At 40.1% G+C, this 71082-nt stretch overlaps 3 protein-coding genes and 1 long non-coding RNA gene across 5 annotated transcripts in view; 2 read left to right on the top strand and 2 right to left on the bottom strand.

The window, feature by feature from the left end:
* The window catches only part of CPA2 (carboxypeptidase A2), a 23880-nt gene extending 11029 nt beyond the window's left edge, over nucleotides 1-12851 (bottom strand). Inside the window, exons 1-8 of the mRNA XM_066262307.1 lie at nucleotides 12695-12851; nucleotides 9948-10029; nucleotides 9154-9288; nucleotides 7227-7322; nucleotides 5459-5560; nucleotides 3389-3487; nucleotides 1950-2060; nucleotides 698-788 (exon numbers count right to left, since the gene is read on the bottom strand). Of these exons, the coding sequence (XP_066118404.1) occupies nucleotides 698-788; nucleotides 1950-2060; nucleotides 3389-3487; nucleotides 5459-5560; nucleotides 7227-7322; nucleotides 9154-9288; nucleotides 9948-10029; nucleotides 12695-12759 (781 nt within the window). The 5' untranslated portion in view covers nucleotides 12760-12851. The remainder of the gene's footprint in view (nucleotides 1-697; nucleotides 789-1949; nucleotides 2061-3388; nucleotides 3488-5458; nucleotides 5561-7226; nucleotides 7323-9153; nucleotides 9289-9947; nucleotides 10030-12694) is intronic.
* A 1830-nt stretch (nucleotides 12852-14681) lies between these two features.
* Nucleotides 14682-15514, top strand: LOC136323422 (uncharacterized). Its single transcript, XR_010728967.1, has 2 exons — nucleotides 14682-14765; nucleotides 15215-15514. It is a non-coding gene; the product is annotated as an uncharacterized lncRNA (long non-coding RNA).
* Nucleotides 15515-29950: 14436 nt separating this feature from the next.
* SSMEM1 (serine rich single-pass membrane protein 1) lies at nucleotides 29951-36424 on the bottom strand. Its single transcript, XM_066255261.1, has 3 exons — nucleotides 36242-36424; nucleotides 32001-32055; nucleotides 29951-30441 (listed from the first exon to the last, which is right to left on the bottom strand). The coding sequence occupies exons 1-3, from the start codon at nucleotides 36422-36424 to the stop codon at nucleotides 29951-29953; spliced, it is 729 nt and encodes a 242-aa protein (XP_066111358.1).
* A 2619-nt stretch (nucleotides 36425-39043) lies between these two features.
* Nucleotides 39044-64062, top strand: TMEM209 (transmembrane protein 209). 2 transcript variants are annotated; one of them, XM_066262299.1, is made up of 15 exons: nucleotides 39044-39134; nucleotides 40013-40149; nucleotides 40274-40332; nucleotides 41016-41144; nucleotides 41616-41854; nucleotides 44431-44632; nucleotides 51584-51759; nucleotides 52664-52735; nucleotides 54853-54949; nucleotides 56071-56196; nucleotides 57626-57723; nucleotides 58539-58653; nucleotides 58749-58846; nucleotides 61464-61537; nucleotides 63315-64059. In XM_066262299.1, exons 2-15 carry the CDS (start codon nucleotides 40013-40015, stop codon nucleotides 63367-63369), a joined length of 1677 nt encoding a protein of 558 aa, XP_066118396.1. In that variant the 5' UTR covers nucleotides 39044-39134; the 3' UTR covers nucleotides 63370-64059. The 2 variants fall into 2 exon arrangements, with proteins under 2 accessions (XP_066118396.1, XP_066118397.1); XM_066262300.1 differs by lacking the exon at nucleotides 39044-39134 and adding an exon at nucleotides 39180-39300 and having other exon boundaries at nucleotides 63315-64062.
* The last annotated feature ends 7020 nt before the right edge of the window (nucleotides 64063-71082 follow it).

Below are 71082 nucleotides of genomic sequence, written 5' to 3'. Positions count from 1 at the left end.
ATTTTTTTGCCTTACAAATATTTAGTGATTGCTTCTATGTTCCAGACACCGGGCTAAGGTGTTAAGAAAACTACAGCAAGGCAGTTTCTCACCTCACTGTTATCCTAACTAATAAGGAAAAACGAAACTAATTTCCATTCTGTGATTAGAGAAATGTGAGGAGTTTTAACTGATGCCTGAAACCATAAAGGAACGCCCCAACCAGGCTGCCACTGAACTCGGACAAATTAGAGCTGCCAAGTCAATAAAGTCAGGGCAGTAGGCTAATATTTTCTCTTTCGAATCTATTTTGAAAATCAATTGCTTGATCCTATTTGTACTTTAGTTTTCTTTCTCGAAGCATCCATAGATGATGTAATGCTTCTCCTCCGAATAGATCCTCACCCCCTCTAGTGGTCGGTTCTATGCTTCTGGACGCCTCCTGTCATTGCACAATGTCTCGGCTCCGAGAGCTCAGAAGCCGAGCGCAGCCACAGTTTGTGGGGAAACCGATATGTGAGACAAAATATATTAGATGCTGCTCAGAGCTCTGTGACAGCGCTGCGCGCCTGTGAAGGAAATTTAGTTAAGTGTTTTTCAAATAGGTTTTTAAATGGCTTGAATCCTGAATGGGTTTAGCAGGCTGACAGCCCTGCAGAACCATGCAAAACAGCTAGACAAGGTGTGACCATCCCTGCAAGTGGGTCCTTGTGCTCACCTCCAAAACCTGCGTCCCAGTTCCGGTTAGGATCCACACCAACACAGCGGCTCCCAGGCACTTGGGACCGGGTCTTCCGCCACATACGATTCTTTAAAATCCAATCAAAAGAGGGGGGGGGGGGGAGACGGTTATCCAGACTGATCAGGTCTCCTTGGAATTCTGTTAATTTCACTCCATCCCTCCCCCAAGACCCCTTTGGAACTGCATTTGGAACTGCACGAATTTCCCTGTCCACAGTGCTGTGCAATAATCCTCATACAGAGATTGAATCGGACCTATTAGGCTGTCTCACATAGAAGTAGATATCCCCCCAACCCCTCAAATTAACACCTGCCAAACCGTGTTCCATAGAACACAGTTCTATTAAATTTTTTAACATTGCAATAAATATTAAACGTTAACAACAACAACAAAACGGGGTGAGAGCAAGAGTTCCCTGACAGAATACTTGGGGAAAATAGAGAGCTAAACTGGCTGATTTACTTTAAAACTTCTAGAGGTTTTTTTTTTTTTTCTTTTTCTTTTTAATGCTCGATATTTGCTATGAAATTCCAAGCAAGGGACACAGTAGGAGATATTTCCCAAACTTACGTGTGGAACCTTTATTCATAGGGTGCCTCATAAGATGAGTACTAGTATTTGTACAATTTCCTTTTGATCAGATGCTGAGAAACTGACACTCTCCTAGTCAGACGCTCCAAAAATAAACTTGAAGCTCTCACTCATTTTGAACATACGTGGGGTCACAGTTGCCACAATGGTGTTTTGTAATGAGATTTTTAAAGGAAAAAAAGAACTACATAACTCCTTTTAGTAATACCCCAGAGGATTTCTTCTACAAATTTTAAGTAAAATGTTAGATGTATTGTACTGCCCACCTAAATCCTACCACAAATCTAATTGTCAGCAGGTAATATCCGCCTCCTCTCTTCTATCAATCCTTCCACAAAAACACAGAGATAATTGGAACAAATCTCCTAGGTGACTCACAGTGAACACTGAACTCTAATAGCCCAGACTAACAGCTGAAATAAGGCTCTGACAGAGACAATATATAAAGTTGTTGTGGGCTGGAATAAAAAGTGATTATAAATTCCACTGCGTGCCTCAGTTCACGGATATTACTGAGCAATTAGGCATTCTGTTTAGGGCAGATCGAAGAGAGAAAGATAACTTTTATTTGGTTTTCAAAGTTCCTACACATCCCCCTTAGATTCTTGTTTAAAGAAGAGAAAAAGTCCAGGCTTACTTTGGTTTGAGAGAACACATATCCATCGGGGTTTGTGACCGGCAGCAAGAAGATATCCATTGTGTCCAAAATAGAAGTGATGGATGGATCATTTCCATAATCAGAGGCAATCTGAGCAGAGACAACAACTTATATGTCAAGCTCATACTTCTCTTTCACCAGGGAATACAGGATATGATATTAAGGCAATGTGTTTTTTTCCCAAACATGAACTAGATATCACCGCTGGTCAATGAAAGTCTTCCAGGACTTCATCCAATTTCCTGCAGTGCTAATGTATTTCATATGCCAGTGTCTATACTTTTATTTCTGGTCAGAATTATTTACTTATACTAAATGAAAATCAGATATTACTGATCCATTTTCTCTCAAAAGTAGATTCCTTCCTATTAATTCTGGTGAGGCAGTTTGCAATGGCAGGCAGCCGTGTATGTGTCTTATAGGGATCTATGAACCAAAGACATTTTTGCAGTTTTTCTTAATCACCACACAGTGTAGTTTTCCAAAGAACTCATGACCAACATCATATAACTTAAATATGCAGAGACTTTTCTAAAGAGACAGAGAACCGGTTAAATTCCACTTGGGGAATTAAATTTCTGCTTGCAATCAATTGCAGTAGAGTTGAAGTTTCTGCTGGATTAAAATTTACTCATTTCCTGTGCTCAGCCATCCTAAAGCATTATTATTCAACTGTTAAATATCCATTTCATAATACCCTAAAGGTAACCACATTTTAATTGAAGGGAAAAATGTATCAGTCAGTATGCAAGTGGTTGCACATGCTTGAATGATCTGATGCGGATTGATTTCCTTTGCTCATGAATTAACATTCTGATTTATAGCGTGTCATTTTTGAATTACTTAAGAAATACCAGACGAGGTCACACCCAGCCTGGTGTCCTGACTTTAATTCCACTGAACATGTGGAAGAAAGATACGGCTACACTCTGACTTCAAAATCTGATTTGGAAACTTTTCAGAACAACCAAAAAAACCTTTAACCAATTCCACTTTGGAACTGTATAGGTCAGAGTAAACTCTTCTAGCACCTGTTTATATTTTCCATCTGAGCCTCTTTCACATTTTATAGATTTCGAGCACATCGAGCCTCAGCCCGGGGATTCAAGGCAGCAAAGCAATTTTTCTCTTGTCTGTTCTTATGCTGAAATCTGACTCCCGGGGGGTCCTTCTTTGCTACCCTCTCAATCTCTTCAAGCTCACGGTATCTTTTAACAGGCACTCAGTGCTTTGCCCGCGGGAGAGTGCCACGGTGCAATACCAAAAAAAGGTTGAATTGGTCTGTTTCCTGCCCGTGAGGCAAGAAGAAGCGATTGGGCTGAGAGCATCAGCCGTCGGGACCACAGGGACTGCTGTGTGCTTAGGTGGAGTCTGATCCCAGAAGGACAAAATAATTGAGGGATTTTAGGCAAAATGACCTTATTTGCTGTCCACAATGCAGTAGCTTGTGTAACCCACTCTCGAGCATGGATCCCGGCGTCCAGCCAGATGGCGGGCTTGTTTCCTCCGGTACTGAACTGCAAAAGAAGTGTGGAAATGCGACTTGCTCCGCCGATGCGGGGGGCCTCCCAATCCCCTCTCTTTTTACCCAGGGCTTTGCCTGCCGCTCTTTCTATACTTGATGTGATTGAGAGAGAAGGAGAAAGGGTAGACAGTGATGCATCAATTAACTCTTCTCGCTTAACGTGATTTTTTTTGGTCCCCTTTCTTTAAAGTAAGGGTTAAGTGCGGGCTAACAAAAGCATAGCCTTTTTCATTTTTCGTGTTTGTAAAAAATCAATGCAGATAATGTAATGACATAAAAATATGTTCATTGTATATTGTAAATATTTTTTAAAAAACAGGTTACAGAATAGTATGATGCCATTTTTATTTTTTAAAACAGCTAGTTTATGTGTATGCATGTAAATGTACACACAAACATGATAAAAAGGAAGAGGGAGAGAAAAAAGAAATAGAATTATATGCAGCAACATGGTAATAGCCATCATTCCACAATTGTGAAATTAGGAATATGGGATGTATTTTTTTTTTCTTTTTTGTTTTTTGTTTTTGGTCTGTTTCCCTATTTTCCAATTTTATGCAATGATTGTGTTATTTTTGTAATAAAAATGGTCGTGATAACCTTTTGAGTCCTTCATAAAAACAGGATGGTACGCTCTAGGGGTGCTTTCCAGAGTTTAAATTTTATGATGTAAGTGACTCAGTTTTATTTGGAGCAGTGGCTTTGCCAACTGGATCAGTAAATGGGGAGGAAAAGATTATTTTTGCACCATCAACTTCTATCTCTGCGCAGCACTCTAAACATAACAGATAAGGTAAATGAGAAATGCAAATCTCGCTAAAAATTACGTTTCACGGATTTTGAAAGTTTTCGTTCAAAGTGTTACGTGCTTTTTCCTCCAAAGAGTTCAAATGCAAAAAGCAGGGAAGTTTCAAAAACAGAAAACATTCTCAACTACAAACCACCCGGAGAAGAGAAAGCCAGAAAACCCAAGGGGGCGGGATTGGGAGGTGGGGGGTTGCTGCGGTTTCCTGACCCAGCTTCGGGAGAAACAGGAAAGAGGAAATTTTAAAAAAGAAGGGAGTATTAGCCAATGTATTCTAGCCCAGGGTCAATAAAGCTGGCAAACCACTCCTCTCCGGCCTGCTTTGAGAAAAACATTCTGGTGCAATCCATCTGTCCCGAGTCCGTTGGTGCTCAGCCATAACGTTTCCAAATTTAGCAGGGAGTTGTGACATTCCTTTTTTTTTTTCCTTAACAAACTCTTTCTAGGAAATCTGGGGAAATAATTTTCACTCTTTTCAAAGCAAGGTGAAAAAAACTTGAAATTTCCACACTAAATCTGTGAGAGGTTACAGGTGGGAATACCTAAAAAATAAATGCCTACTTTCTGGGCATTTGCCTTGGCAATTTAGTTACCTGTCAGTCACCCTTTCACAGGCTGCGGGAACTGCTTTATTTAAAAACAAAACAAACAAACAAAAAACCAGGAACTCTTTCTTTTATTAAATGCGGCTCTAGCTTAGGCGCTTTCTTTTTTTTCTTTTGATTTAAAAGAGAAAAAAAAAAGAGGAAAGAAAAGGGGGGGGGGGAAACAAGGCACAGAACTACTGGCTTGATTAATGACAGAATATCTCACTTATTTGCCCTACCCCTGTGCCGCACCACCGCCCCCTCCCTCTGTTCCTATCCGCGCGTTAGTCTCCGGGTCCCTGCGTGTGAATCGATCACGACGAGAGCATTAATTCAGTCCTGCAGACCTGCGTCGGTTTGCGCAGGAAAGGGGAAAAAAAGAAAAAGAAGGGGGGTGGGGGGGGAGTGAGGAGGTGGATACTCAAAACCAGCAAGGACCGGTTGGAAGGGGATGAGGGGTGGGGGGGAGGAACAGCTCTGCTGCAGGCAGAGCCGGCAGTGACAGCCCCCGCCTGAGAGCAGCGGGCTTCTAGAAGCTTGGGGAGGAAAAGCCACCGCTGCACCTGTGTACCTTGAGCACGTTCATGGGCCGTTTTTCGAAAGAATAGCCAATGTGCACTTTGCTCACTAGTCCAGGGTGCTCAGCCACGAGGTTATCCATTTCTTGGGAAATCTGAAATGTTTTAAAATGAACACATAGACATTTGCAAAGAAATAATCAGATCCGTCCGTTAGCGAATTTGCACTCTCCTGCATTTCCACACCCGCAGGACAGAGTGGCGAGGGCAGGGCGGGGGATGCCGCCGGATTGGGACCCTCGCGTCCGAGCTGAGAGACGAGTCCCTCAGCTTCAGCAGGGGCTGGGACCGGGGAAGCCATTTTGCGGCTGCCGAGACGGTTCTTGGCAGTTTGGTGCTTAAAACAAAATGGCCATTTTTCTGGTTTGCCTGTGGCCCAGCTTGGGAGTGGAACTTACGCAGTTAAAAAGACTCTTGCCTTCCCTAGCAGAGGAACACGGATGGTAGCGGCACCAAAAAATAAAATAAAAAATATAGGTGGGTTTAGAGGCAAGGGGGGAGGGGGCATCACAAAACGCAGCAGGGCCAGTTCAGGCCGGGGCAGCAGGGTGCCTGCTGCAGATGCGCTTGTCAACAGATTCATCCCCTCCTATTTGCGAAGTTGATTGAAATTCTGTGCAACTGGGGCACCCAAGCTGTGTCCATTGCTGGGATGGAGACACGTCTGGGCGTGTCTGGAGAACGAACAGCATGGACACAGCTCTTCCAGCTGTTGCTGGCATTTGCTCTCGGTAGGACAGACACCAGTTTGTGAGGCCTGCAAAGAAGGGGACACGGCAGGCTCCCTTTTCTCCTGGGGATTAGGGATTGATCTATGGTCCCTAATCTGAAACTGGCAGGGCCATACACATTTTTCAAATTAAGGGTTTTTGGTTTTGGGGTTTTTTTTGTTGTTGTTGGGATTTTTGTTGTTGTTTTGAGGGTGTGGGGAGAGATTTTAGGAAAGTAGGAAGCCTGTACTGTGTATTCTACATGTGGTATTGCTCCCTATTCAAATACATTGATATTTCTGGCAGTGACGCAAATGAGTAGCAAGTCAGTTCAGGTCCAATTTTGCCCCCAAATGAATTTAGATCGGGTTTTGCCACCAAATAAATTAAGGGGGGGGGCTTTGTTTTCAGAGTTCTTTGCATTTTATAATTCCTGATTTGGGAATCAGTAATCTACCAGATACCTCCCCTCTGGCTCTTCCCTAATTCCTCACCTCTCCCCATAAGCCCCCAGTCCCCATTTCCTTATTTCCTTTCCTCCATTCCTCACCCCCAAATCAGTTAGTGCAAATAGGCCCCTGTGGGGCCAAGCAAAGTGCTGCCACTGCCCAAGTGCCCTGGTGTCAGTGTGTGACTCAGGTGGAGGAAGTTTTACTCCAGCAAAACTCAGGAAAGACAGCAGAGATTCTGCTAGGGGGAGATATAGGAACTTTGGGCAGTTGGGAGACCCTGCCCTTGGCTGAAGTCAGAGGTGTCAAGGTGTCTGCTGATTCTATCATCAATGGCAGCCAAGAACCACACTCTCAAATGGCTTTGTAGGCAGCACAGGCCGGAAATCAGCAAGGGGTCCTTGAGCAGAGAGCATGAGCGTGGTAAGCTATTTGTATCCTCCCTTAAGACACGGCATTTAATACTGGCTGGGAAATCCTAGGGAAACTTGGAGAAGTTAGGAAATATGAGAATCGTTTCCATTAAATCACCAAAAGAAAGTATAAGCTTTGTCATCTCAAAGAATGGCCCATTTCTCAGATGTTCATTTTGAAACACCTACCTCTTCCAAGGTATGATAAGCCCCAAAGTTGAAGTTACCGTTCCGTTCTCTTCTCTGATTAAATAACATTTCCTCGTTTTCTTCATCCAACAACACCTAAAACAAACCAATCATACCTATGCTTAGTTTAGAGCAGTGGTAGTCAACCTAGTCCCTACCGCCCACTAGTGGGCATTCCAGCTTTCATGGTGGGATGTAGTGGAGCAACCAAAATATAAATAAAAAGATAGATTTACATTTAACTATAGTAAGTTGTTTTATAAAGTTTATTCTGCCAAACTTAGCAAAAATCCGACATAAAGTACTTGGTAAGTAATTATTATTATATGCTTTAACTTGCTGTTACTCTGTTTTATAAATTTTATAAAGTAAAGTTACTTCTCTACTTTATAAATCACCATTACTGTGGAACCGGTGGGCGGTTAGAAAATTTTACTACTAACAGAGATACAAAAGTGGGTGGAAAGTATAAAAAGGTTGACTACCCCTGGTTTAGAGCAATGCATTTGCATCTATAATTGTGAAGGAAATGGTGACACGCAAGTCCTCAAGCCAAAGCATTCATTTTCCTGTCCTATAGGCTTTGGGGTCATGCCTTTCCCTTATTCTGGTAGCACCCCGAAAGGTGATGGGGCACTATTGGGGTTTCAGGACAGCCAGATGCTGAAAATATAGGATGACAGTCCCATGGTTGCCTATGGCTTATCCTACCTCTCGGGGACCCAGGGTATATAGATACAAATGTGAATAAAACCGATGCCTTCTCTGTGTCTGGGGTTGCATTTTATTTTTTAAGTTTCACATGGTGACCTTTGACCAACTTCACAATCCTCAGCAAGCACAGCAAACTTTCTAGTTCATTATTACTTGTGTTCCTTAAAAGGTAGCCATGAATATTTTTGTTAGTAACATGCAGAATGGCATGACAACCGAGATGAATATCAAACTGGTAATTGTAATAGTATTGATTATAAATAATCATCTATTTCTGTGATTTTCAACCTGTTTTTTTTTAAATCTCATGACACATATAAACTAATTACTAAAATTCAATGGCACACCAAAAAATATATTATTTGCTAATCTGAAAAAAAATAGATATTGTGATTCATTCACACTGGACAGCTATTGTTGTGTTGACTGTTGTCATTTTTTTTATTTGACAATCTAAAGGAAAAGAAATCAGTCCCCTGACTACTAAACAGTCAGGTATTACATGTTTTAAAAATTCTTGTGGCACACCAGTTGAAAATCACTGGTCTAGCACAAGACCACCAGGAGTTATGGCCCCTGGAGATACTGCATTCTTTGTCCCTGTGTCTTATCAACCATTTGTACCTAAGTGATACTATTAAAAAAGTGCACACGCACATGCACAGAGTAAAGTAACAGAGGTCTCGTAGCAGGGAATAATTTGCACAACACTGCCAGATCATCTGCCTGTCTGCTCTGGCCCAATCTTCCCAGAAGTAAATTATTCCATAATAAATTCTGTTATAATCTATAGGGTTGACTGCTTCATCTTTCGTTCAGAAGGTACTTGTCATTATGGTGGCCAATACATCTATGTCCCACCATTGGACACAGTGCCTAAGAAAACCTCCAATTAAAATCTAGATGAATAACATCTTACTTTTACCTACTTTGACTAACGACTATCAGTTTGCCTTTTATATTTAATGCCAGAGACTCTCTTTTCCCCTTTCCCTTAAATTTTTTATTACCGTATCCCATTGGTGCCAAATGCAAAAGAGAGAGGTAGACTAGCTCCCTACCCACTCTGCAGGAGTGGGTCAGACCACAGGGGGGCCCTACTGGCACCCACAGGCTCCTTCCCTGGCAGAGAATACCCAAAGATAAAAGAGGACGGTCCTTCGGTCCAAGTGGACCAGCAAGCCTCTGGAAGGATGGTCTGTGGAGTAATTACCTGAACATCTTCAATCATGATTGAATAAGCAATGTCCTGGGACTCCAAGAAAACTTTGACTGCCTGGACGCTGCCAAAGGGAACTCGGACATGGGCTGTCTCCCCTGGGATGGTGGGCAATTTCCAGAAATCAAGCTGAAAGGGATAAAAGGCCAAGGCAATGTGTGCATCACTCCAGGGAAACGAACAGCTCATCACTGATAGATTTCAAGAAATCAATTCATATCTATTTTATCTTGAGCCCACAAGACTAGAATCATTGTGGAATCACTATACCATGTGAAGGGTTTTTAAATAGCCAAGCATCAGCTTATGTGTTGCAACCCCCACTCTCGCTGTTAGATATTAAAAAGGGTAGAAGGAACAGATGATTTAAAACCATGGCATTTTTTTTTAACAGTTGACATTCAAGTGATCGAATTCATTTTATGACAAAATGTTAATACTATAAATTATTTTAGGAGGGAAATAATGCGTTAAAGGTGTTCAAAATTTTTTCAGAGTAACTTCAAGCTCTCTTTCCATTCTTACAATAAACTTGTGAGATACAAGAACAGTTTATTCATTCTCATTATACTGAATGGGAAAATGAGACACAGGAAATCTCAGGTGACTTGCCCAATGTCACACAGTTGGGACAAGAGCCCAGGTTTTCTGCATCCCAACTTCCTGAGTGAGCATCCCACACACCATCAGAGAAGATGAGATACAGTCCAAAATAAGAGATTTCAATCATCATGTCTAACTGTGGAGTACTCAGACTGGGAAACAGAAACCTCCTCTAGGACAGATACCTGGAGATGTTCTTCAGCCTCCAGTTCCACCAGATTTTCTATTTGTTCTTCATTCTTTGGTACGATCTCAAGAACTTGATCTCTAAAGAGTATTAACCACAGACATGGTTTTAAAAGCAAAACCTGGACACTGTTTCCTGTTGCTTTCTGCTCCTGTTAGCGCCACATGCCAGGAGGTTAATGCAGCAGTCAATAATCTCTTTGGCAATCAAGAAACTAATAAATAGTATACTGACCCAATCCCCAGAACAAGCAGTTGATGGAATGGCTTTACTTCCCCCAAGGGTATGTTATCTAAGTAATAATTAAGAGGTGTACCTGCATCTAGCAGGAAGCTTGACATTAAAGTTACCTTTCCTTTAGCTAATGATTATACTCAAATAACACCTGCTGCTCATAAAGAATTGGCTTTTAAAACTTGTCTGTTCCTGTTTTTCAGAAATAAGTAAAAAAAAGTGTAATAATTAGTTTGGTGCTTGTAAGAGGAATTGAATTCACATCTGAGTAGACCTAGAGTGGGTTGTTTTGGGGGGTTTTTCTTTTTGGTGTTGTTAAATGTATCGGAGTTCCATCTCCAAATGCCGTTTATGTAGCCCAAACCTGGGGTATGGCTAGGGACAGATGGGACCCGGAAAAATCATGGTGCGCCTATTTCTCTCCACACACACATATACACATAATAGGGAATAAAGGATATCAAGGACAACTAGGTAGGAAAAAGAAGTTGTAAAACAAGCAAACAGATAACCTTAGTAAAAAGTTGGGTAGTAGATAGAGCTGTATTTTTATAACCCTTCCTTTGTGACAAATATTTCTCCTCTATCCCTCTCTCCAAGTAGGCTGACTTCCTGTGTCACTCTTCTGTCCATTTGGACAGCAGGGAAGGGATCGGTACAAAAAGCCATACACAGGGAAAAGAATTCAGATCTTCCAAAACCAAGCACCATGCAATTTCCAATGAACCCGAGCAGAATATATGTGATAGAATGAGATCCTGCCTTCACGTATCCACCTGCCACAGATGGTCTGAAAATACTTCCATTTGAATCTCAGTTGTTTTGATTAATGTATAGACTCCCAGGAATCCTCCTTTGGCAGAAAGGCAATGGAAAAAGTAATACATTAGGCTAATATTTCCTGGTGTGTGTGCTGAGGACTAGTAGCCATTTGAGTTGCTCAGCATGTAAAAAAAAAAAAAAACAAAAAAAACTGAGGAGGAGCTTGGTGATCAAAAATATTGATTGGGTACAGCCTGACCAGTGGATAGAGCATCGGACTGGGATGTGGAGGACCTGGGTTCGAGACCCCAAGGTCACCAGCTTGAGCGCAAGCTCATCTGGTTTGAGCAAAGCTCACCAGCTTGAGCCCAAGGTCACTGGCTCGAGCAAGGGGTTACTCAGTCTGCTGAAGGCCCACGGTCAAGGCACATATGAGAAAAAGATCAATGACCAACTAAGGTGTTGCAACAAAAAAGTAATGATTGATGCTTCTTATCTCTCTCCGTTCCTGTCTGTCTGTCCCTATCTATCCCTCTCTCTGACTCTCTCTTTCTCTGTCTCTGTAAAAAAAAAAAAAAAAATTGATTGGGTAGATGCAGCACCCTAGGTCCCCTTTCATAGACTTACAGTGCACACTAATTTACTAAAAGAACCTAGAAATCCTATAGTTTATTTAACCCTCTGACTCCCCAGTTTATTTGACCACCCACTTTGGGGGGCTAAATTTATTTGACCACTTTGTTAGTTCCCTGGCACACTCTTCAAGAAACATTGCCTAGTTCTGGCCAGGTTGCACAGTGGATAGAGCATCAACCTGGTGCACAAGAGGTGACAGGTTCGATCCCCAGTCAGGGCACATATGAAAAGCAATCAATAAATACACAACTAAATGGAACAACTAAGTGAAACAGCAAGTTGATGCTTCTCTCTCTCTTTCTCTCTCATCCTTTCTCTCTCTCTCTCAAATCAATGGAAAATTTTAAAGAAGAAAAAAAAAAAGAAATGCTGCCTAAAACTCTTTATAAGATCTTGGAACCAAAGTATTTTGGAGCAAAGGTGAATCTTACAGAGCCATGAGAGCTGGACTTGGCCTGAAGTCTGCCGCCCTGGTGTCCCCCTTGATGCGGCTCTACCGCCTGGGCACTAGATCTGAAAATGTGGAGGACTAGGGCTGACTTGGAGGATGAAGCCCAGGAAGGCAGGGAGAATAACCCAACACTTACAGGAATGGCCCTGAGTAAGTGTCTAAACAGCTTTGTTTTCACTCATGTCTGTCACCCCCTACATCCTGAGCAGCAGAGGGGGAAATGAGTAAGAACAGAGAGAATTAGGGTATAGGGGCTCAGTTTTCTTTTTTCTTTAAATGTCATTCATCTCTCTCTCTCTTTATCTCTCTCTCTCTCTCTGATCACAGATTTCTACTACTTCCACTCTCTCCTCTCCAAATCTAAGAGAACTCTCTTGAAAATGCTGAACACTTATACCTAAGGTTCTGCCACAATCCAGTGAAAGACTCTTTGAATCAAGTAAAGAAAACTTAAATAGGTATCAGAAAGCATAACCCTCCCTGGCCAGATAGCTCAGTTGGTTAGGGCATTGTCCCGAAACACAGAGGTTGCTGGTTCAATCCCCAGTCAGGGTACGTACAAAAACAGAATGACGTTCCTTTCTCTTTCTCTCTCTCTTTTCTTCTCTCTAAAATCAATAAAATAAACATTTTTTAAAGTATTTTAAGAAAACGTAACTTACCCCACAAATGTTTCTCGACAATAGATATGCCCCAAAAGGGCACTGAGAAACAGAATCACCCTCATGATCAAGGGTCTTCCTAGAGTCGAGGATCAGAGTCACTCCTGAGTTATTTATAGGAACCGTGACTGAGGCTAAACTGTCAGCAGTCTAGAACCCAGGTGAATTCCCACATGGAAAAATTCCCACCTGCAGGTCAAATTCTCAAGGCTATAGACACCCACCGGTGTGATATCACCAATTCGTACATTTTTCCATTTCTACAATAAGATAACAAACTTCAATGGAAAAGAGCATACCAAGGACAAATCATGTATTTATGATTTAGAACATAAAGCACCACTAACTCTACCTAGTGATAGAAACCAGCTTAATAGACCAAGTGGTTAAAGTCCTTTCTGGGTCTCTGAAAAAAGAAGAAAAAAAAGGACACAGTATTTTATAGTAATTACTTGGGCATCCTGTCTATCACATTTCATTAGTTTGCTCATTTATTTGTTTTTATAATGTTTACCCTTAAACACTGCAATCACGGAGCCCACATCTGCAGAATCTCCCTGTAGATGTGGCCCTGTCCAGTTCTCATTCTATATTAAAGCAAAACAGAAGGCCTTTTAATATTCAATTTTGAACTGTCTCTAAAGTGATCCATCTGTATTTGTACCAAATTGATATCTTTGTTTCTGTGCTTTTTCTCAAAATGAAATGTCTTTCTGAATATGACAATGAAATTGCTTGTAATAGAAAGTTTAGCTAAAATGAAAGTGTTTTATTTAATCACCAATTTCTCCACCCCAAGAAAACCATTCAGTGCACATCTTTTCAAACTCTGTGTGCTAGAGCTTTTTCCTTAAACAAAAATTATATCATAGATTCTGATTTTTAAACGAAAACTTTTTTTTAAACAAAGTTGATCTTTTTCTTATAAGTGAAAGTTTATTTAGAAAGTCACAGAGGGCCCTGGCTGAGCAGCTCAGTGGGTTAGAGCACCGTCCCAATACGCCAAGATTGCAGGGTTGAGCTCCAGTCAAGGCACAGACAGGAATCAACCAATTAATGCGTGAATAACAACCAACAAGTAGGTGTTTCTCTCTCTCTCCCCCTTCCTCTCTGTCTAAAATCAATCAATCAAAAGAAAAATATATATTTAGAAAGTCACAGAGGTAGAAGTGAGCTGTAGAAGAAATGGGCTCAGGAAACAAGTTACAGAGGCAAAAGAAGGGCCGCTGGAGCTCAGGAGAGAGAGAGAGGCAAAGGTAACGCGGTGGGAGGGGGGGTGCAGGAAAGGAGCGGGCATGCTCCCAGGAGGGAGAACACTCCGAAGGTGATATTTTTCTTGTCTGTAAACATAGATTTACATTAATCTGAATTTGTCCTTCGGTGCAAAAAAAAAGAAAATACACCAAGTTACTCTTAGGAATCATACTTTATTGTGTTTTAGTCATTCAACACACATTATTATATTCAGCCTAGCAAGAATCAGCCACCAACAGACACAAGGAAATTTTCATTTGTCTTCTGTGAGTCAATTCTTCATTTGCGCACACTTTAAATCCCTGGTTTAGAATTCTCAAGTACCGACTTGAAGGGGGAAAGCATATATCTGGTGTTTCTAGTTTAAGAAACTCCGGGATTAACTTGGTTTTTTAGTCTCTTGGGTGACCGAAGAAAACAGAAACTAAGAGGCTGAGGTCATAATTCATCCTCATGCCCCCAGCACCTCTCAAGAGCAGTCATATAAACTGAAGTGAGTGTGCTTGGAGAATCAGTACAAGCTTCTTGGAAAAGATGGGGTTTGGACTGAGTCTTAGGATGGGTAGGATTGGCCCAAGAGAACCTGGACTTCTGGTGGTAGGGAAACATGAGAAAGAGAGCTGGGAAAACAGATGGCACACGGTTGGGTTAAGGAGGAGGCAGCGTGCTCCACTTGGGCAGACTTGACCTTGGATAGGGGTGGGAAAGGTAAAATATGAGAAGGTGGGGCTAGGCGGCAAGGGCCTTACTGTCCAAGCAGGGGAGTTGGTACCTGATGAGAAGGGGAAGTGGGCAGCCTCAGAAGGTTTCTGAGCAGGTAAGTGATGATGAAGGCAGTACTGAGACTGATGATGAGTCAGTCTTGCTGGATAGGTTGCCCGGCAGAGATACTCTAAGAAGACAGCCAAGTAAGGAGCTTTCTAGAGAAACCCAGAAATCACTTAAAATGATGCATCTGGACTAGGTGGTAGAGAGGGAGTGCACAAGATGGGCTGTTACGAGATGACTCTTCCATGGAAGAATCACAAGTCCATGCTGAGTGACTGGTGCCTGGCTGGGTAGAGGAGAGGTCGGGGAAAAGGTGTTTACTGGTGGGCAGATAGCCACCTCCATGGCAGGCTCTCGGCATTTCCTCATCAGATTGTCACCTTATGGGAAGTTCCAAAAATTCAAAGAGGAATTTTTTTTTACTGGGCAGTACCACCCAATGAATTGAATTCACTAGAAGTGTTAGGTCCTTGATAGGTTTCTTTTCTTCCTTCAAAGGACAGTGGGGATGATCCTAAAGCTGCAGTGATAAGCTTGGACCCTTCGCTTCTGAGCCTAGGGTTAGTCCAAAGAAGAGAGAGGACTCCAGGATCATGCCTGAGGTGAAGCAAAAGAACACTGCTTGGAATGGATGAAAATAATAATCTTAAAAAAAACAGAAGATGTCAGAGGAGAAGAAAGCACAGCCTTAGTGGGAGGCTGCAGGGGCGACTCCAGAAAATACTTTCGTCTCTGTCAATGTTGTTCCTGACAATATAAACAGATCCTCATCAAATAGAGCTTCAGCTTTCTACACCCTCACCATTTTCTGTGTGTGTATTTTCCTCCTCATTCTAGAAGCTGGATAAAAATCTGTTTAGATAGCTGACACATGACATAAGATAAGCTGCATATATTTGAACTATGCTATTTGAGACTTGGCCAGGTAGCTCAGTTGATTAGAGCATCGTCCCAATATGCCAAGGTTGCGGATTTGATACCCAGTCAGGGCACACACCAGAATCAACCAATGAATGCATCAATAAGTGGGAGAACAAATCAATGTTCTCTCTCTCAATCTCTCAAAATTCAATAAAATTTTAAAAATAAAATAAAATAGACAACTTGATAAACTTTGAAGCATGTATACACATGAAACTATCACCACAATCATGAACATATGCATCACCCCCATTGAAACCTATTTTTGAGAATCATTGAGAAAATAACAAGCCAGAAAGAGATCACCAAAGCCCCCTTGCTTTGCAGATGAGGAACCGAGACCCCAGACATGGAAGTGTCTTGCACAAAGCCCCAGGGCTGGTCTGGGATCAGAGCAGGCCTAGGAGCTCTGTCCTCAGACCCAGGTCACTGCTCTGATGCTCTGGACTGTCCAGTTATCCAAGGTAATTCTACTCAGCTCTAGGAAAAGCCCATTGCAGATGAAACGCTTCCTTATCAACCTATCCCTGGGGAAGCTATAATTCAGAAAGAGAAAGATGATAGCTCTCTTTAGAAAAGTGCTTGAATGGCATGTTGCTTCCTATTACAGATGATGTTAGACACACTTCTCATTTTGCCCTTTAACCTCAGAAAGTGAGTAGCTTCATAGCAGGGAGAGTAAGACACAAAACGGAACCATGGAGAACAGATTGCAAACTAAATCCTCCAGTAGAGTTACCCAATTCCAAAGCAATTTAAAACCAAAACTCTGAATGTGCTTGCATGTAGGAACAGTATTACTTACAGTAGAAAGAGTTCTACAGCTCTCTTAATAATTAATGATATTTTTCAGAACATTATGGATTAGACTTCTGTGCTTTGGCTGGAAAATGCAAAAAGTCATTTCTTCTGTAAAAAAAAAAAAATGTGTTCCAAATTTCAATCAGCCGAACTTTAAACCAAATATTCAATCAGAGGAAGATCATTATGTCAGAGTGGCTTGATTCTCTGCTGCACATGAACAAGCCAACTCTAAAATTTTATGGGACAGCTTTGTTTTGAAAGATAGACAGAAACTCTCTTGGCAACTTCTCTGTCTTGGCAACATCTCTATAAATCCAAAGTTATTCCAAAAATTACTCCAAAATTAAAAGTTTATTAAAAAAATAAAACTTTCTAGGAGGCCACACACAAAAACAATGGAAACAGAAACAATATACAGTGGGAAATAGCTGCAGCATATATTTTATTTTATTTGTTTTTGCAGCCAAAAAAGTAAAGATTTAATAAAGAAATGGTGCCACGCATGGAGTCACAGGTACCCAATGTTTAAAAAGTTTGCTCATAGCAGCATATATTTTATTTTATTTTATTTTCTATAGATTAATTTTAGAGAGAGAGGAAGGAAGAGAGAAAGATAAACATCAATTTGTAGTTCTACTCATTTATGCATTCATTGGTTGATTCTTGTATGTGCCCTGACCAGGGATCGAACCTGTAACCGTGGCATATGGGGAGGACATTCTAACCAACTGAACTACATGGCCAGAGCCACAGCAGCATATATTTTAAAGGGTTAATATCCTTACTATGTAGACAGTACTTTAAAAATTCTTCAAGAAAATATCTGGTAAAAAATAGACAATAACAAAAATAGGCTGATCAAACAAACGCACACACCCCTACACACAAATACATGGCCAAATATTTTTAAGTGTTCAACATCGGTGTAACTAAAGAAATGTTATTTTAAAAAATGAGATGCCAGGCCTTGGCTGGTAGCTCAGTTGATCAGAGCATCATTTCAATATGCCAAGGTTGTAGGTTGGATGCCCAGTCAGGGCACATACAAGAATCAAACAATGAATGCATAAATAAGTAAAAAAAAAAAAAAAATCAAATTAATGTTTGTCTCTCTCTTTCTTGCTCCCTTCATTTCTCTCTAAAATTAAAAAAAAAAAAAGTCCTTAAAAATCAGATGCCAGGCCCTAGCCAGTTGGCTTAGTGGTAGAGTGTCAGCCAGGCTTGTGGAAGTCTCAGGTTCAATTTTCGGCCAGGGCACACAGGAGAAGTGCCCATCTACTTCTCTACCTTTCTTCCTCTCCTTTCTCTCTATCTCTCTCTTCCCTCCTGCAGCCAAGGCTCCATTGGAGCAAAGTTGGCCCGGGCGCTGGGGATGGCGCCATGGCCTCTGCCTCAGGTGCAAGAATGGCTCTGGGTGCAACGGAGCAACAGCCCAGATGGGCAGAGCATCGCCCCCTGGTAGGCATGCCCGGTGGATCCCAGTCGGGTGCTTACGGGAGTCTGTCTGTCTGCCTCCTCACTTCTCACTTCAGGAAAGAAAAAAAAAATCAGATGCCATTTTTTTTACATCAATCAGGTTAGCAAAGTTGGTGTGTCTTTTTATTGAAATAGATATTTATTTGCTGGTTTTTTTAAATGTATTTTTCAATTACAGTTGACATAAAATATTTTACTAGATTCAGGTATACAACATAATAATTAGACATTTTTATACCTTATGAAGCAATCACCCCAGTAAGTCGAGTACCCACCAATCTGACACCACATATAGTTTTTACAATATTATTAACTATATTTCCTGTGACTATTTTTATCCCTAGCAATTTGTACTTTTTAATCCCATTCACCTTTTCCACCCTTATCTAGGAATAAATTTAACCAAGGAGGTAAAAGACCTACTCTTGGAAACTATAAGACATTGAAGAAGGAAAATAAAGACAGTACAAGTAAATGGAAGGATTCCCCATGCTCGTGGCTAGGAAGAATCAACATCGTTAAAATGTCCATACTACCCAAAGCAATCGACAGATTCAACACTTGTTTTTAATATCTAATATTATTCAGAATTGGAGAGTGTTTGGGGGAAATGGGCACTAGTGGGAGAGTATTTACTATTACAGCCTCCCAAGAAAGGAATTTGGCATTTCAAACCCAAAAACTTAACAGATATGGACCTCTGCACCTACCATTCTACATTTAGGAATTTATTCTAAGGAGATCCTCATAAATACACATAAAGATTTACCTAGAATCTATCTTGTTTAAAATGGTGAAAAGTTACCCTCGCCAGTTAGCTCCATTGCTTACAGCATCATCCTGAAACACCAAGGTTGTGGGGAAGGGAGAGAAGCCTCAGCCCATTGTTCCACTTTAGTTGTGCGTTCATTAATCATACATACCCTGACGAGGGATCAGACCCACAACCTCAGCGTGCTGGAATGATGCTCAACACACTGAGCCACTTGGCCAGCACCAGTTTATCTTTTTCTTTTACAAAATTTTAGACAGACTCTAAGTGCAGTCCAAATTATTTTTTAGCTTAAAAATATTATTTGCATACCTTTCCATGTCAGTACTGTACATATATTTAGGCTACCCATCAATGATCATCAAAAAGAAACTAGTTCAATGGATTATGATATATATCTATACAATAAAATACTCTGCATCCACTAAAAGGAAATGAAGTGTATCTTTACGAACAAACATGGAACCATGTCAAAAATACATTTATAAGCAAGAAAACAAGGCAAGTGGTTGAATAGTGTGTATTACAATTCAAGTTTTGTAAGAAAAATAATATTTGTACAATTATCTGTGGCTATCCAAACCTATTTATTTTTAAATTCAGATAGCAAGAAGTAAAGTTGGGGTAATGAACTCAGATAGTGAAGGATATTAAATTTCAAAATGAATTCAGCCCTGAAGTTTCAGATAAGGAATATAGCAAGATTTGGGATGACGAGAAATATATCTCAAAATATTTATCTGAATCCATTCAGTTGCTAGGTTTGGAAAGCAAGAGTTCAGCTTATTACATGTGTTTATGCACAAAAATGGTCTGGAAATAATACACAATGAACTGTTAGCAGCAATCATCTTTGAGGTGCAATTTTCTTTCTATTTTAACACAGCTGTCATTTGAATTTCTTACAATGCACATGGGTACTTCTAATCAAAACAACGCAATAAAAGTGTCATTTTAAAACAGATTCTAGGAACACGGCAACCTAAGCAGATACAGTACTTCAGTGAATAATATCCTTAAGTACGTATCTATATTTTTTTGTACATCTAAAAGGATATTTCTTTTGTTTTTATTCTTTTTCAGAGAGAGAAGCATCAACTCATTGTTTTACTTAGTTGTACCATTGATTGCTTTTCAAATGTGCCCTGAGCAGGGCTCAAACCAGTGACCTTGGGGATCCAGCTGGCACCCCTAGAATTGAGCGAGCAACCCCACTTCTCTGGGATGACTATGCCACCAACCAGGGCCTGTTGGACCAATTCTTAATAATGGACTTGCTAAGTAACAAAGCGCAAACATTTTTTTATATTCTCAGTATACCCTCCAAAGAAATTATTCCAATTTTCTTTGCCACCAACATTGCTTCGAAAGGGCCTGACTCCCACAGCTTCTCAATATTGGCATCATCAAATATTCGACCTACGCCAATCTAAAATAAGAAAAATATTTCACTGTTTCTTTTGTATTTCATTAATTATTTGTGAACTTGAGCATCTTTCTATGTATTTATTGGACATTTAAAATTCCTCTTCTGTGAAATTTCTATTCATATATTCTGACCATTTTCTAGTAACTTGTTTGGCTTTATCTTATTTTAAACCTCTTTATACATTAGGAATATTAGGACTAGCCCTATTTTTGTGTTCCAGAGATTTCCCAAATTTGTCTTTGTCTTTGCACTTTATTTACTGAGTTTCTCTCTTTCTCTGTCTCTCCTCCCTATATCTCTCTTTCTTGGTTTCCGTATTTTTATGCAGTTCAGGAATCAGTTTTTTCTTTTTGGATTTTATTTATATTTTGCTTGGAATAGTCTTCCTTACTTTGAAATTAGGAAACTTTGTGCTAGTGCTCTTTTTCTAGACTTTCAAGGTTTTGTTGTTTTATCTTTCAAACTTGTTTCAGCTGGAATTAATATTTATATAAATTAATTCACATCACCTTTCAAATATATTTTTCAGGAATATAGTTTTCAACATTTTATATGTGTTTTTTAATTTTGATCTCTTTTCTTCACCCACAAATGAACAGAGTCAACAGGCTGAAGTCCAAATGTGTGATTGATGCTAAAAGGCACCCCTTCCAGAATGTCTAATGATTTCCAGCTTTGTCTCAACTGCACTAAATTTATTAAAATCTACTCTTATCACTAACATCAACACATTCATTTTTCCATGTATAAATCTCAAGGACTAAATATTCAAATAGATATAAAAACACTGATGCACAAAGATATTGATGCCAATAAAACCAAACAATACAGTTGTTTAAAGAGTTCATTCATGAGTTTAAGTACAAATATTCAAGTTCTGGGAATATAGGCGTGCCGGTACATAGGGTCCAAACATTCCAGTTATGTTTGAACATCAAACATATGAGAGGAAAGATCAGGGTTCATTACTGTAAGATATGAGCAAGGCTACAAGAAGGGTCTCAACTGGGGGAACCCAGCTTTCCTGGGAGAGCCACAGAAAGTGTTAGAGGGGTGATCTTTGAGACTAGTGTTAAAATTGAGGAGAGATTCAACACTTCCATAGTCCAACATTTAAAGATTTGGTGACAGGCTTTTCAGGCTGGGAAATCAAGTGTGGGAAGATGGCTAGACTGGAAGGGGTTTCTTAAAGTTTGATGCTATTTTCCTCCACCCCTCCCAAATTACCCTCATCAAAGGAGGGACGGATCAGATGCCAACTTACTGATTGATTAATTGACCTCATTCACAAGAAAAGTATTATTCCAACACTGCTCATGCATTGTATGCCTTCTTGTCTTTAATTGTTCCATAAAAGGCTTTTTTTTCTCTTTAAAGGAATTTTAGACAAAAGCAAAGCAGGTCAGGCCCTGGCCAGGTAGCTCAGTTTGTTAATGCTCATCCCGATACACCAAGGTTGCGGGTTTGACCCCCGGTCAGGGCACATACAAGAATCAGCCAGTGAATGAATAAATAAGTGGAGCAACAAATTCAATGTTTCTCTTTTTCTCTTCATTTCTCTCTCTTTAAAAAATCAATTTAAAAAAATTAAAAATGAAAAGGCAAGGCATGTCAGAAGATTTTATAGGAGATGGCCAAATGACCATGCCTGGGGATACCTGGTAGCTTTGGCTTCTCACTGCCAAGAATGCCCCTCTCGACGGGCAGAAGGTGATACTCCCCTTTTTGTCAAGGTCTGGACCCTGCCCTCACTCAGATCACCTTCATCCACACCCCCTCAGTTGTACTCCTAGTCTCTTCTCTTTCTCTAGTCCAAGCCCCCTACTTCCCACCTACTCCCAGCACACCCCAATCATTATTATACTGAAAAAAGTATTTTTTTCAATATTATTCAAAAACTTAATCGTACTTTGTCTACTCCCTGAGCCCCAAGACTCTGCACACTTGAAATTAATTAAAATATTTGAATACCAGAATTCCCAGCTTAGCGGCCATTGGTAGATATCCCTGAATCTCCTATGTAACTTCCAGGGTTCTGAAAAAAGTGTGCTACGTTTTGCTATGGTTGGCTGGACCCATCTCCCACCAGCCCACCAGAAACTACACGCTCTTCCCTTCCCAACTCCACGTTGAGTGATGTCACTTTGGTAGCTTGAAATAAGCACTAATGGGAGTATTTATATCGTGGAAATCAGCGAATGAAACCAAATTGGGGCTTTTAACAATCAGAGCTGATTGTTAAACATTTACCAACACACCACTGTTTTTAAGGATTCTTTTGGCTTTCAGAAATAGAAACCCATTTGAGTTAGCATAAGCACAAAGGGAACTTTACTACTTTATATAAGAACCTTCGAGTAAAGCCGTCTAAAGCCGTCGTGACACCTATGAGTGTGTAAACAGATGGGCCTTACCATCGAACGTTCCATCTCGGCTCTCTGCCCTTTTTTGCTTGTTTCATTCTTTTCTTTCAGCCACAGCCTGCTTTCTCTGGTTCCCAGTCTGCACGGAAGGAACCGCGGTCCCTGAAAAACCTGCTCCAAGTCCAGTCACCTAATGAGACTCATCTCTTTCCTGGTCGCAATTCCAAATTCTCAGGAAGGGACTCTGATTAGAAGAAAGTCCTACTGAAGTCAGTGAGCAGATGGAATGGGGACAGGCCGAATCATACTGGACCAACATATCACGAGGCTTGGAAAGCAAGAGGCTCCCGGGAAAAGAGGAATATGGATGGCAGTCAACCACAAAAAAAGCCCACAATATTTATAAAGACCTCTTCTCAACTATTAATAGATCATACCATCATCACCACCACAGGCAAAACCACAGGCACCAACAAAGGAGTACGTGCATTTTATTCAGTATTTAACATCTGAAGCCTTCTAGATAAAAGGAGCTGCCTTAAAAATTATAGAAGATAAGAAGATGACTAAGACCCTGTATTGGTTTCAAGTAACGGAAAAGCCAACTCAAAATACTTACACTTAAACAATAAGAATTTATTTTTGTCAATAAGAAATCAAATAGTAGGATGGCAGCAGAGTTTGTTAATTCAACAGCTCAGGACTGAATCTTTTCCTCATTCTCACTCTGTCACGTTCGCAGTAATGCCTTTATGGACACGTGCAGCTGCCACAGTTGCAGTCATCATGGGCAGACTGGGCATCATCCACCACACAAAAAGGGACTATTTGTCCCTGCTTGACTCATTATTATTGTTATTGTTATTATTATTATTATTATTATTATTCAAGACCGAAGAAATTTTTCTCAGAATGCCCTGTTCCAGCAAACTACCCTTTCCAGAATTAGATCATGGACCCATGCATGAACTGCACATTGACTGACCGGCACTGCCCACAGTTGGCTTTGACCAATCAGGACCTAATCCCGAGTCTTTAAGGGAGATGAAACAATGGAACAAAAATGAGGGTCTGCTAGAATAGAAGGAAGACAATCAAAGGAGGCTGCCACACACTCTTTCTGTATCTAAAGGAGTGCAAGCAGGGAACAGAGACAAAAAAAAAAGACCCTGATCGTACATGGCATTTCTCTAAGCCCCTTTGTCTCTTACTCAACTCTGACCTGCTAGTCAGTCTTACTAACCCTGGCTGCAGACCCCTCCACTGGGACCTGGTTTTTATCTCCCCATTTCCCCTTTTCATTTCTACTAATTAGGAGCAGATCTGGCTCCCTGCCTGATGTTCTCACTGCTGAATCAAGATTTTGAACATATGAAGCTTCATGGTGAGAAAGGGCCCTGATAAACAAAGACAATTACAGACAACAGATCTCTGTAATAAGGCAGCTTGAGGAACTGCCTGTTTAGAAGCCAAGCTCAGAAGATTTTTTTAAAAAGGGGACAAGAAAACAGTATCATTTTCTTTGGGGGGGGGGGGTATTTTTTAAAGCAGTTTGGGCATTCGTTTTTATGCACTGACTGGAAATCTGCAATGGGAAATAAGTTATTCAAAAAAGGACAAGTACATATTTTTGCATAATACATCTTTCCTTGACCAACTTCTTTAGGCCTCGCTAATAGCTTCCAGTTGACATACCAAAAAAAAAAAAATCCCTTTTCTATTTCCATCTGTACTTTTGTTAGATTTAGCTAAAAAGTGCAGTTCTTTTTTACACCAAAAAAGTGACTATCATCTAATATTGCTGATATATAATAGGCACCCAAAAAAAGGCATTTTCTCCCTTTGTCTCCTCCCCCCCTGCATGTTTGCATCATTACCCTCCCATGTAACCACATGTGACCACATGTTCCTGACAGATAGAGACTGACCAGGTGGCCTGGCACTTGGAAACTTGTCAGATGTTATTCAAAGCAATAAAAAACACGTCATACAACTCTCTTGTATATTGTTACAGGGAAACCCTGTTTAGAATTCACTAATTGGGAATTTGTGATAATTTGAGGAACGGCTGGCTGAAGTTAACCTTTGTACTATCTATGAAAAAAGAAAGAGAAAGTTCACTAAAGTTTCGAATAGTGTAAACAAGATTGGAAGGGGAATAATTATCTATTTAAAAGAACCAGTTGTTTTGAAAAGCTTTAGAAGTATCCTTTTACATACAAACAGGGTAATTATGATTTAAACAAAGGCTGGCCTGTTTCTAAGTCTTCTTTGAAATGTCATTTACAAATTATTCTTGTCTATTCACCAAGGCTAAACCCACCCCTGTATACCAGGCAACAGTTGGTTAGCTTGCTTCCACTGACTCTATTTAGAAATAATAAACGTTAAGTTCTTTTAAAGTAGTAGAATTTCATTCACGCTTTTCACTAATCTAGATAGACATTGGTCCATCCTATAGTGCAGATGAAGTTTTTACTAATTGCTAGCACACAATAATCTGGATTGTATGAGTGACAACTGCCTTCCCTAACTCAATGGAATAGCTGGTTAATACTGAAAATCTACAAAGAAAACTACTCCAGAGCACTGGCTTTTTTTTTCTTACAGTAATAAGAAACATTTTTCAATGCAACTGTGTATACATGCACTGAAACAAAACCAACACATGCCCTTATTATGTGCAATACTCTGTTATTTTCTACTTATTTTCTAATAAACGCTAGTTAAAACCTACAACCTACTAAATTGATTTCACAATCTATCAGTGGGTCACTGCTTTGAAAACACTACTTTAGAATCTGTTGGGAGAGAAGAGTCATTTGTGGGAGAAAGAGGAGCTGTTGGGGAAGAGCTGTGGTTGCTATCCGGTTTTCTTGATGGTGTCTTCTCCCCATTCTCCTCTAAAATCTGTCATCGTCAACTTCACTGCCCTCATCACTCTTGCCTCGTGTACCTTGACACTAAGTGCAAAGTACATTCTTACCCTTACCAATCCTTTCAGGTGATTATCTATTTTCCCCTTCTTTCTGCCTGATCTCCCCATAAGCTGGCAGGATTGACCCACTCAGTTGGGGCAACCTTGCGTTGTTCAGCCTCTCCACTCAACAGTGTGAACCCTCTCCAGCTTTAACTGCGCCCAACTCTGCTCGGTTTCTGACTCTTTGCTCCATTTTCCATTAGCAGGCCTCTGTTCACTTTGGACTCAGTTTGGTATTTGGTATCGTTCTCCCAAGTTTTTAGGTCCAGCAAGAATATAAATCATGTATTATCACAGTAAAAACAAAATCTTTGTGGTCAGAAAAGACCCAGCTCCCCCACTCTCACCAGCTATATGACCTTGGGTATATCATTGAACATCCCTAAGCCTCAGTGTCATTATCCATAGAATTGGGGAAATATATATTCTGCAGCCTTGTGAAGGGTTAGATCAGTGGTAGTCAACCTGGTCCCTACCGCCCACTAGTGGACGTTCCAGCTTTCATGGTGGGCGGTAGCGGAGCAACCAAAGTATAAATAAAAAGATAGATTTAACTATAGTAAGTTGTTTTATAAAGATTTATTCTGCCAAACTTAGCAAAAATCTGACATAAAGTACTTGGTAAGTAATTATTATTATATGCTTTAACTTGCTGTAACTCTGCTTTATAAATTTTATAAAGTAAAGTTACTTTCCTACTTTATAAATCACCATTACTGTGGAACCGGTGGGCAGTTAGAAAATTTTACTACTAACAGAGATACAAAAGTGGGTGGTAGGTATAAAAAGGTTGACTACCCCTGGGTTAGATAATCCTTTTAAAAATGCTTACCTCAATGCTTGGCATATGGCAAGCACTTTCTAAATGTTACTATTATCAGTATTATTATTGTTGTTGTTGCTGTTATTTAGATTTTTACCTACCAGCTCATCTCTCCTCCCACCAAAACCACACCACCCAGTCCTCAAGGACAGATACTGGTTCAGAAATTGAAACTGTCTACCCTGTAGTCATAGTCCCCAGCCTCTTCAAATCCCTCCAAACACCTATTATGTGTAGACTCTCATTCTTGGCCACATCTACCTCAGTTGGGCCTTTCCCTGCATCCCATAGTTCCTTGAGTGGCAGTTCCTGATAACAATTGTAATTCTTTTTTTTTACAGGGACAGAGAGAGTCAGAGAGAGGGATAGATAGAGAGAGACAGGAACGAAGAGAAATGAGAAGCATTAATCATCAGCTTTTTGTTGCGACACCTTAGTTGTTCATTGATTGCTTTCTCATATGTGCCTTGACCGCGGGCCTTCAGCACACTGAGTAACCCCCTGCTCAAGCCAGCGACCTTGGGTCCAAGCTGGTAAACTTTATGCTCAAGCCAGATGAGCCCGTGCTCAAGCTGGCGACCTCGAGTTCTTGAACCTGGGTCTTCTGCATCCCAGTCTGACACTCTGTCCACTGCGGCATTGCCTGGTCAGGCAATGATTGTAATTCTTTTTTTCCTTTTTTTTTTTTTTTTTACAAGGACAGAGAGAGAGTCAGAGAGAGGGATAGATAGGGACAGACAGATAGGAACGGAGAGAGATGAGAAGCATCAATCATCAGTTTTTCGTTACGACACCTTAGTTGTTCATTGATTGCTTTCTAATATGTCCCTTGACCGTAGGTCTTCAGCAGACCAAGCAACCCCTTGCTTGAGTCAGCTAAACTGTGAGCTTTTTTTTTTTTTTTTTTTTTTTTTTTTTTCTCAAGCCAGATGAGCCCGCGCTCAAGCTGGCAACCTCGGGGTCTCGAACCTGGGTCCTTCCGCATCCCAGTTCAACGCTCTACCCACTGCGCAACCGCCTGGTCAGGAGGATTGTAATTCTTGATGTAGGTAGACATTGTCACAGACATAAGTTAGCTGCATTAAAAAGGCACAGAGAGGAGGCAAGCCCAAGAACTCTATGCCACCCAAACAGGTCACAACCAGAAGCAGCCTAGTTTAACCCATTTAGCAAGAAGGAACTGGAGAGGAGACTGTGATGCAGTTCAGGGACCCTCCCTCCCAGCTCAAGCCAGACCCTACATACAAACAACACCCAGTCAAGACTTGCATTTGCAGCCCTGGCTTCACGGACTGTCTCCCACCTCACTGGCTCTGTACTACAATCCCATTCCGACACGTCTGGCGATGCTTTTGCTCCTATCCCACAAAATCCCAGCCCCAGTCCTTTAATCCATTGCATTTCTTCCTTTGGCTTTGGATATCTTCTTTCCAGCTTTGTTTGGCCTCTGTTTTTGGTTTAATGTACTCACAGATTACCCTAGTTAATCCCCTCATATTTACAGCCCCTGGTTTAACTCAACCCTAATTCCTTCTTTCCATAAGCAGCTATCTTCTACCCTAACTCTGATCTGTTCTCGTCCCATGGATAAGGTCATGAAAAGTAATAGTCTGTGATATAAATGACTCTTCAGAAAATAGTGACCTTGGTTTATATTCTAAATCCATAAGCAAAACACTTGGGTCATATGCCCTTACTCTGTTATCTAGAAAATAGTCAACCTTCCCTGGTGAGATTATATCTGCTTAGACTTCACGTATGGTTGTGCAACAGGTAGTGATTAACTTACCTTAAAATCAAGAGCTTCCATCTTCAGAGAATAATGGATAAAATCATAGTGATTAAAAGCCCAAACTCTGAAGCCAAAAAACTTGGTTCTAAATCCTGCCTCTGCTACTTACTGCTATATTTTGAGCTTGGTTTCTTTGTTTTTGTTTTGGGGTTTTTTTTTGGGGGGGGGGTTTCTTTGGTCTTTGGTTTTCATTTTGGTGCTCTTTAGATAAACACAACATGATCTTGATCAGATCAAGTTAGAAATACTGTGATCATTTATTAAGTTTTAGATATCGACCCCTACCCTCTGTCTCTGCTTTCCCCGGCTTCTCCTTTTTGAATTGATGACTCCCTTTGTATATCAATTCGACTGCATTATTTTTCTGCTATGTTGTCTGGCACTATGCTGGGTCCCAGAGATAACAAAGGTGACAAATCATGGTGGAGGACTTTTCAAGACGCACAAGACCATTAGGGAGGACCTAGTGAGTTTGCCTGAAGGAATACAGTGGAGGAGACTCTTGAGTAGTAAAGGAAGTCTACATGGAAAAGGTTGATGCCTGAGCTGAATCGTCAAGTTGTCCAGCCTCAGACCTGTTTCAATCCTGAAACAATATGAATAAGACAGTCTTAGCAAATAAGCCAGAAATGTCCCTCAGGTCCTGGACTCTAGTGGCCTAGTTCCAATGCTCAGAGCTCCCGTATTGCCCTCCTGATCCCTTTGTTGTAATGTTGGGGAAGCTGCTATTATCGGAGTGACTCATGAGCCCAGTGTCTGAGCTCTGTGATCTCTCCCCCATAAAAGGCTCAGTCCTTAGTATTATGTTGCCGTCTTTATCACATGTAGTACTTAAGTTCTCCCCTAAGACCTAAAGCCCTTCTTTGAACTTTAGCTCAGTGACCAGAGTCTCTGCTGCTTATCTTATCCTGTCAAGTCCTCTTTTCTGGGATCTGGGTTTCATTTTATATCCCAGCTGGGGTTCTGCCATCATCTGGAGAATGATCTCCAGAATGGCTACCCCCTACTGAATTTCAGTCTCCACTTTATTGGAAAACTCAACCCCAACGGCTTACGGCTAACTGGCAACAAAGACCACACTTTAAGTCAGGCTCCCCTGAGCCTTCTTCTTGACCAGATCTCATCTTTGGTGTCTAATCCTATCTTCGGTCAGCCTAGCCCAGTTTTAGCAAGAATATTGCTAAGTTTAGTGAGAGTACCCCTTGCCACCCTAGAAATCCAATCATCCTTGACACCTGATCAAGTTCCTTTGGACAATTAACAATGGATAGCCCATGGTCCAGCTGCCTCTCTGGATCTACCTTCCTTCCTTGGTCTATTCTAGGAATCAGAGATCTTATTCCAGACTCTTGAGCTCCTCCTCCTCCTCACCAGCCTCTAGATAACACACATGCTGCAGTACAGCTCAGGTAGAGTCAGTCACCTGAAAACGTGGACCTGGAAAATATGGGCCAATTCTGTTCTCACCAACTTCACGTAATTCATTCAGTCAGATAATAAAAACATGAATAAGTGTAAATGGTTTCTGAACATAAACATATTTTTAAAGGGCTTCCTTATTGGGTAGAGACATAAACAAAACACATATACTCAAGGGTTAAAATATCTGTATTGTGCTCTTTTGAATTAAAACATCAGAGTGGATACAGATCTTTGATGTCCAAGCCGTACCAGGAACAAATTTGCTGACCTGTTTTTGGCCAAAGAATTATTTGAAATTTTACCTCTTAGGTTTCAAGTATTGTTGTTGCTGTTGTTGTTGTTAATATAGAGACTTTATTGTAAAAAGTCTCCTCACCTAGAGCTCTGGTGTTTTTTTCATGTTTTATTTATCTCTTTCATTTGGCTTCCAATAAGGTAAGACTTGATAAAACTCAAAATTTACTGAATTTTGTGTTAATGTCAGGTACAGAATTTTCCTCTTGAGTAGCTCCCTTCACTGGGGCTGTTATTGGAGTGTTTTGAAGGAAATGGCGTACCAACCATTCGTTGGTTCTCATGGCTTTGCAGTGGACACAGAGACTTCCCTTGACTTGGTGACTTCCCACATTCTTTTGTCTCTGAGCTTTTTTTCTCTTAATACCAGCTGGTGATGAGTGTTCACTTTCACTCTCCTTCCGCGAGGAGGCTCTTGAGTCAGATTCTTCACTGGCATACTCAGTAGTGTCACTGTCATGGTAGGTTTGATTCACCTGTTTGAATTGAGAATGTTGCCTAGATTGTCTTCGTTCAAGATAGGCATTGACCAAAGCCAAATCTGAGTCAGTTATTGGAGTAAATTGGATCTGCTTCAGTCTTTTCATCATTTGTAAAGAGTCCCAGGCACCATCTTTGTTTTGCCACTTATAGGGAGTATCTTTGCTTGCTAACAATCAACAAAACAAATCAACAAGTTAGGCACATTGTTGGTTACTGAAGCATCACCTTACCTAAGGAAGCCTATGGCATGTGCAGGCTTACTCTTAGTTGCCATTTGCCAAGCCACCACTTATTGCCACTCATTGCACATGCTGGCACCTGACTGCATCTTTCAGTACCATAGCAAGTCTCCCAAATACCAGAAGGATCAAAGAGATGCTTGGCATATTACTTTTGAAGTCTCATGGACCCTGATATAAGATCAAAGGAAAAGTCTCTAAATTTTTCCAAAGAAAGACCCTTTTCTCCTTTTCCCTGAAGTCTTAAAGATTCAAGTGTGTATATGAATGTGATTTGGGCAGCAGGAACTAAAGAGAATCTTTTCTTTCTACAGTGGTGTGCTGGAGCTGGCTTCCGTCAGCCAGCTCACAAGAACTTGATAATTAAGTTTCCAGGAATTCAGCGAGATAATTGTTAAACACAGCCACTAGTAAAAAATTAAACTATCCAAATTTACCATTAAATCAATTTATTACAAATAAACATAATACTCAAAAACATCACTTTCTGATTATTTTATTATACTGTATGCTCTTAAAACTATTTGTCCGTTGTATCTGACTGGGTGTTGAAAATACCATGTAATGCTGTGTTACTGTACATCTCTTCCCAGCTCCTTTGACATCATGTTGGTAACTTGAAATCAGTTACCAACCCTTAGGTGGGATAAGAATCAACAAGCACTAAATGTCAGGTATTCACTTATGGTTTTGTTGATAATCTAGATGGGGAACATGGTACTAACATAGATTACGTTAAAAGTGTCATGCCTCTAGTCACTACATTGCGAGTAGCACCCAAAAATGAGGGGATATTCTTCCAAGGTATTCTAAAAGTATTATCCAATTCACAAAGAAATCACTCACATCACTGGCAACCAAGCCAAGTTCCAGCATACATCTTCTTGTTTCTTTCATATTACTCTTTAAGAGAAAGTAACATTCATAATGGAACTATACTTGTCCATCAGTTGCAGACATAGGTTAGTTAAGGATATAAGGGTCTGGTAAAAATCAAGAAAAGTATTTTGTGAGAATCAGAGGTCTACATGGAATTTACCATAAAGAGTATTATATATTTTAATAATTTTCAATTGTTTGATATATATCTTTTATATCAGTTAAAAAATTTTAATGTATACACACATTTTTAGAGACCCAGTTGTTAAATGTTCTCCAGCACACCACTGTTAACAGGCTATTGAAAAAGATGTCATTTGCAGCTCATAATCCTATAATAAGTCTAACCATAAAGGCATGGAAAAGGGAAGCTGTACAGAGGGAGAATGCTAAGGAATGAAGAGAGAACTTGAGCTTGGCATACCAGTAATTTTTAGCCCCCGCTAAAGTAGCAGAGTTATCCTGCACTAAAGCGAGGAACTCATCCAATGGGTCACCAAAGGTGTGAGAAGGCCTCATAACACTCTTGTCTGTGCACCTGTTGTTTGTTTCCACACTCAGCACATTGTTCATCATAGTCCAATACTAAATATGCACTGGCTCTCACCTTTACTTACTGAAGTGCTTGTCCCATGGTCTCCATCCTTTCTCTTTTCAGACATCTGTTTCAGAAATATAGATTAGTGATAGTGATCTTTCATCATCCATACCCTCATGGTCCCAATTAATATGTACAAAAGTTGGACAGTGAAGAAGGCTGATAGAAAAAATGGTTTCATTTGTCATACGGTGTTCAAAGAGAGCTCAATGGATACCCTGGACCACCAGGATGTTGAACAAGTGGGCCCTAGAGCAAGTTAAGCTTGAAACAATCCTGGAGGCAAAATGGCAAAACGGAAGCTTTCCTACTTTGGGCAAATCATAAGAAGGCAGGGAAAATAGGCAGCAGGAAAAGAGGAGGACCAAATATGAGATGGATTGACTCCACCAAAGAAGCCAGAGGCATGAGTCTACAGATGCTGAGCAGGGGTGTTGGGAACAGGGCATTGTGGATATCATTCATTCATGATGTTGCCAGGAGTGGAAGCCACTGAATGGCATGTAACACATACAATAGTCATCATGGTTGGGTGTTTTTCACCTTCACTCTGCTGCCCACTAGTAAGTCCATGTTTTGATAGCAGGATCTACCAAAATGTTTTGAAACAAGAAAAATGGAACAAAGGTTTGTGAGAAAATAGTGCGGGTAAGGAGCTATAGGTTATAAAGTTTTCCCATATTCACTTACATTACAGAGAAATATCATTTCTAAAGAGATTTGATAGTACTATGATTAGCTTTTTAAATTACTTTTTAAAGAACATTTTGTCATGTCACATTATCAACAATTCTTTCAGATCTTTCCCTGAATTCATAGACTTAATATCTCCTAAATCCTTTTGAAATTTTCCTTCAAAATGCAACCATAATATATTATCTGTGAATACAGCAATCAGAATAAATGGATTTCTCTGAATAGTTACAATTTCAAATATTCTGCCCAATATTACATAAATATATTTGTCCCATTTTTTCAGATCATTGTCCCACTTTTTGATGCTGAAAATGGTTTTGCCAAATAATACAAATATAAATCACTTCCTTCAGAATGTATCAAAAACTATAGAAATACTCATAATACTTTTGACACATAATAATTCTTCTGGGGATCTATCACCAGAAAATAACCCCCAAAAGAGAGAGAGCTTTGTGCAGAAATATTCATCACAATGTAATTCATATAAATGTAAGATACAAAACTCAAACATAGACAATGGTTAAATAAATGATGATGTAACTATACAATCATATAATACATAGTTGTAAAAATTATTATAATAAAAGTATGTTGGGAGGCAATTATATTAATTTAAAACTTAAGATGCAAATTTGTATGTGCATTATGATCACATGTGAGCTAAAAATATGAAGAGAAAAAAGATTTGGGGGGATTACAGAAATGTTTACAATAATTAACTTTGAGTGGTGAAATTATTTTTTTCTTCTAATTTTTCTGATTGTCTAAAATGAGGGAAAAATGAATTTTGGAGAAAGACAAACTTTCTTTGAGTTGAAAAGTGCCATACTTGGATATTCATAATCACAATCTAAGATCCTGGCCCATTCCTTTCTTAATATCTGATCGCTACAATGGTAGGCAAATATCTCCGAGCTAGCTCTTTGCTTTCCCGGGTTATTACAACCATTCTTTGAAAGCCTTAAGGATGGAATTCTCTTTTAAGATACCTCTTTTTAAATATGGTTTTGGGGAGCTTATTTTAAGTTTAGTATGTATAGAAGTGATTATGAAAAATTAGATGTTTATAAACCTAAAGTGTAATAGTAATTGGTTATTTCTATGTAATCTGGAGTGAGATTTTGGGGTGGGTTTTTTTTTTCTTTTTTTTTTCTTATAATTTCCACATTATCTCTTTTTATAAGTGATGGGATATCACACTTTCTTATTGATTTTAGAGAGAGAGAACAGGAGAGACAGAGAGACACAGGAACATCCATCTGTTCCTCTATGTGTCCTGACTGGGGATCGAACTGGGAACCTCTGCACTTTGGGATGAAGCTCTAACCAATTGACCTATCTGGCCAAGGCTCCACATTTTCTGTATGCATACTTTTGTAATGGAGGGGGAAAGTGTTTTAAAATACCTATTAGGCTTATATCATTTTCCCAGAAAGCATCCATATTTGACTTGATGTCAAAATAATATATGATCAAAAGAAAGATTTTGCATCAAGTTAAGAGGGATCATATGAACTGTAGTCCTCGAAGCATTTTATTAACTATCTTTGTGACTCAGTGAGTGAAGACAGCAGCAGTGAACAATGGAGAGATCTGGAATTTGTTCTGCTTTTGTGCCACTAACCAACTCTGCCACTTAAACACCTCCTCAGCTCAATTTCCACATGTGCAAAATGAGACACTGATGGTTTTAGGGAAAATTCCAGCACTGGCAGTCAGAACAAATACTAAACAAATACATAAACTAAACATAGCATAGATAGTCTCTGGAAGCAAAAGGTAAATGCATCTTAAAAAGTGGCAAACCCAGAGGAAATCAGTGCTCTTCATATTTGAGGATGAATACTGCCACATACCCATCACCCTGTTACCGTTACTTCAAGGTTTGCAAATAAAGGCTCATCGTTTAGCAAAGAAAATGAAGTTCAAAGTGAAGGAAAAATTCCATCCTCCTTGACTAGTCCTCATTTGGTTCTCAGATTTCAAATCTGGGACCTTTCAGAAGAAGCAATTCAGACAATTTTCAAAAGGAAAGATGAAACCTCTAAGGTAATTAAGGTTTTAATCAGCACTGAATAGATTCAATTCAACATTTCAGCTATGTTTTGAAGCAAACAAATGATACGGCAGGAAACTTGGGTCTACTGCCCTCTCTGGTACTAACCATTTGTGTTAGTTGGACAAATCACTTAATTTCTCTGGGTTTTGTCCATTTTTAAAAGGACAGATACTATATCTTCCTTGCTTACAAACAGGAGACCAGACCAAATGCCATTTTGAGATCCCTTCTGCTTGGGTCTCTATGATTCCAAAGAGCTGACACCAGTGAGGGAGCAGAAACATAGCTTAGACTTCCTAAGCGGTCTTCATGAAGAAGTTGCCAAGAATCAATTTCCACTTTTTGTTAATTTTCTGAAGTAGCTTTTCCTGCCAGACTAGACAAATTCAATATACTTAGCGAGGGAGTCTAAGATAGGTATAAGCTAACGCTTCTAAATCTCGTTTTGGCAAAGTATCTACCTCATGAAGAATTTAAACTTTAGATGGAACTTCTTAGGGGCAGGAGGTGGTGAAGGGAAGAGTCTTTGATTATTATAATAGAATCCAGCTGACCTAGACAAAACAAAGCCCTTCGTCCATCTAGAGCCTATCAATATAGCACTCAGTCTAGCTGACCACTGCCGGCCCAGCGTTCTGGCTGTAATGCCAAATGATGGTGGCTTGATTAATCATCAACCTGGTATTAATGGCAAGCAAGGATCCCATGTCAGTGACTTGCAAGAGCACGGTTATTCGTTATACGTGGTAGCATTGCAGTCCTGATAAAGTGGGCTATCTCATTCCTGAGAAGATGGCATTTTCTTCTGCCAGTAGGTGGTCTAGAGTGGCGACTTTTGTTCTGTTTAACTCAGTTCTGCAGCTTATTCTATTCAGAGAGTGTATTGCCCCATTCTAAAATCCCCAAATGCTACAAGATATATCCTATAAATACTTTTTTTTTAACCTGTGACTAGAATTGAGTGACTACAAAAGAAATTTTGAAGTTATTCAAAGTAAGAAAGTTTATTCCAGCATTACACAGCCTATGGACAAAGTACAAACAACCTGAAGATCTCAAAATTGCAGATTTGTTATGGTGCAACCACAAATCAAAAGTATGCAGTCAGTAAGAGTGCTGCTGTGTGAATATTGTTTGGAGAACAATAACATATAATATTATGTTTTAAAAAGCAGGAAATGAAAAAATATAGCATAATGCCAAACATGTAAGATCAAAGATAGATGGAGAGCTATGTCTTGAGATAGAGAAGAAGAAAAAACAAGAACATATTTTAAAATGTTAACAGTGGTTATCTCTAAGAAATAGGATTAATGTAGTTTTTCTTCTTAATCCTTTTCTATATTCTTGGATTCTCTAGAATATGATTGTATTATTTTTAAAACCAGAAACTTTTAAAAGGTAGTTTCATCAAAGTGAAGTAAACTTATTTTATAAAAAATCCCATAGTACATTGTAAACATATTATTTAAAATGAAAAAGGATGTCCTACCCAGCTAGAAACCCGAGAGAAGAACATCGAGACCAGTATAACGATGAAATACCAAACGAGGAAGTTCCCTACTGTCCCACAAGAGTCATCCTGCCGGCACTCATAATCTTGATTTGGAATGGGAAAACTTAAAGGTATGGGGGGAGGATCCACCTCCCAAAATAAGGAAAGAAGTTTTCCCATGATAGCTTCTTGTTTCAAAAATAACACATGCTCAGAGGGATGAAGATGATTGGGAAGTAAGTACTTTACTCCGTGTGTATTATTACAACTTCCTTGGCAACCTATTATGACATATACTTCAGCAACCATGACAGGAACTGATAAAGACTTCCTGGACTTCTAAATTTTGGGAAGATTTTTCAAAATTATTTTTACAGAAGTTCATGATCATTCTTCCATAGCTTAATATAGTGTGTTCTGCCTGAATCATTTTCCCTCTGAAATTTGTATATATAGTAGGCCTTTAAACAATATTGGTCAGAACTGCAGGAGTCCACTCACTAGGATTTTTTTCATTAAATACCTGTAGTGTTTTTCATCTATGTTTGAGAATCCAAGAATGTAGAGAGCAGACAATATACATTGATCTATGCCATTTTATAGAGGATTTGAGCATCCTCCGGATTTTGGTGTCTGTGGGGGTTCTGGACCCAAACTCTCACAAATACCAAAGGTAGTTAAGCTTTTGGAAAGTCAAATTATACTTGGAATGTCTACTTCCCAGAGGTTGGTGCTCCTAACCCCCATGTTGTTCAACGGTCAACGGTACTGTATTTTCTTTAAATACATTATTTTAATGTCTTTAATATCTAAGTCTCTAAAGTACCCACTTTCTTCAGTCTCCTATAATTGTAAATTAACACACATAATTCTAATATGTTATAGACTGAACTATGTTCCCCAAAATTCGTATGTTGAAGCCTTAACCTTCAATTTGACTATAGTTAGAGACACTGCCTTTAAAGAGGTCATTAAGGTTAAATGAGGTCATAAGGACAGAATCCTAATCCAATATAACTGGTGACCTTATAAGAAGAGGAAGAGACACTAAGGATGTACAAGCACAGAAAAAAAAAGGTCAGGTGAGGACAGAGAGAGAAGACGTCCATCTGTAAGCCAAAGGACACAAGCCCTGGGAGATACCAGTTCTGCTGGGATTTTGATCTTAGACTTTCAACTTCCCAAACTGAAAAAATTATGTCATTTAAGCCACCTAGTCTATATATAGTATTTTGTTAAGGCAACCCTCTTTAGCAAACTCATACATAATGCCAAGGATAAATCTGAGTAGTAGTAGTAATGTTCCTTTTTAAGCCTGGAATAAATGTACAGTAATTTATAGATCACATTAAGATGTAAATTATCAGTGAGTCTGCTGTGAATAACATCAGATGTATACAAGTTCTTCTTAGGAAAGAGCCAAACGTGGAGTAGGGAAGAATCTGGTATTCTCAATTTGACTGAACATAGAACCTTCTCACTTTGAATACTTTTCAAGCTAGTTCATCTCTCAATATAAAACTAGAGTGAAACATCATTGCTTCTAAGACAATCTAAAAATCATAAAAATCCCACTATAAAAAAAAAACCTCGTTAGATCTTTAAGAACACAGCATAACTTCATTTTTTTTTCATTAATATGTAATGACACAAGGAAACTTAATTACCAGCTACATATTTGACGTTAAAAATTTTCGTCATAGGACTTACATGATAGCTTATTGTGACATGGCATGGTGTTTTTATTAGGGACACACTTCTCTACATCCTCAAAGGCAAGTGCTCAGGCTCTGCTCATCCTGATAGTTGTCTGCTTTAGGCCAGCTTGGCCTCCTCCAGGGAGGGCTCTCAGGAGTCTCCGGGCGGGGCCCCTTGCCATACCTCCCAGCCATATAAGGCACCTGCCGATTCACCGGGCTGAGCTCTTGCTGGCTTTTACTTTTACATCCCCACGTGGCTCAGTGGCACACTAGGTGTTTGTATTTGGTTTTGGATTTTTAAAAGATTTTATTTATTGATTTTACAGAGAAAGAAGGGAGAGGTAGCAAGAAGCATCAACTCATAGTTACTTCACTTTAGTTATCCATTGCTTGCTTGTCGTATGAGCCCTGACCCAGCTAGCCCAGGGTTTTGAACCCCCAACCTCAGCATTCTAGGTTGATACGCTATCCACTGTGCCACCACAGGTCAGATTGTAGTTTGTGTTTGTTAAATAATACCCAACTGAACTCTACCAGGAAACTTTCCTCAGCATTAGAAGTTCTTTCTTCCAAAAATCATGCAGGAAATTTAAAGATTTAAAAAAACAAAAACAAAAAACCTCAAAACCACTGGCAACTTGAACAAAACACATTTTGGTTCTTCTTGTTACTGCTGCACTCTCGTTACATGGATATTTAAGAATTAACATGGGGTCAGAACACACAGTTCTTTTTCCTTTTTTTTAACACAGAGGTGTGAGAAATGCTTTGTCATTGCTAATGGTGTCTGGAAATATTACCACGTCCCTTATCCTATAAATCAGCCACTCTGCTTAATAAAATGTTTTAATATGTGAGTCCATAATGCCCTAAGAAGCTAAAATTATATTAATACATAGAAATTTCTTTTGTTACTGTTATTACTTTATAGAAAGGGTTCAGAACGTGGTCTGCATTACTGCTGCTCAGCTTTCTCACCCGCACCTCAGTGCGAGCCACTAATCCTCGAGTGTTTCCCTGGTAACGCTCCCAATCCCCATCGCTCCTTAACCCTCCTCTTCTCGCGAGAAGAAATCGCCCGCCCGTTCTTCCGGTAATCAAGACTTGAAAGCTGGTCTCTTTCGCCTTAGCGCTTCGCGCATGTGCAGTAGAGAGTGGCGCGAGTCAGCGGCTTCCGCTCGAAGATCACGGTGCGTTTTAGGGGTGGTTTTTTGTGCTTCCTGGCCCCGCGGAATTCACGCGGGCCTGGCGAATTACGTGCCTGTGGACCTGCCGTGGGCTCATGCAAAGGGAGATGTGGCCGGGTATCCCGCCACCCGTGGAGGAACGGAGGACAGAAACGATAGGGTTGCGGAAGTTTGTATTGGGAGAGCCAAGGAGGGGAGCTCATTGGGTCCGGGGAGTTTTGAGTCCGGTTGGGTAGCGGGAAGGGTACGACTCCGTATAACAAAACTTACACTTGTCTGCAACGAATGAAGCCTAGCAAAAAGAAGGAAATACAAATCCCGGTGTAGTCCAAAGCAATGCACACTTCTTTCCACTCGCCCTCATCCCCCTCCCATCATGAGTACTGGCCCTTCCAAAAGTTAAAAACAAAACGGAGGTCCCGGCGTAGATCTGTCGGAGTGCAGAGTTAGTTTAAGATTATAGGCAGTTTTCTGCACAAAACTGTATGAGAGTCTAATGGCTTGTGACCTAAATGAGATAGTTTCTCCCAAAACTTGGTATTTAGAGTTTAAGTTTGTCCCTGAGCTAATGCTTGTGCCATAGTCCCAAAATACAGTACAGAGGAATTGCAGACGTAACTACCAACGCTTCAGTTACAAAATAACACGTTTTTATTAATTGGAAGTATTAAGTTGTTTTCTGAAGTGACCAGCCACTTCTTTATTGATTACAATATAGTGTCAGTGAGGTTAATAGTTTAGGGTTCCCTTTCCATATACTAATATTAAAGTGTAGAAAAAAAAATGAGGAAAAGGTGTGCGCAGTTTTTAGTTATTGTTATAAAGGACACACATGTGATCTCTTAAAACGGTTAATTCTTGTGTTTCTTGTTTTTGAATAGATGCAGGGGGAGCCAAGCCCTAGTACTTCCCTTATTGACAGAACCATCAAGATGAGAAAAGAAACAGAAGCTAGAAAGGTGGTTTTAGCCTGGGGACTCCTAAATGTATCTGTGGCTGGAATGATATATACTGAAATGTAAGTTAATTAGAAAAAAATCTAAGAGACCAGTGGTTGGTTCCACATGTTTTTGTGTTTGTTTTGATTTTGGGTGTTTTTTGTTTTTTTAAAATACATTAAAAAGCCTTTCTGATTCTTCCAGGACTGGAAAATTGATTAGTTCATATTATAATGTGACATACTGGCCCCTCTGGTATATTGGTAAGTAATTTTCTCTAATTTAGAATTACTGTCAACGAAAAACTACATTCAAGTTTAATTCAGCCATGCTTTCATTCAGCAAATATTTGCGTGCCTACTGTCTTCCAAAAACTGGGACTGCAGCAGCAGGGGAACAAAGTCCCTACCCTCGTGGAAGGAACATGTCAGTAAAAGAGACAATCAAATTAAACAATACAATTCTAGGTAATAATGAGTTCTGTGAAGAAAAATAAAGTTTAGGGTTAGTGAGATGTGTATCTGTTAATCTCCCTGAAATGCCTTTCCTACTTCTCATTTTTCACCTTTCAAGACCAGCCAGATTTCTACAACACTGATGCCTTCCTCAGTCTCTTTGAATACACTCATGAATCTAAAGTCTGTGAGAAAGGTGGTGTAAAAAGTGAAAGAGCAAGAGTTTTGAACTCTGCAGACCTGAGTTAGAATCATGGCTTCAGTAACGAGCTGTGTGCTCTTGCAAAAATCACTTTTCTGCCAACTGTTGGTTGGTCTTTAAAATAGAGGTGAAAATGTTTATTGTTCAAGTATTAAGGATTAGTCATAATGTTTTGAAACTCACTAGTAAGTACCCTGTATTTAATAGACACTCATTAAGTGGTAACTAGAGGAAGAAGTTTTCAATTATTAAGTCTTTTAAATTATTATTCATTATTATTCCCTTGTAGAGCTTGCCCTTGCGTCTCTCTTCAGCCTTAACGCCTTATTTGATTTTTGGAGATATTTCAAATATACTGTGGCACCGAGTCTGGTTGTTAGCCCTGGACAGCAAACACTTTTAGGGTTGAAAACAGCTGGTAAGTGTTTAACATCTTTTGCAAAGGTAGAGGAAAGGTTGGCAATAACTCTTTCTCAATTTAATTTTCCCGTTTCCTAGACTCGTCTGGAAGGGACTTAGACCATCTGGTTCAACTATATTAAGCAGGTCTATGATAAATTGTCCCAAGACCAGTAACTGTCATTCCTATTTGTATAAATTAAATGGATCTAGCAATCAATAGCCTCATGAAAATTTGTTCCACTGTTTAATTATAATTAAAATTAAATCACTAATGCTTGCTCAGTTGAGGCTAACTTCTTATTTTGTATTCTGTAGAAATTAGAAATGGTAAAGAACTAATTTGTGGTTTTTGGTGATAACTTATGTAATTTAACAACCAACTTCTATATTATTTTCCATTTTTCTGAAGAAAAAGATTTAGTTCATTAAATCTGTTTTCATAGAAATTTTATTTATTTGCCATTTATTTACCTATTTATTCTTCTAGTTGTACAGACTACGCCTCCACATGATCTGGCAGCAACCCAAATCCCTCCCTCTCCACCTTCTTCAATTCAAGGTCAGAGTGTGTTGAGTTACAGCCCATCTCGTTCACCTAGTGCCAGCCCCAAGTTCACTACCAGCTGTATAACCGGATACAGCCCTCAGCTACAAGGATTATCATCAGGGGGCAGTGGTTCTTATAGCCCAGGAGTGACCTATTCGCCCATCAGTGGTTATAATAAGGTAATGACTCTTTCTCTTGGCCAGTCACCTTGTTTTACAATTGGGAGATTACATTGACAGTCTAGTGAGTTGAAACTCCTAGTTTTATCAGTGAAGAAACAGCAACAGTGGGTAATAAACTTGCACTAATCACCCACTTAAGAGCCAGTTTTTACTATTGACTTCAAAATTTTCAAAAACAGTTACTTTTTAAACATTTGATTATGAAATTTTTCACATGGACATGAAAGGACCCGTACAGGGAGCTGCTGCGGATCACCCACCTTCCACAGTTAACATTTCGTTACTGTGTGAACAGATAATTCCGACCCAGTAAAACATGTTAAAAGTGTAAACTCTCAGAAAACTGGGTTGAAATCCTGGTATGATCTTAAGCAAGCTAAACTTTCATATCTAAAATTAGTATAATGATAATACCTATTATTAAGAGGATGAAATAAGATCATGTATATATGTATAAAATATTATTCCCTTTGAGCAAGGATAAACCAGTTAATGGAACAATAGCTCAAATATAGTCATAATATATATTATATATAAGGATTTACTATGTTCATTCAAATAACAAAAATCAGTGTGGAAAAGGATTAACATTTTTATTTTCAGACAGCATTAAAAATTATAAGATTTGGTTTTTTTTTTGTTTGTTTTTTTTTCTTTCCATTTTTCTGAAGCTGGAAACAGGGAGAGACAGTCAGACAGACTCCCGCATGCGCCCGACCGGGATCCACCCGGCACACCCACCAGGGGCGACGCTCTGCCCACCAGGGGGCGATGCTCTGCCCATCCTGGGCGTCGCCATATTACGACCAGAGCCACTCTAGCGCCTGGGGCAGAGGCCAAGGAGCCATCCCCAGCGCCCGGGCCATCTTTGCTCCAATGGAGCCTTGGCTGCGGGAGGGGAAGAGAGAGACAGAGAGGAAAGCGCGGCGGAGGGGTGGAGAAGCAAATGGGCGCTTCTCCTGTGTGCCCTGGCCGGGAATCGAACCCGGGTCCTCCGCACGCTAGGCCGACGCTCTACCGCTGAGCCAACCGGCCAGGGCAAGATTTGTTAATCCTTCATTTATTATAACCAAATATAAATTGAGCATGAAACCCTAGCAGAAATTTTCAATGTATTGTACTAAAGAGTTAACTATAGGTAATACCTGTGACCAGTAATTGTATTTTAAAGTGTTTAACTTCATTAGTATAAAGAAATGCAAATTAAAAGTGATTTTATAATACTCTTGGATATTAATTACATGTCTTTTCATAGAGTAATGCTGATGGACATATACCAAAAATAGGTACTCCTATTCTCTTCTGGATAATACAACTTAGTGCAACATTTTTGTTGAAAAGAATATATATAAAAATGTTTGCATGCTTTAATCAAATCATTTCAGTTCCACGAATTTTAAAGGAAGCCTTAAAATTAATCAAAGATTTATGTACAAAGATGTTTCCTGTTAACATTCATAGTAGCCAAAAATTGTAGACAATCCAGATGTCTAGAATAAGAAAAGGTAAAAATAAATTATGGTATATTTGTACAATAAAATACTAGATAGCTAGTAAGAATAATATTTATAAAGAATTTTTGGCCCTGGCCGGTTGGCTCAGCGGTAGAGCGTCGGCCTGGCGTGCGGGGGACCGGGGTTCGATTCCCGGCCAGGGCACATAGGAGAAGCACCCATTTGCTTCTCCACCCACCACCCCTCCTTCCTCTCTGTCTCTCTCTTCCCCTCCCACAGCCAAGGCTCCATTGGAGCAAAGATGGCCTGGGCGCTGGGGATGGCTCCTTGGCCTCTGCCCCAGGCGCTAGAGTGGCTCTGGTCGCAGCATAGCGATGCCCTGGAGGGGCAGAGCATCGCCCCCTGGTGGGCAGAGCATCGCCTCTGGTGGGCGTGCCGGGTGGATCGCGGTCGGGCGCATGCGGGAGTCTGTCTGACTGTCTCTCCCCGTTTCCAGCTTCAGAAAAATACAAAAAAAAAAAAAAAAAAAAGAATTTTTATTGGAAAATGCTTGGATAACTTTGAATAAAACAAGGACATAAAATTTTAAATTAAACAGTATTGTGTCAATTATGTGAAAAACATATTGACATAGCCATGTACATTTAAAGATTTGGAAATACACTCCTGTGGCTGGTTACCTAGTCGGTTAGAGCATTGTCCCAATTGTCAAATGTACCACCGTTTGTCTGTTCACTTATTGAAGGATAACAGGTTGCTTCCATGTTTTGGTAATTATGGGTAAAGCTGTTGTAAACATCTGTGTGCCGCTTTTTGTGTGGACATAAGTTTTCAACTCCTTTAGGTAAATGCCAAAGAGCACAATTGCTAGATCGTTTTGTAAGGGTATGTTTAGTTTTGTAAGAAACCATCAAACTGTCTTCCCAATTGGCTTTTCCATTTTGTGTTCCTGCCAGCTATGTATGAGAATTTCTGTTGCTTCACATCCTCATCCGCATTTGGTGTTGTCAGTGTTCTGGATTTTATTATTGGTGTATTATGTTTTAAAAGTCAAAAACCAAAACAAAAATAAATAAATTTCAATTAAATAAAGTGTGTTTTTTTTTTAATTTTGTATAGTTGGCAAGCTATAGTTCCTCTCCTTCTTCTCCATACCCTACCACTGTTGGACCAGTGGAGAGCGGTGGGTTGCGGTCTCGCTACCGTTCTTCACCCACTGTCTATAACTCCCCTACGGACAAAGAAGACTACATGACGGACCTGCGAACTCTGGATACTTTCCTTAGAAGTGAAGAAGAGAAACAGCATAGAGTGAAACTGGGTATGTATATGTAGGTTTTTGATCTAACATATAACATAAATATACTGCTCACAAAATTAGGGGATGTTTTCAAAATGAATATGAAGCGATAAAATATCCCCTAATTTTTATGAGCAGTATATTTGGTGTCACTCTACATTATCCTTAACTTGTTAGTTTCATTACTTTGATTAAATGTTTAAGTCTCTTACTAAAAACCTTGTGTAGTTCAGAAGACAAATATGTTTTGTTTCTATATTTTATGCAGTTAAAGTTCACCACATTTAAGTAAGATAAAACTGAACTGAGAAATCTTGAACATTAAGATTGAAAGCTTTTTCATATAGCGTAAGTTATAGTTTCTGTTTAAAAGTTGAGGCTCTCAGGGTCTGGCCAGTTAGCTCGGTTGGTTCAAGTGTCATCCCAAAACCTCAAGGTTGTGGGTTCAATCCCCAGTCTGAGCACATTAAGGAAGCACAACTAAGTGGAACAACAAATGAATGCTTTCTCTCTCTTTCTCTCTAATCAATCAAAAAAAAAAGCTGTCAAATGTCTTTGAAGTAGTGAATAGCAAAACTCATTGAAGTGACAGTTGTCTCCTTTCTGATAGTCCTTGGGAAGGTTGTTGTGGCTGTTAAGGACGAAGGACAGAGCATGGATTTACGCTAGAAGTGCTGCTGTTTTTCAGAACAATTTAAAGTTATCTTTAGTTTACCTTGGGAAACAATGTTAGAAAATCTTAATCTGTTTGGGGAGGATTTGATTATTACAAAGTCAATTATTTGAAACCAAATTAGGTTATTGAGCAGAGTAATGATTTTTCCCCGCAGGAACTTCCACAGAAAGCACATTAGGTGCTAAAGCATGGCCACAATGAGGAAGCCAGTTATTGGACCATGGCTCTTTGTGTCACTTTAAATCTCTCCATTGATGTTTAATACAATTTAGCCTCGAATTGCCACAAATGTCAAAGAAACAAATCAATATTATCTTGTTACTTGTCAATACACGCTTTTTCTTTTTAAATTTTGAAATATTTCAAGTGTACTGAAAATGCTAGTGTATAAACACAAAGAACAACGTATTAACCCTTTACATATCTTTGTCGTAGCCACTTTTTCTGCTTTCCATTTTTATTTCTTCCTTGACATATAGGAGTTTCTTGGAAGTGTTGTTGTTATTGATTAGTGTTGCTTTTAATTTCCAGACATATGAAATGAAAGGCTTGGTTATCTTTTCTCTGTTTTCTAAGCTGATTGTACTGAGCTGGAGATTCTGATCTGTACCTTATTGACTTGGGGGTGTTTTTTTCAGACTTGCATTTAGGCCTGCTATGTGATTACTTTTTATAAATGGTTCTTGGTATATTAAAAAGAATGCATAGTCTCAAATACTGGACTCCATGTTCATTTAGTAAGCTTCTTGATATGATTAATTTTTGTCTGCTTGATCTATTAGTCACTAAGGAAATGTGTTAAAAACTCCCAATGTTTGTCTTCCACTAAATATCTCTTCGTAATTCTGTCAAATTGGCTAAGTGTCCATGAGATTATATTAAGTGCATGTAAATTCAGAATTGTTAATACCATTCTGGTCAGTTACTCCTTTTATGCTTAGGCTTTTTGCCTTTAAGAGTATTTGTGTGACATTAACACAGCTCTCCTGTTTCATGTGGTTAGCATTTACCAGGTTCATCTATTGTTTATCCCTGTCCTTTTAACCCTCTGTGCCCATAGGTTTTAGTTAAGTATTTTATACAAATTAATTTCTAAAGTATTTATTTGGGAGCTACTTTGAGAGTATATAAACATCCTCTTCCTCACTAAATTTTGACTTACTAGTTTTGACATCCTTTTGAGATTCTTTTCAAAATTAATTATTTCTGTGTTGGTTGTCATAGTGGCTTTCTAATTCTGTCATTCTTTCAATATTTATCCCTTTTATGTTTAAACTTTTTTGTGATAAAATATACATAAGATTTATCATTTTAACCATTTTTAAATTGCATTTATTGGGGTGACACTGGTTAATAAAATTATATTGGTTTCAGATGTACAATTCTATAGTACATCAACTGTACATTGTATTGTATGTTCACCATTCCAAGACACATCTCCTCCCATCACCACACTGTGACCATTTTTAAGGTATAATTCACATTGTATTAGGTTCATTCACATTGTTGTCCAACCACCTTTCATATCTGTTTATTGGCATTCTTCTGTCAGATGGTTCTTTTTCTTCTTTTCCATTGTCATTTATTTTGATGGTTAGATATTCTCAGATTTGGCTAGTGGGCCACTTTATGTTCTTTTGACATGACACTCATTCTTTGAGCACTTTCTCTCACTCTTTTTTTTTTTTTTAATTTACAGCAACACAAGATATTTCAGGCTTCTTTTGTATTTTCCCTGGCTAACTAGCTCTGGAGTCAGTCTGTTTCTTTAAAGGACCATAACTGCTTTTAGTGAAGAATGATGTTTAGAAATTGATGTCTGGGCATTGGATATGCCATGTTAATAAAGTGTCATTACTCTAGGTCCTCTGAGCAGGCAGCTAGGGAAATGTATGTATATATACACACATTATATATATAAGTATATTTCTGTATCCATTCAGCTACAGGATCCCATCAGTTCATTCTGGAACAACATGGGTTTGAACTGCATGGGTCCATTAACATGGATTTTTTTCAGTTAATATATACAGTACAGTAAATACATTTACGATTTTCTTAACATTTTCTTCTCCAGCTTTATAAGAATACAGTATATAATACATATTAACATACAAAAAATGTGTTAATCGACTATGTTATTATTGGTAAAGCTTCTGGTCAACAGGAAACTATCAATAGTTAACTGTTGGTGGAATCAGAAGTTATATCGATACATGGGCTTGACCAAGCTGTGGCACAGTGGATAAAGCATCGGACTGGGATGCGGAAGACCCAGGTTCGAGACCCTGAGCTCGCCAGTTTGAGCTCAACTGGTTTGAGCAAGGCTCACCAGCTTGAACCCAAGGTCACTGGCTCGAGCAAGGGGTCACTCAGTCTGCTGTAGCCCCCAGTCAAGGCACATATGAGAAAGCAATCAATGAACAACTAAGGTGCCACAACAAAGAACTGATGCTTCTCATCGCCCTTCCTGTCTGTCTGTCCCTATCTGTCCCTCTTTCTGACTCTCTGTCTCTGTCACACACACACAAAAAGAAGTTATACATGGATTTTTAACTAAATGGGGAGGGGTCAATGCCCCTAACCCCCTCACTGTTCAAGGGTCAACTGTATATTAAAAACCATGAGTTCAGCCTGACCTGTGGTGGTCCAGTGGATAAAGTGTCAACCTGGAATGCTGAGCTCGCCAGTTTAAAACCCTGGGCTTGGCTGGTCAAGGCACATATGGGAGTTGGTGCTTCCTGTTCCTCTCCTATTCTCTTTTTCTTGCTTTCTCTCTTTCTCCTCTCTAAAATGAATAAATAAAATCTTTAAAAACAAAACCAAACCATGAGTTCATACTAATACCCCCAATTCCAATCCAGCTATAATGGGTTTATTCTAGCCTTTCCTCCCCATATTTGCAATTTCCTTCCTCAGTCGTGAGAAACCGGGCACTCACGTGCTTGTTCTCACATACCCATTTTGCTAAGAGCCACTTCATCCCTAAATATTTCACATGCATCTCCTAAGACAAGTACATTTTCCTCTCTACCTGCAACATGATCATCATACTTAATTACCATTATTCACATTCACATTTCCTGCAATTGACACAATAATGACCTTTGTAGCTTTTTTTCTTTCCTTTTACTGATGCAGGATCTAGTTAAGGTTCATGTACTGCATTTAGTTGTCATGCTTCTTGTCTTTTATGACATCTACATTCTCAAGAGGTCAGGCTAGTTGTATTGCACGTGTGGATTTATGTGATCATTTTCTCTTTATTAGATTAGATTTAAATACTATTTTTTGGCAAGAATACAACTTAAGTGGTGGTATGTCCCTTTCAGCGGATCTCATCAGGAGTCATATGGTATCGTTTTGTGCCTTTATTGGTAGTGCTATAAGGACTACTTGCCCAGGGGATGGCAACCTGATTTCTTCATAATAGCTTTTCCCTTTTGTAATACATAATCTATAGTATGATTTCTTTGAGACTTGGGACTATACTGTTCCCCCAACAGCCTTTCACTCAGTGGTTTTAGCTAACATTCATTGGTGGTCCTTTCCCAATAAATGAATACAGTGGTAGTTTCAAAATGGATACTTTCTACTATACTTTATTTTTTTCTACATTTAGTACTCTGGAATTCTTCTGTAAAGAACTTCCTCTTTACCCCTCACCCCACAGTTTGTTTTAGCTAGTTTGAACTCATTGGTCCTTTCATTAGTAATGTCTAACTAAACTGCTGTTCAGTTAACTCTTTTGAGTTTTTTATTTGTATTTTTTTATTTTTCAGAATTTTATTTGGTTCTTTCAAATATTCCTGACTTGTTTTAGAGTATCTTGTTTTGTTTCTGTTTTCAATTCCTCTTCCTATCTCAGTTACTTTAAACATTCTTTTAAAAAGTCTCTGTCTAGTAGTTCAGTTATCTAAAGTTTATAGAGATGAAATACTAACATTTTTTGGTCTTGTTGACTCATGCTTTGAGGCTTGTTTCCTTGTGATTATCTGGTTTTTCTGTTTGTTTTTGGTAGTCTCATCTTCAGAAGGGTTTTATCTGTGCTTGCTCTGTCCTGGGCAAGGCTGGATGGAAGCCTTGTTTCCTCCTAGAAGTTTTGTATATGTCTCTGCCAGGTCCCTAAGGAGGATCACTGGCTTTGAACTAACTTAAGTAATGTCTAGGCTTAAAGGATTAATCTCCAACAACCTAATACACACAAGCTTCTTCGTTATCTCCTGGTGCCAGCAGTCAGATTGCTTTCTTACCCACTGAGAATGTGGCCCTTTGAGGTTCCTGGCCCTCTGCCAAGTGCAAAGGATAGCAGTAGGAAAAGGGACTCAACCCAACTCTACCTCTTCGGGGCCTGCATCTTCATCACGGGTTCCCACTCAGCCACTGCAATCCCAGCTGATAGGTTTCCCGAAGCCTGCAGAATTCTCCAGGGCAGCCGCAGTGTCAGCTCACACAGGCCACTCTCCTTGTCAGGTCTCACCTCATTTCTAGCCTCTAGCTATTCCTCTTAACTTTTTGCATGCTCCATTACCCATTGGAATAAGGTGTTCTATTTTAATAAACATTTTTAGTTCTATATAGTGGAAGGTGTTTTAGGTTACCCGGTTTGTTAGGTTGCCAGAATTTAACATCTCTCTGTGTTTGATCCTTAGGTCTTTGGGCTTTTCCAGCTATAGATTGTGTGCTATTTGTTGTGGTGTGGTCATTACAGAGAGGCCCATGCTGTCACTGCTTACTGTGTATATTTTGCATGTACTTTGGCTAATGCACAACAGATAGTAAAGCTTCTTATTTCTGTCATCTTCTGTCTACAAACTATATAAAATTTTTGTCAAGTAAAGCCAGTCTTTACTGAAATTTTTCTTGTGTTCAAGTTTTCTCTGAGAAAACTTTTGAAGTTAATAGTCCTAATGATTATTTTTTATATTAATTGTCCTAACGATGAACCAAAATAGAATAACTTTGTGTTCTATCATGAACACAAAGTCTTTTACCTTCTGTTTTATTTCCAGTTTATTAACTTACTTGTGTTCATTTAAAACTTGTTTTCTTGATGGTAATTTATTCCTGTAAGTCAATTTTGCCAGAAGTCCTACTTGAAAATTTCACTGTACACCAAGTGTGATATTTCTTTATTGTACATAATTATTTACTTTTATGACAGATGAAACATACAAGTAGTCACCTGAACTACTGGTACAAACTGGCTGACCTTCAAGGTTGGATGCTGTAGATGAAATGTTCTCACATGTCCCTTTCATGACTTTTCATCCTTGGCACCTGTAAATAAATAGCATAAGAAAAGCAGTTTTATTATGTTATAGTCACTGCTGTTAGAAATTCTGCTAAGATTATTTTAAAAACTTATTTTTTGTGTGGGTGTGAAGTATCAATTGTTATTTTCAATATTAAACTTTAAAAAAATTAAGCCCTTCACAAGTATCAAATAATTGTCCTTGAAAACTTGCTCTTTATTTATTTTTATGTTTATTTTATTGATTTGAGATTGGGAGTGAGACAGGTACATCAATGTGCTCCTGTATGTGCCCTGACGGATCGAACCAGCAACCTCTGCGCCTCCAGATGATGCTCTAACCAACTGAGCTATCCGGCCAGGGCACATTTTGCTGTCTGTTTAAATACTGTGCTAGGTGCTAGGGGGAATAAATATTCCCTACCTTTCCAAATATTATTTGGAAAAAGAGATAAACTATAACTTTGAAATGTGATAATTACTCTGGATTAAATCCCTAAATGTTTACATTTTCTAAAAGTGAATTCAGAAGTGTGATCAGCAGAGTCTCTCTTCAATACAACACAGGAATTCCTACAGGATATGAATAGTGCACAGTAGAGTACAGGGAAGAGTGAGTTTAGTTGCCTAGAGAGTAATTTATTAACAGGAGGCTGTAGTTATCCCATTCAGAAAGAGTTTCTAAAAATTCAGGCAAGGAACTTCCTTAGCCTATTTACTTCCTAAAGAAATTTGTCTTTTGTTTCTCATTGAATCATTTGAAAGTCTAAGAGAATGAAACAAGCTTTCTTTTACAACAAAAATAAACATGTTCAACCACATACAGCTCTTAATACCATTAAGAAATGTCCTTGTTAACTTTTAGTACAAGTAGTCTGTGTTCTCTAAAGAAAAGATAATGTCGAGCTGGAGGGAAAAAGAAGCCCCTCGAGGCTGTCTTCCTTGGTGGCCATTGCCTCTGTGCCCAGATACCGCGTTCTCATACTAACACTAGATGTCAAAATGGCTGTAACACTGATGCTCTTTGATTTAATCATTATAGGGAGCCCAGATTCTACCTCGCCTTCTTCCAGTCCTACCTTCTGGAACTATAATCGTTCTATGGGGGATTATGCACAGACTCTAAAGAAGTTTCAGTACCAGCTTGCCTGTAGGTCTCAGGCCCCCTGTGCTAACAAAGATGAAGCCGACCTCAGCTCTAAACAAGCTGCAGAGGAGGTAAATGGAAAATACACATGGCTTAATTTTGTGATTTACAGATTATTTGAAAGGCTTCCTTTTTACTTCTGGAACATTTTCTTTTCTATAACCTCCACATTTATTGACCAGGAACATAAATCTGGCGCATGTTAAACAATAGAGAGGCTCTTATCTACTTTAGTGTGCCTAAAACTGAATATTGTATATTTTACTCTTGATGACACATAGTTGACATTGGTGTCCTGCCTAAAACATTTTTATGCATTCGTTTATACAAAGGTATCTCAAGTATCAATATGTACAAGACTCTTGCTTTTAAAATATATTTAGATCACTTCTCAACTTTTTGGCTAAGATCAAGGGGGAAATATATTTAGATTAGAACATTTGACAGTTTGTAACTTCTCTAGTTTAATACCAAATGCAGGGTTTTAATTTTGTTCTTCAAAGTGAGAAGAATCTTCTTTTAAACATATCAACATAAGGAATTTTATTTTTTTTATTTTTATTTTTTATTTATTCATTTTAGAAAGAAGAGGGAGAGACAGAGAGAGAGAGGAGAGATAGAGAGAGAGAAGGAGGGGGAGGAGCTGGAAGCATCAACTCCCATATGTGCCTTGACCAGGCAAGCCCAGGGTTTTGAACTGGTGACCTCAGCATTTCCAGGTCGACGCTTTATCCACTGCACCACCACAGGTCAGGCCAACATAAGGAATTTTAAAGATATGTCTGCATGAATAACAACAAGTGTGTAATAGGATATTATTGCATACAAGATCATTATTGACATTTGTGAAGGTTTTTTCCTTTTTATTTTTCCAAAAGTATTCCAAATACTTTTGAGGTTGAGGGAAAGAGTGACTGATTTCTAGCAACATTTTTTTTTCTCACTGATTGTTCATTTTAAACATATTTTTAATAGGTTTGGGCAAGAGTGACTATGAATAGACAACTTCTTGATCATATGGACTCATGGACAGCTAAATTCAGAAATGTAAGTTTGACATTACTCTTTGGTCAGTATTAGCACCTCTTAATATGCAAAGTATGTTATTAGAATATCAGTTAGAGATGTTAATTGTTAATTAGATTTCAGAATTATTAAAAGTACAACATGGACAGCATATATATATAAGGCTAAACATGACATTGACCGTATGGTATCCATTTGTAAGGGGTTTTTTCTTCCATGTTTAGCAAATTGGGGCCTTTTGGGTAAAGGAACAATAGTACCTCTTCCCTTTGCCAGCCACTCAATTTTATTTTTCAAAGACCTATTCTGTCAGGCCTGTTGTGTATCTAGAACTGTGAGGGAAGCAAAAATGAGTCTCTTGCTCTCAGAAAACTTCAGTTAGAGAGAAGACAGTATATGCATGAAGCTACATTGGAATATATCAAGTTATTTGATTTTTCTGAAGAAGAATGCTCTCTGTCTTTGGCCTAAAGGTTGGAAAGGCCAACTGTCTGTGTACAGAGGGAGGGAGTTCCCTTGTGTCAGCACTGCCTGTTTTCCTCGCTGCCCTTGGTGGCCCCTGTGCGACCCACCCAGGTTCTGCAGGCTGCTGGCCCCTCCTCCCCCGCGGTTGCCCCCCACCCCCACCCCCACAGGCGCCTCCACTCAGAGTCTGTGGAGGCCACTGCTGCCTCCCCTGTGTCATCCAGGAACAGCCACCCATCAGCTCCGCATCTTCTAGAAATATGTTAAAATCGCACTCCTTTTTCATTCTTTCCTTATAATTTAAATAGGGTATCAAGAGGGAGTGGTGAGAAAAATAGCAGCCTACTTTCTGGAACCAGAAGCCTGGATGGCATTTTAAAGATAAAATTCTTGAGCCCAACCTTGGAAATACTGAATCAGACTTTCTGGGAATGAGGCCTGGATCTCTCCCCTGGGCCCCTTAGATCAGTTTGCTGTAGCCAAAGAGGGGTTGGCAAGCAGGATGCATTTAATAAATTTTGGGAGAATGGATGTCTTAGAACTGTACTCTCTGTTATTTCTGCTTACAGGCTTGTCTAACATGCCTATTTATTTCCCATTGATTTAAGAGAGAGGAAGGGGTGGAGGGAGATGAAGAGAAGCATCAATTTGTTGTTGCACTTAGTTGTGCATCCATTGATTGCTTCTCATCTGTGCCCTGACTGGGACTCAAAACAACAATCTTGGTGTCAAACTGGCACCCTTGGGATCAAGCCAGCTATCCTGGGATCAAACTGGTGACCTCAGCACTCTGGGACAATGCTCTGTCCACTGCACCAACAGCCAGGGCTAAAGTGCCAGTATAATTAAAGTATGTTTTGGTCGGAGTGTTAGCTCGGAAGAAACATAAATGCAGTCCCTTGACTGAATTTCTTAGGCTACAATGTTCTGAAATTTAGGGTTTTTTGGACATTTTTAAGGAAGAGTAGACATATATTTCATCTGAAACATTTTTTCATCCTTTCATTTTATGGTTCAACAGGAGCATGGAAACAAATGGTGGAAGTTACCACAAACACATACACACAAACATAACACCAATAAACCAGACAGGGTGTTTCCCTAGACAGTCTTCTCATTTCCCACAATTAGTTTGATATTAGCCATGCGAAGTGGCATTTGAAATCCCTAATCATAAAGTAATGTGGTAATATTCTCAAGCCAGTTTCAGATGTAATACATCTTTTTTCTACATGGTTAGGGAATTAGGGGAGCCTACTGAGAGTTAATCAATTATGTTCATTTGAAAAACTGTCTTACTAATTACAAACCAATATAAACACTGCATGAATAAATGTATGACTAATCACCTTAGAAATGTAAACTGAAGACATCCTTGTAACTTACGTATAATAAGCATAGAAAGAAATATTCCAGAAAAACTTAATACATAACTGAAAGTTTTATATTTTCTTCGAGAAAAAAACAAAAGGCATATGTGATTTAAGAAGATAACGTCATTAACTTACATTCCAGTAGCATGTTCACTTAACTCTAACTTCAGGAAGCTGCTCCTTGCATTCTCTTTCTCTGTACTTGTTAGTATTTACATACACAACAGTAAAAAGATCTTAGAGTCTTATGAGAAATGCTTTGGAATTATGTGTCCAAAACCTTTTCATGTTTCCTCCTAGTGGATCAATGAGACAATATTAGTGCCACTTGTACAAGAAATTGAGTCTGTCAGCACACAGATGAGACGCATAGGTTGTCCGGAGCTGCAGATAGGAGGTATGTGATTCCCTGTCGATGAGTCTGCCAAGTGGGAAATCTGTCCTGTTGTGGGATGTTGAACTACTTCCTGTCTTACCTGGAGGTGAAGGAAAAGTCTAAATGTCTGTAATACAGTTCTTTTTGTTAATATTACGGTTTTATTGAAATGTAATTTACTTAAAAGTCCACAGTTCAGAGGTTTGGATTGTCAACCATCAATCAATCTTACACTGTTTCCTCAGCTGGAATAGAAACCCCACCTACCGTTAGCAGTCACCCCAGTTTCCTAGCGCCGCCCATCCCCCAGCCCTAGGCAGCTACCAGTCTACTTTCTGCCTCTGTCCATAGGCCTCCTCTGCAGAGTGCATATGAATGGGATCAGGCAGGATGTTGTCCTTGTGATTGGCTTTTTTCACTTAATCAAGTTTTCAAGTTTCGTTCATGCTGTAGCATGTGTCAGTTACCACCGTGATGTGCTTTCTAAACAACAACATTGCCTTATGACTGCAAAGCAATATACATGTGTTCAAGTAGAAAATTCAAAAAGTACAGAAATACGCAAAGAATATTATCCATAATTCTGCTTCCAGAGATAACCACTATCAATTTAATCACAAGCAGTTATTGTTTTTAAAGAAAAATACTATGATGCCAACTATATGTATCTATTTTAAGTTATCCCATAACTTAAGAGCAAGAGAAGTGTATATTTAGGAGTTGAGGAAATACGGCACATATATATGTATATATTTCTAATTAAATTAGAGTGATACTATTTTGTTGTGTTTTTCCCCCCACCCTTTCTCTTTTGGTAAGTATTCTCCAGGATTATTTTTATGGCTGGACTATTTTTTATATGAGTGTATGTGTGTCTTTTGTGTGTTAGTTGTTTATATATCTTCCAAAATGGTTCTGGCTGCTGCTTTTGGAGGGAGAGGGAAAACGGGGGAGGGAGCAGATAGCTATCTGGCCACCTTGTCAGAAATTATAAAAATGTAAGAAGATAATGCAAATTGTTAAGGTGTAAATTGTTGCTGTCATTTATTCCTTGAATATCTTATCTATTGAGGGAAGAGCGTTTTGGTTTTTTAGAGAACCACATGAATAATATCATTTTCTGTGTGGTTTATTTTTAACAGAGGCCAGTATTACCAGCTTGAAACAAGCTGCTCTAGTCAAAGCTCCTCTCATTCCAACTCTGAATACAATCGTGCAATACCTCGACCTCACCCCCAATCAAGAGTACTTGTTTGAAAGGATCAAAGGTAACTCCTGATTAGAAGATGAAAAAAAATGAAAACCTTTTCACTACTTTGAGATTTTATAAATAAAGGGAATAAGGGAAAAACATGTTCTTGAAAAAATGTAAAGTATCACTAGGTATGATCTTATATTTTATGAAAATATATTTAATTATAGCTTAAGTAAGGTTTACACTTGAACAGCTTTTGGGTTTTATATTTTATGTGCTTAAGAATTGTCAAAATAATATACTTAGCCTTGAATGTGTTAGTTAATAATTTTATTCTATAGAGAAAAACTTCAAAATGAGCTAAATGGACTCAAGTGAATATTTTACTCATTTTCTATTCAACAAACCCTGTATGAGCCTTCTAGATTGAATAGTTATCAACATTTCCCATATTTGATTCTCTTCTCTCTACATATACACACACATAACACCTTTTCTTGCTTATTTGAAAGTATATTGTAGACATATCATTACTTTTCAGCATGCAAATTCCTAAAAAGAAAAAGAACATGTGCCTACATTATCACAATACAATTATCAGACCTTAAAAATTAAAAATATTTGCCCTGGCCAGCGGCGCAGTGGATGGAGCATTGCCCCTGAGCACCGAGGTTAGCAGTTTGATCCCCAGGTCACTGGCTCAATCCCCGGATTGCCAGCTTGAGCCTCTGTCAGGGCAAGTATGCGAAGTGATCAGTTGGTGCACAGCTAATTGGAGCAGCGAGTTGATGCTTCTTTCTGTCTGTCTCTCCTTTCTCACCTCTCTCCTCCCCTTCTCACCTCTCTCCTCCCCTTCTCACCTCTCTCCTTCCCTTCCTCTCTCTCAAAATCAATGTGAAAAAAATATATTTCTGTAATATTATCTAATACACAGTTCATATTCAAATTTCTCAATTGTCCATAGAATGTTATATATCCTTTTTTTCTAACCAGGATAAGGTGTAGGTTCACACATTACATGTATTGTTTCCTTTTTTCTTTTTTTGGTGTTTTTGTCTAAAACAGTTCTGCTACCTTTTTCCCACATGACATTGACTTTTTTTTTTAAGAGCCCAGAATATTAGTCTTATCTCACATCTTGGATTTATATGTTCTTTCTTCTGGTAATGTTTAAGTTCATCTTTGATAGCTTGTATTTCTTTATATTGTAGGTCTCTTGATCAGGTTGGTTTGTTTTTAGATTTTATTCATTTTAGAGAGAGGGGACAGAGGGGGGGGTAGCAGAAAACATCAATTCCCATATGTGCCTTGACCAGGGAAGCCAGGGGTTTCAAACTGGCGACCTCAGCACTCCAGGTGGACGCTTTACCCACTGCACCACCACAGGTCATGTTGATCAGGTTTTTAAGATGATATGCTTCTCTTATTGTTACTCCTTAGTCTTTTTTCCCTTCATTTTTTGCATATTCTTAGCTTTTTTTATTTCACCTTGATTGCTACAGAACTTTCTCAAGGAGGCTGCATGAGCTCATTTCGATGGAATAGAGGTGGCGACTTCAAAGGACGCAAGTGGGATACAGACCTGCCCACCGATTCTGCTGTAAGTCTCTAGTTTATTTGAGGGGTTTTTTTCCAGTTCTGTTACTGGATTTATGAGTTTTTATTTTCCCATTATCAAGATAAGTATTAAAAAGAATTTAGAAACTAAGAAATAAAAAATTGTTTTTGTTTTTTATTTTGGTGTATTTTTTTCCCTTATTAGATTGTCCTAGTTTTTCATGTATTTCTATCAGAGTTGTAATCATTCTGTAGGTAAAATTGTACATCCTGCCTTTTTTCACTTTTGCAGTGTTTGAGTAGTTTTTTCGTTATTACACAGTATCATTTAGCTATTCTATTATTGGACCTAAAAGTTGGAGAAATGTGATAAGGGAAAGGATTTTTCTTTTCTAATGTTGCAAGGAATACAGTGCTGCATATTTCTTGTTTATTTGGGATTACTACTTTAAAAAAGATTCCTAAAATTAGATTTATAAGTTCAAAGAGTATAAAGTTTTGGGGCATTTAAGAGTTTTTCAAAATCATGTTTAAATTTTTTTATAGTGATTGTTATGTGTGAGAAATGAAGTTTTAAATACTAACATTTAAACTGAGAATTGAATAGAAGTGTGTTTTATCTTGGTGTTGCTGTTCATTAACTGTATGGGTGTGAAGACACACTCAGCAGACAAGTAGGAATGTCTTTTATCTTTGCATTTTACAGATTTCATCTTATAACCACTTGAAAGCATTTTTGCTAATTCTCTCTTAAGGGAAAAATTTTAAAATTATAGTCATAAACACAGATGTTTTTAAAGGGCTCCATCGATGATAGAGTTTCATGCTGACTTTGAAAAATTGTTTCCTCATTTCTAGATCATCGTGCATGTGTTTTGCACCTACCTCGATTCCAGATTACCTCCACATCCTAAATACCCTGATGGAAAAACATTTACTTCCCAGCACTTTGTTCAGACACCCAATAAACCAGGTATCAGCTGCTCTTAAAAGAATGGGTTGAGCTTTTCATATGAAATACATCTAGTGGCTTTGTTTGGTTTTTCATGGAGCGTATTTCCCTTACAGATGTGACAAATGAGAATGTTTTCTGCATTTATCAGAGTGCCATCAACCCTCCCCATTATGAGCTAATCTACCAGCGTCACGTCTACAATCTCCCAAAGGTACTTCTCAGTGTGGGAGCTGCTGCTATAGAATGGCATGGATTACTTGCTTAGATAATGTTTTTAAAATTAGAATATCTTATTTATGGACTAGGTAAACTTTTGAATTAGGGAAAATGTGTTTCTTGCATACCCCCTTTTTTAACTATAAAAGTATATGTTTAATTTGGAAAAGTGTAAAGAAAAAACACTCATTATTACTTAGAGGAAGCTGTTAACATTTTGGTGTATTGTTTTAGGTTAATTTCATTTTGCTCTTTCTCTGTACTATTTTTTATAAGTTGAAATAACTTATATAGTTTTATATCCTTTTAAAAATTAACTTTATAACATAATTTCTATGACATTAAAAAGCTTCATAAAAATACATTTTAATAGGCCCTGGCCGGTTGGCTCAGCGGTAGAGCGTCGGCCTGGCGTGCGGGGGACCCGGGTTCGATTCCCGGCCAGGGCACATAGGAGAAGCGCCCATTTGCTTCTCCACCCCCACCCCCTCCTTCCTCTCTGTCTCTCTCTTCCCCTCCCGCAGCCAAGGCTCCATTGGAGCAAAGATGGCCCAGGCGCTGGGGATGGCTCCTTGGCCTCTGCCCCAGGCGCTAGAGTGGCTCTGGTCGCAGCAGAGTGACCCCCCGGAGGGGCAGAGCATCGGCCCCTGGTGGGCAGAGCGTCGCCCCTGGTGGGCGTGCCGGGTGGATCCCGGTCGGGCGCATGCGGGAGTCTGTCTGACTGTCTCTCCCCGTTTCCAGCTTCAGAAAAGAAAAAAAAAACATTTTAATAGCTGTAAAAAACTTCATCATAAGATTGTAATGTAATTCATTCAACCATTCCTCTACTGTTGGACATTTTGAATGTTTCTAATTCTTCATTATCATAGTAGTGCCGAATACTCATCTTTATGCATATCACTATCTGCGTTTCAGATAATTTCTTTCGCCCAGAGTCCAAAAGTAAAATCCTAGGTTACAGAATATTTTCAGGGCTTTTAAAATCTGTATCAAACTACTGTATTAAAAAAGGTTATCGTAGCCCTGACCAGTTGGTTCAGTCAGTTAAAGAGTCATCCGGAAATGCCAAAATTATGGGTATGATCCCTGGTCAGGGACCATATAGGAAGCAACCAATGAATGCACAGCTAAGTGAAACAAGTGAATGCTTCTTTCTCTCTCTCTTCCTCTCTTCATACGTCTCTCCCCCTTCCTCCCTCTTTCTCTCTCCTTTCTTACTCCCTCTGTCTCTCTAAAAATCAATCAAAAAATTTAAATAAGTAAATAAGGTTGTACTGATTTACACTTCTCTCCAGGGATTTTGCTCGTGGTTGCAAGCCTCATTTCTTTTGATGACCTTTGCAGTTATTTTTGTTACGAGCATCTTTACTAAGAAATTTCACACTATTCTCTATCAGGTTTCCAAGAAAGAATATTAATTTCATTTTTTTCAAGTTTAAAATGTCAACTTCGGCCCTGGCCGGTTGGCTCAGCGGTAGAGCGTCAGCCTAGCGTGCGGAGGACCCGGGTTCGATTCCCGGCCAGGGCACACAGGAGAAGCGCCCATTTGCTTCTCCACCCCTCCTCCGCGCTTTCCTCTCTGTCTCTCTCTTCCCCTCCCGCAGCCAAGGCTCCATTGGAGCAGAGATGGCCCGGGCGCTGGGCATGGCTCTGTGGCCTCTGCCTCAGGCGCTGGAGTGGCTCTGGTCGCAATATGGCGACGCCCAGGATGGGCAGAGCATCGCCCCCTGGGGGGCAGAGCGTCGCCCCTGGTGGGTGTGCCGGGTGGATCCCGGTCGGGCGCATGCGGGAGTCTGTCTGACTGTCTCTCCCTGTTTCCAGCTTCAGAAAAATGAAAAAAAAAAAAAAAAAAAAATGTCAACTTCGGGCCCTGGCCAGTTGGCTCAGCGGTAGAGTGTCGGCCTGGCGTGCGGGGGACCTGGGTTCGATTCCCGGCCAGGGCACATAGGAGAAGCGCCCATTTGCTTCTCCATCCCCCCCCCCTTCCTCTCTGTCTCTCTCTTCCCCTCCCGCAGCCAAAGCTCCATGGGAGCAAAGATAACCCGGGCGCTGGGGATGGCTCCTCGGCCTCTGCCCCAGGCACTAGAGTGGCTCTGGTCGCGGCAGAGCGACGCCCCAGAGGGGCAGAGCATCGCCCCCTGGTGGGCAGAGCGTTGCCCCTGGTGGGCGTGCCGGGTGGATCCCAGTCGGGCGCATGCGGGACTTCCCAGTCTGTTTACTTTCTGCTCCACTTTCAGGTCTCAACTTAAAAACCTTTCCCTCAGGCAGGTGTTCCCTTGCCTCACCAGCCTGGGTCAGAGGCCCACATATGTTCCCACACGCCTTCCCCTCCCCCCATAACATTTGTCACACTACTTGTAATTCTGAGTTTACTGTCTGCCTTTCTACTAGACTTTAAGCTCCTTGATCACATGGACCCTCCCTTTTTCACTGCAGTATTCCCACTTCCTAGCACAAAGTAGGCACTTTGTGTAATGAATGAATGAAAATCTGAATTACATGGAATTCTGAGTTTGTAGGCTGTGAGTTGATAGGCTCTGCCTTCACCTATCAGACTGAATCGTTTGCTCAGTTTGGTTTAAATCTTGCTGTCTTTTTTCTCTTTGTTCCAGGGCCGAAATAATATGTTTCATACATTATTAATGTTCCTCTACATCATAAAGACCAAAGAGTCAGGAATGCTTGGGTAGGTATTTATGCTTTCAAACACATAAGATTTTCTTCCTTTGTTAAGTAAGATTCTGTAGGAGTTTCAAGTGGTTGACTTTGGGAAGTGGGCTTGGGTAATACAGAGAACTGTTTATTTCTGTCAGAAACTTTTAACAGTCTGTGATTTTAAAAATTATGAGTACAATTAAAAATGTTACAGTTAGGGGGTAAGGGTGTTATGTTGGGTGGGACACTTGAATCCATATTAACACAATAAATTAAAATTAATAAAAAAATGTTACAAAATGCCCTTCCAAAAAGGTAATTTCTATCAATCATGTTTTCCTCTTTTTTCCCTCACTGACACTGCAAATGATAAGTTCAATTTGATACAAAAATGTCTTAATTTGTGCTTATTTGTGAGTCTAAGCATCTTTCTTTATTAACCATTTGTATAACACTTCTCTGGGAAAAGACTTTTGTGTCTTTGACCATTTTCTGTATTTTTCTTTTCTAATGAACTCATACTCTCTTTCTGTGATGTATATTAACTTGGATTTGCTATCTTGGGCATTTTTGTAATTTATATTTTTTATTTTTTTTTACCAAAATGAATACAGATTCATAATTTTAAAAAATCTGTAGTGCTAACAGTTTGACAGAAATAAGCAGTTCCCTGTATTACCCAAACCCACTTCCCAAAGTCAACCACTTGAACCTCCTGTGGCTTTTCCTCCTGATACTGCTCCTGTGGTGTCAAATAATAGAGCTATGCAGCTCTCTCTCGACTCTTCAGTGTTGGATATAGTTGGCTGATTTTTTACTCTGTTAGATGAGTAGTTCATAGCCTTCTTCTCTTCTCATACTTTGAATACAGTTCTGTTACTCTCTAGAGTAGAAGTCAATTTTTTTTTGTTATATGCGATATGGTTTAGTTTAAGCTATATTAAATTAATACCCATATGCAATTTCACTAAAGCATCCCTAATACTTAGAAAAGTCCTAATTCAAGTCAAACTGGTAAAATTTTCTAAGAGGCCTATATCTATATCCTCCATTTTTAAAACTTAATTGGCACATCTACTTTGGTGCTAAAATTATTCTGTTAATTCTATCTGATATAATACTTCTTGAGGTGCACTGAAAAATTGATTTTCAACACTCTATAAATCTTTTTATTCTAAGTTCAGCTTTTAAGCACAGTTAAGAAAGTAATTACTGGCCCTGGCCGGTTGGCTCAGCGGTAGAGCGTCGGCCTAGCGTGCAGAGGACCCGGGTTCGATTCCCGGCCAGGGCACATAGGAGAAGCGCCCATTTGCTTCTCCACCCCTCCGCCGCGCCTTCCTCTCTGTCTCTCTCTTCCCCTCCAGCAGCCAAGGCTCCATTGGAGCAAAGATGGCCCGGGCGCTGGGGATGGCTCTGTGGCCTCTGCCCCAGGCGCTAGAGTGGCTCTGGTCGCAACATGGCGACACCCAGGAGGGTCGCAACATGGCGACGCCCAGGATGGGCAGAGCATTGCCCCCTGGTGGGCAGAGCGTCGCCCCCTGGTGGGCGTGCAGGGTGGATCCCGGTCGGGCGCATGCGGGAGTCTGTCTGTCTCTCCCTGTTTCCAGCTTCAGAAAAATGCAAAAAAAAAAAAAAAAGAAAGTAATTACTGTTACTAGAATTCACCTGATAAACCATGTGTACCATAACTTATTACAGAATAGCTTTAAATGTCATCAATTAATCATGTACCCTTGTTTTAGTTATTTGAGAAAAGACCTTCAATGCTTGGCAATGAATTACACTAAAACTATTTTTTTTCTTTATAGGAGAGTTAATCTTGGTCTATCTGGTGTAAATGTTTTATGGATTTTTGGCGAGTAGTGAATTCCAAACTGATGGAGACTTCTATTTGAGTCAGAAGTTGAATCTAAGCATCTCTGAGTCACCATCTCTTTTGTTTTATTGCACGTGTATGTTATAATCTCTTTGGATTTATTGAAAAATTAGCTATTTTGAAACTTCCTTGTGAAAGTATGCCCTGTATCTTTAACACCAAGAGACATTACCCTCAATTTTTCATTCCACTTCAGATTTTCCAATTGCATACAAAACTCAACCCTTAAAATTGTTGTTGACCCAAAACAGTGCAATTCTGCCTTAATTAAATAAATACGAGACAAATTTTGGTTATTTACTGTCATATGAGAACATTAGGCCCAGCAACACATCATTGAGGAAAATGAAGTGCTGCAGTAGATAGATGGTAGATAAATAGATAGAGACATAGATGATGATAGATAGATAGATAGATAGATAGATAGATAGATAGATAGATAGATAGTAGTCCTTTTTCGTTGTGACTTCTAATTAAGAATCATCTACCTGATTCTTCTCAAAAATTGTTTTTTCAGCCCTGGCCAGTTGGCTCAGTGGTAGAGCATCGGCCTGGCATGCAGGAGTCCCGGGTTCGATTGCCAGCCAGGGCACACAGGAGAAGCGCCCATCTGCTTCTCCACCCCAACCCCCTCCTTCCTCTCTGTATTTCTCTTCCCCTCCCACAGCCAAGGCTCCATTGAAGCAAAGTTGGCCCGGGCGCTGAGGATGGCTCTGTGGCCTCTGCCTCAGGTGCTAGAATGGCTTTGGTTGCAACAGAGCAACGCCCCAGATGGGCAGAGCATCACCCCCTAGTGGGCATGCCAGGTGGATCCCGGTCGGGCGCATGCGGGAGTCTGACTGCCTCCCCGTTTCCAACTTCAGAAAAATACAAAAAAAAAAAAATTGTTTTTTCAATTCCATTATTTAGTATAAATACTTACAAAGAAATAAGCACATAGCTAACTAATTTTTCTTTTTAGTCTCTACCTTTCCCCAGTGTTTGGCAAATCAGCCCATGGCCCATATTTAAAAAATGAGATCAACTTCTAATATATTAGTACATGTGTATTTTTTAAATATTAGTGAAAGAAGTTTGACAGTATTATGTTTAAAATATCAATGCCTGGATTAAATTTAGCTGATAGAATTAAACTATTTGGGTCTTAGTAAAGAAACTGAGTACATCAAAAACACTGCTTTGGTTTTAATAACTCAAGTCAAATAGGAAAATTATCTGAGAGGCCTATCTCTCTAGCCCCCATTTATTAAAATTTAATTCCATAATATTGTGATTTTTAAGAGTTCCCTTTAAGATCTTATGATAGCTTACATTTAAAGTTTTTAGGTAGATTCAGATTTCCTGGAGAGTACGAAGTCACCAGATATGTAAGTTTCATGTGGCTCTTTGTCTTTATTTTCTTTTTCTTTCTTTCTTTTTTTTTTTTTTTTTTTTTTTTTTTTTTACTGAGAGAGAGAGAGATAGGGACAGACAGGAACGGAGAGAGATGAGAAACATCAATCATCAGCTTTTTGTTGCGACACCTTAGTTCATTGATTGCGTTCTCATATGTGCCTTGACTGTGGGCCTTCAGCAGACCAAGTAACCCCTTGCTCAAGCCAGCGACCTTGGGTCCAAGCTGGTGAGCTTTGCTCAAACCAGATGAACCCGCGCTTAAGCTGGCGACCTCAGGGTCTCGAACCTGGGTCCTCCGCATCCCAGTTCGATGCTCTATCCACTGCGCCACCACCCAGTCAGGCTGTCTTTTTTTTTTTTTTTTTTGTATTTTTCTGAAGCTGGAAACAGGGAGGCAGTCAGACAGACTCCCTCATGCGCCCGACCGGGATCCACCCAGCACGCCCACCAGGGGGCGATGCTCTGCCCATCCGGGGCATTGCTCTGTCGCTACCAGAGCCACTCGAGCGCCTGGGGCAGAGGCCAAGGAGCCATCCCCAGCGCCCGGGCCATCTTTTGCTCCAATGGAGCCTCGGCTGCGGGAGGGGAATAGAGAGAGAGGAAGGAGAGGGGAAGGGGTGGAGAAGCAGATGGGCGCCTCTCCTCTGTGCCCTGGCCGGGAATCGAACCCGGGACTTCCGCACGCCAGGCCGACGCTCGACCACCGAGCCAACCGGCCAGGGCCAAGGCTGTCTTTATTTTCTTATGTGTATATGCAGCATCTCTAAGGACAGCCGGCAATTGCATGTATTTTCTAGATTGACATATTAGACTGCTTCCATCACCTGGAAATAACTAAAACCATTATCTTCTGAATGACTGTATGTCAGTATTATATGTGCAACTCATTTTGTATACTTTTGTAAATTCTCTTGTTCATAAAGTTGTTTATGGGTTTTTTTTTTGTTATATGTCCACAGAAAAGGATGTTTCTATCTTTTAACTGCTTTTGTATATGTTAATATGTTTGCTATATTTTAGAAGAAAATATCAATTAAACATGTCAAATATAAGAAGATGTTAAGATTTAAGTCTGCTGTTTCAGCAGTTATTAAAATTGTCATGGAGCCTGACCAGTGATGATGCTGTGGATAGAGTGTCAACCTGAGATGCTGAGGTCTCAGGTTCAAAATCCCGAGGTCGCTGGCTTGAGCAAAGAGTCACTGGCTCGGCTTGAGCCCCCCCGGTCAAGGCACATATGAGAAGCTCAATGAACAACTAAAGTGACACAACTACAAGTCGATGTTTCTCATCTCTATCCCTGTCTCTCTCTCTGCTCTCTTGCTTGCCAAAAAATAAAATAAAGGTGTCACAGAATAACAGTAGCTTTACTGTTACACCATTCAGGTGCATATTTAGTTAAAGCAATAAGGAGAAAAATCTTAGCAATACATTAAAACAAACTTTATAAGATTTAAGGCAGCTTTTAGTCCAAAAGTTCAAAGCCACAATTTTTTTTTTGAGAGAGAGAAGAAGGGAGAGGTGGGGGCTGGAAAGAGAGAAGCATCAACTCGTTCCACTTAGTTGTGCACCTACTGATTGCTATTCATACCTGCCCTGACCGGTACTCGAACTGGCAACCTCAGGGTCAAGCCAGTGACCTCAGTGTGCTGGGAAGACACTCTTATCCACTGCACCTCTGGCCAGAGCCAGTATTTTAATTTTTAAGTGACTGTCAAAAAGAAAAATACTATAAATATACATGTAAAAAATATACAGAAAAATATATACATATATACTATAAATATACATGTAAAAGAAACTAAGTGTAAAAAAGAAAAAGTCTTTTCGCGTGCTATGCCTAGTGGGGCTCACTGTGGGTAGTTTTTCTATATTATCTTCACAAATGTTTGAGGCAATTTATATATTTTAATATAGCCTTTATTAACAATTCATACATACTTCAGGAACACAGTGCACTGCAAATATGGTAAATTTTTTGGTCCTGTGTTAAAATAGGTAAATACCTACTTTTCTCTAGTTAAATGTTATTTGTAGGATGTTTTAACAAGTTTTTATTGCTTGACTCATCCTTGTGGGCTAAAATCCACTAATCTGCTTTATTATGTTCACTGAATCATTAATTCTTTTTTCTCTGAACACCAGCCTTGAATTCAGTTAAATTTGTTTAGAGGCAGAGTTAGCTGTTTATGTCTTTCCTACTGAGACATAAAATTGCTTTGTTGCTTGGCTTTCTTAAACTGATTGACATTTTAAACTGATACTTTAATGAGGAAGACATGCGGCATGCGGACGGCACTGCTGATCTCAGCGTGTACTATCCATCCTTTAAATGGGGGCGTCCCTCAGAGGCCTGTGTCACTGTATTACGCTTTTCCTTAGAGATCTTATTCATTCCGCAAATTCAGTTATCACTTCTCTGAACTTGATTCTCAAGTTCATCACCAAGCAGAACCTCCCTCCTGAGCTCTAGTGTTACATTTCCTGTGACCTGCCAGCCGTTCCCACCTGGATATCCTGCAGGCTCTGTGTGGAACTGAAGTCTCAACTGCTGAAACCTGCTCTCTCCCCCAGCATCCCTTCTGCTCATTGTATTAGCGGCTGCCCACACTCAAAACTCTGGTGTCATCTTTGATTCCCTGCGCTCCCTGGGTCCCCAATCCAATCAGGCAGCAAACCTCATCCATTCTTTCTTAACAATGTCTCTTGCAGCTGTCCCTTCCCATTTCTGCTGCCACTCCGCTCATTTATGCCCTCAGCAACTCACCCAGGACCACTACCACAGCCTAATTAATCTCACGGCTTCCTAGCTGTTGCCATGCTTCCAGATTTTCCAATTCATCCTGCATATTCTTTTCAAATTCATCTTCCTAAAACACCTGTTTGATCATTTCACTCCCCTGATAAATTCCTCAGCCTGACATTTAAAGCCCTTGGCAATCTGGCCCCGAGGTAGCCTTACCCACCCAGATCCTTGGCTCCAGCTGGTGCGGGCTCCTTGTTTCTGGTCCCCCTGCATGCCACCTCCCGGTCATCTTGACACTCTGGGGATGCCTGTCCCCCTCCCAGTCGACCTCTATCCTGAGACTTCTCTCTAATTAAACCTGCTACTCCCTGGAGCCAGTCCTGGTCCTGACAACTCCAGCTGGCAGTCATTTCTCCCCTAGGGGGATTAGCTCTGCCCCTTTTCTAGCCCTCAGCAGTCATATGGATGGATTCAGAAGTGACTTCTAGTCTCTCTAACAGTGTCCTTACATCGTGCCTCCTCATAAAAGAACTAAGTTTTTACCAGTTGAGCTATACTACTGTTGAAGACTTGAGGACTGAAAGCTACCTTTTGAGATAGGCTGGCCTTCTCCTCTTGGAAGGACAGACACCTTTGAAGCAGCCCAGCACGCTGGCTTTTCTTTTGTGGCTAGGCCAAGGAGGAAGAAGCATGCCCAGGCCTGGGCAGTTGCAGCAGGGGGCCCCCTAGAACAAGAAGCAGAGGCGGTAGGAAAGTGACACAAACGATTTCGTGTACTCTTGTGGGTCTTCCACAGTGAGCGGGCGAGGCCGTTGCACCTAGCAGCACACTGCCCCAGATGCTACAGTGTCCACTGTGTGGATGGCTCACCTGTTCCTCCAGGCGTCCCTCCACAGGCAGCAAAGAGCTGGGCTTTCCAGCAGGAAGGCTCTTGGGAAGGATTTGTGTGGGTACTTGTCTGCCCACTTAGAGTGAGCGGGGTGTGCACAGGCAGCACCTTGGCCCCTGCGACACTGCCACCTGGCTCACAGGGCACACCAGTGGCTTTCTGCTGAACCTGCATGATTATTCAGCATCAGCTCTAATTTGATCCCTGGGTGTCCATCAGTGATTGCATTGCACAGTGAATGAACTGCACTGACCTGGGGGGCAGGTTGTGGGTTCTACGGGGTTGGCACCTCAGTCGAGATTAGGAAGGAGAGTCCAGTACAGCAGGATGGGCACAGAGAAGATCTTTGTGTGTCCCCGGGACCTTTCCACGTTGGACAGCAGTGGCTCTAAACATACTTGATAGCAAAGTCACACAGACAACCCCAGGCACTGCTGTGGATGAAATTTAAACTGTAAGTAATTGTTTTAATGCCCCAAAGCAAAATGAATATTCCAAAGTCTGTCTAACTAGAAGAGCCACTTGGGAGGACTGAGTTTTGTCACTGGTTGGGGCAGGGCAGTTAAGTGTCGACACTGGGATTTTTTTATTTTTTTTTTTCTGTATTTTTCTGAAGCCAGAAACGGGGAGAGACAGTCAGACTCCGCATGCGCCCGACCGGGATCCACCCGGCACGCCCACCAGGGGGCGGTGCTCTGCCCCTCCAGGACGTTGCTCTATTGCGACCAGAGCCACTCTAGCGCCTGGCCATCTTTGCTCCAGTGGAGCCTTGGCTGCGGGAGAGGAAGAGAGAGACAGAGAGGAAGGAGAAGGGGAGGGGTGGAGAAGCAGATGGGCGCTTCTCCTGTGTGCCCTGGCCGGGAATCGAACCCGGGGGACTTCTGCACTCCAGGCTGACGCTCTACCACTGAGCCAACCGGCCAGGGCCTACACTGGGATTTCTGTAAAAAATACTCATACCTCAGATCATTGAGAAGCTAAAAGTAAAATACTAGATGACAGTGCTTTTAAGTAGTGAAAAAATGGCTTTTAAAAGTTTCAAAATAACATGAGTGTAGAACTAGGAAGTGCCCCCTTTGGCATTATAGAGCCACTGTCTCATTTTGGGTCACGCTGAGCTATATATAGATCTTCATGGCCTTGAAACAGTCACACACCCCCTCCAGCCCTACCTGCTGCCCCCTCCCCCTGCTGTTCCTCCACCCCAGACCTGGCCATTCGCCAGTCATAAACAGTACTCTTCTTGTATCCTGGAGGCTGGGCTTTCTGGTCGACCAAGAAAACACATCTCCTTCCTTTCCCATTTTTAAACTGGAGGGAAAGAATAACAACCCCGAATCAGACTCGGCTTTCATGGGCTGTGACCCGGAGGAGGAAAGTCAGAAGGTGGTGATCTGCTCTGTTGGGGGCAGAACGTGTTTTCTCAGGAGCAACAGCCAGGCCTGGTTCTTCCTCAGACACATGGCACGCAAACCGGGCTCGGGCAGCTCTGTGATGGTTTTGGCCCAGGCTACAGGCATTAGCTTACTGAGCTCCAGCTCCGAAGAAAGAACCCTTGTGTTCTTAATGGGGAGGGGTAGATCCACTGGACAGACTGGGGGGCAGGGGAGGGTCCAGCTAACTCACAAAAGTGAGATTTGGCAGAAGTCTGAATGAAAGCCACTAGCCCCCAAGCCTGGGGGTTTGGGAAAGTTGTATGGCTTCTGTCTCAAATTTGTTAACCATGCTGAAAAAGTCAGTACAATGCTCTGCTTCCAGTTAAACCTTCTGCTTGAGTTCTTTAAAGTCTCTTTTAATACCATCTTGAAAATTCCTGGAGTTAAATACCTAAAGTGATGGTTAGACTCCACTCAGACCAGATGCCTTGGACAGAACCTGGAGGTAAAGTCCATACCCAAGAACAGTGTCTCTGAAATAAGACCCTAGATATTTTCTATGTAGCCTGAGAAGTTACCGTATTTTATTAAATATTAACACACCATTTGGTTCAGAATATTTTTTTTCTTATTTTCCTCCTTAAAACCCTAGGTGTGTCTTATGGTCAGGTGCGTCTTATGGAGCGAAAAATACGGTACATCTCCTTTAAGCTACTATGTTGTTTTGAGTAAGTTGCTGCTTTTTCCCACCTCACAACTCTTATCCCCCCCCACACACACACACACCCTCCCCACGTACCCAACCCAGTAGCTTCTGTTAGAGAGGAATCTTCAACTTACAAGCTGACCCTCCTGACCCTGTCCTGGCAGGTGCAGGGGAAGGGCAATGCTAGAACAGGTGCCCAGGGAAAGCGGCAGGTCTCTCGGATGGAACTCCTGTAGACAACAGAGTTCCATTAGCCTTGAGGGCAGGTGGGTATTAGGTGCTCAGTAAATATTTCTTGAATAAGTAATTGGATTAAGCCTGACCAGGCAGTGGCACAGTGGATAGAGCGTCGGACTGGGATGCGGAGGACCCAGGTTCGAGACCCCGAGGTCACCAGCTTGAGCGCGGGCTCATCTAGTTTGAGCAAAAAAAAGCTCACCAGCTTGGACCTAAGGTTGCTGGCTTGAGCAAGGGGTTACTCAGTCTGCTGTATCCCCACAGTCAAGGCACATATGAGAAAGCAATCAATGAACAACTAAGGTGTCACAATGAAAAACTAATAATTGATGCTTTTCATCTCTCTTCGTT

This window comes from Saccopteryx bilineata, chromosome 2 (assembly GCF_036850765.1).
Source record: "Saccopteryx bilineata isolate mSacBil1 chromosome 2, mSacBil1_pri_phased_curated, whole genome shotgun sequence".
Classification (NCBI taxonomy): Eukaryota; Metazoa; Chordata; class Mammalia; order Chiroptera; family Emballonuridae; genus Saccopteryx; species Saccopteryx bilineata.
Note: the sequence above shows the minus strand (reverse complement) of the source record. Positions and strands in the feature narration are given on the sequence as shown.

What these genes read in the sequence shown, in the direction of transcription:
- SSMEM1 (XM_066255261.1), bottom strand. Translation starts at nt 36,424, where the DNA reads ATGGGAAAACTTCTTTCCTTATTTTGGGAGGTGGATCCTCCCCCCATA. An exon ending in TCTCTCGGGTTTCTAGCTGG is followed by an intron (nt 32,056 to 36,241) that starts GTAGGACATCCT and finishes TTTCTGAAACAG; the next exon opens with ATGTCTGAAAAGAGAAAGGA. An exon ending in AAGCACTTCAGTAAGTAAAG is followed by an intron (nt 30,442 to 32,000) that starts GTGAGAGCCAGT and finishes GTTGATTGTTAG; the next exon opens with CAAGCAAAGATACTCCCTAT.
- TMEM209 (XM_066262300.1), top strand. Translation starts at nt 40,013, where the DNA reads ATGCAGGGGGAGCCAAGCCCTAGTACTTCCCTTATTGACAGAACCATC. An exon ending in GGACAGCTAAATTCAGAAAT is followed by an intron (nt 52,736 to 54,852) that starts GTAAGTTTGACA and finishes GTTTCCTCCTAG; the next exon opens with TGGATCAATGAGACAATATT. An exon ending in ACCTGCCCACCGATTCTGCT is followed by an intron (nt 57,724 to 58,538) that starts GTAAGTCTCTAG and finishes CCTCATTTCTAG; the next exon opens with ATCATCGTGCATGTGTTTTG.